The 71,565-nt window shown below is 46.3% G+C and overlaps 3 protein-coding genes across 6 annotated transcripts; 1 reads left to right on the top strand and 2 right to left on the bottom strand.

The window, feature by feature from the left end:
* Positions 1–23,827: 23,827 nt before the first annotated feature.
* copz2 (COPI coat complex subunit zeta 2) lies at positions 23,828–33,164 on the bottom strand. 2 transcript variants are annotated; one of them, XM_068749513.1, is made up of 10 exons: positions 33,108–33,164; positions 30,910–30,978; positions 30,013–30,097; positions 29,206–29,297; positions 28,748–28,803; positions 28,061–28,138; positions 27,809–27,860; positions 27,072–27,110; positions 25,978–26,010; positions 23,828–25,279 (listed from the first exon to the last, which is right to left on the bottom strand). In XM_068749513.1, the coding sequence occupies exons 1-10, from the start codon at positions 33,123–33,125 to the stop codon at positions 25,232–25,234; spliced, it is 570 nt and encodes a 189-aa protein (XP_068605614.1). In that variant the 5' UTR covers positions 33,126–33,164; the 3' UTR covers positions 23,828–25,231. The 2 variants fall into 2 exon arrangements, with proteins under 2 accessions (XP_068605614.1, XP_068605613.1); XM_068749512.1 differs by lacking the exon at positions 25,978–26,010 and having other exon boundaries at positions 33,108–33,143.
* Positions 33,165–34,686: 1,522 nt separating this feature from the next.
* On the top strand, positions 34,687–44,410 carry nfe2l1a (nfe2 like bZIP transcription factor 1a). 3 transcript variants are annotated; one of them, XM_068749368.1, is made up of 9 exons: positions 34,687–34,746; positions 36,480–36,870; positions 37,176–37,355; positions 39,864–39,926; positions 40,009–40,146; positions 40,237–40,405; positions 40,809–41,000; positions 41,157–41,483; positions 41,609–44,410. In XM_068749368.1, exons 2-9 carry the CDS (start codon positions 36,610–36,612, stop codon positions 42,580–42,582), a joined length of 2,304 nt encoding a protein of 767 aa, XP_068605469.1. In that variant the 5' UTR covers positions 34,687–34,746; positions 36,480–36,609; the 3' UTR covers positions 42,583–44,410. The 3 variants fall into 3 exon arrangements, with proteins under 3 accessions (XP_068605469.1, XP_068605467.1, XP_068605468.1); XM_068749366.1 differs by having other exon boundaries at positions 40,809–41,483; XM_068749367.1 differs by having other exon boundaries at positions 34,696–34,746; positions 36,502–36,870; positions 40,809–41,483.
* Positions 44,411–44,547: 137 nt separating this feature from the next.
* On the bottom strand, positions 44,548–49,284 carry cbx1a (chromobox homolog 1a (HP1 beta homolog Drosophila)). The gene is made up of 5 exons (XM_068749369.1): positions 49,199–49,284; positions 48,196–48,442; positions 47,877–48,048; positions 47,150–47,244; positions 44,548–47,017 (listed from the first exon to the last, which is right to left on the bottom strand). The coding sequence occupies exons 2-5, from the start codon at positions 48,240–48,242 to the stop codon at positions 46,867–46,869; spliced, it is 465 nt and encodes a 154-aa protein (XP_068605470.1). The 5' UTR covers positions 48,243–48,442; positions 49,199–49,284; the 3' UTR covers positions 44,548–46,866.
* Between the last annotated feature and the right edge of the window lie 22,281 nt (positions 49,285–71,565).

The raw sequence follows: 71,565 nt of genomic DNA on the forward strand, positions 1-71,565 counted from the left end.
TAATTAGAATGACACAAACAAGCAAACAGCTTGTTTTTCATGGTTCTTCCTCCAGCAGTGTGATGACAGTGTCCTCGTCTTCAGCCTTTTTTTATTCTTCCTTCCTACCTTCGTCATCATTTCTGCAGCAAAGCCGTCCACGGACACGTGAGACATGATGATGACATCATCATGCACCAGTCCTGGGACGACTGCCTACGACATCTCTGCTGCAGGACAGTACACAGGAGGACAGAGAGGAGGAGCCATGATCTTTAGACTTTGCCTGTTTAACTTCCAGCCTTCTTTTCTAAGGCACACTATTGGACTGCAGCTTAACATCTGGAATATAAAAGCTTTCAATATACATGACATGTTTTAGGGAGAATCATTCTGTGAATAATTTGACTTAAACATGATAAAACACATCATTCTCAGGAAAAAAGGAATCCCAGGGTATCGACTGCAGAAAAAAAATAAAACCTGTCCTTAAAAATGACGGACACGGCACCGGAGCAGCTAGTGTGTGTGTGTGTTTGTGTGTGTGTTTTAACATCTTATTTTTGACAGTTCACTTAGCTTACCGTCCACATCTCTCTCTCTCCTGTCTGTCCCTCTACTTCTTTCTATTGATTATTGATCCTCTCCTCTCAAGGTCTCTCTCCATCCTTTCACTGAACTAAAATTACTTCACAATCTACCTTAATTCTATTGATCACATATAGAATGAGGCATTCATTTTACTGTTAATCAATCAGAGGACATCGTTCTCTTTAGAAAATGGGCGAGTCACCAGTTCTCTCTTCTCGTTAGGTGATGGTAGCTTCGTAGCACTGTTGAATATGATTCCCATCAGATAGAGTTCCTGACATCGACAACAAGTGTTGGACCGGTCTTCTGTGCTTGCATCAGTGGAGGGTGTCCCTCTAGGTTCTGGTTCCATCAGAGTTTTGGAATGCTGATGGACCAGGAAGCAACTTTTCACTAGCGCTGTCCAGAAAAACTATCATTTTAAATGATTGAAACATCCTTATAAATCCACGAGCCAGGCTCTTTTAAACTTCTGAAGCTATTTTATCAAAGATGATTAAAGTCTGGGTTGACATATTGATCATTTCAAAAGGTGACACCCAACAAATATAGCTAGTTTTTCATCCCGCCTGCTCTCAAAGCCCTCCATGCTTTAACTTGACTTACCAATTTCAGCTAATTAATTTCTTTTTCTCAAGCTGCACACCTCAGTATATGTGTGAGGAACCAGCCCGCCCTGCTGTGTGTATGATTACCAATGAGAGGCAGCAGTGAGTGATCAGGCCACTGCTGGCTGCAGATAACACTCAGCTCATGCTTCTCCCTCCGCTACCATCAATATGACATTCTGATAATGACATTATATTGAAATTGTAGCTGCATTTGTAAAATCTCCTTGCTTTGTGGAGATGGACACGTGTGTGTGTGTGTGTGTGTGCTGGGTGGGGGTGGCTGCAACACGGCGAGCCACTGAATGAAACGGTGTGGGGAGTCGGTGAGAGCAGATAAAGGCCTGCTCATGTATCAGCCTGCTCACCTGTCTGCAGCCAGACTGCTGTAATGGATCGACACCAGCAGCACCATCACTCACACTCACACTGCTGCAGCAGCGCGTGTGTGTGTGTGTGTGTGTGTGTGTGTGTGTGTGTGCGTGTGTATTTATTTGTGTAATTCCAGTCTGACTTTATGTCAGTTTGATTGATACTTCTAACACTGACACCATTATACTAAAACAGTATCTCTCCCTCTCTCTCTGTGTGTGTGTGTGTGTGTGTGTGCGTAGGAGGACAGGGTTATGGGAAAGGGTCATTGGTGGGACAGATGTGATGGACAGCTGTGTAGGACACATAGATGCTGGAGGATTACGCAGGAAAGCGACGATGTTAATCCAAAAACAAAACCAGAACAAAATTAAAAAAGAGTTCAATGAAAACTAGAAAAGCGCTCAGAGAGCACAGACCTCCCCCAAGCAGCTCGTTCCCCTCCTAACTGGATCTACACCGTCCACATGGTGGATCATCATCAAAAGGTTCTAGATTGTTCTTGGTATCTTCATACACCAACCGTGACAATCCCAACATTCCCTGAAATTTTCATCTCGATCCATCCAGAATATTTTGAGTTATCTTGCTAACAGACAGACAGACAGACAGACAGCAATATTACTGCAGATACATTCACATGAAACAGGTCTTTAATGTTGCCTCGGACCACTGAAGGTTCAATTCAATTAACTTTTATTTCTGTAGTTCCAGATCTTAACAGAAAGTTATCTCAAGGTAAATGGTAAATGGACTGCACTTATAAAGCGCTTTTTCCGCCGCTTCACGGTGCTCAAAGCGCTTTACATTAGTCCGCATTCACCCATTCACACACACATTCACACTCCAGTGGGCGACTGCTGCCATGCAAGGTGCTGCCAGACCCACTGGGAGCAATCTGGGGTTCAGTGTCTTGCCCAAGGACACTTCGACATGCGGACAGTCAGAGCTGGGATTCGAACCACTAGCACGTTGGGAATGGGGATGAGATTGAACACAGGCCAGTGGTTGGAAACTTCGGTGTCACACGGTGCCAACAAAACCATCTGCAGCGTAATGTGACAAAAAACTAAAGAGCTGGTGGCGGACATGAGGAGGGGGAAGGTCCCCCTGGCTCCTGTGAACATCCTGGGGGTTGATGCTGAGGAGGTGGAGGACTGAAGGATGAAGGGGGGCTCTGGCCCTCCTGTATGCAGTCGCATGCTGGGGGAGCAGGTTGAAGGGGGCTGACCCTAACAGGCTCAACAAACTCATCCAAAAGGCCAGTGATGTAGTGGTGGGGGGGGGGGGGGGGGCTCTTTGTCTACTGTGATGGACAGGAGGATCTTGTTGAAGACCAGGTCCATCCTCGGGACCCCCTTTCAGCCTCTGCACCGCACTGTGGAGGGATTGAGCGTCAGCGTCATGTCTGCAGAGCTCTCTCAATTCCTCACGAGGAGACCTTGAGATCAGAAGAATATTTTTCCTGGTGGATTAATAAAGTTTTCTGATCTGATCTGATTCCTGAGGTTTCTTTGTTCTTTCCACCTTGCCTCTTGAGTTCTTCTGTGCACAGATTGTACTGCCCCCTGGTACAAAGCATGTGCGCCTGGATGACTCTGTGCACCTGCAACAGCAGGTGGCAGTAGTCAGCATTGAGAAGACCTGGGGTTCTGGGCATGAGAAGAGTGGACCAACGTCTCACCTCTATGTGAATACTCAGAGGGCTTAACCTGGTAATGCCTGATATAAGAGACAGTATGTACATGATGTCAGAGTAGGTGGAAGTCACTATGGTTACCATAGCAACCGCACTGTGAATAGAAAATACCTGTTGGGCATTTAACTGTAACTATAGTGTAACTACAACTTAAGGACATTGGTCTTCAGATGCAACTGATGACGTCACACAGGTTGTCTCTGCCTGTGCAGGGGATCTGGTGTGTGTGTATTAATGTGTGTATGTGTGTGTGTGTGTGTGTGTGTATTATACATATTATAAGCATGTAAACACAATGCAGACAGACCTTGCTTGTTTCGAGCCAGATGTCCACATGTCTTTCAAACAGCAGGGATTGACCCCTGGGACCTGACCCCACAAAGGTGAAAGGTCAGCCCAGCCTGCTGCTGTTGCCACAGTGATGAATGGCATCCTGAGTGTGTGTGTGTGTGTGTGTGTGTGTGTGTGTGTGTGTGTGAGACAGGGACTTTGTTGTCCATTAGTCTTAATCTGGCATAGAATTCTGATAATTACATTTGGTGTCTTAAAATCTAATAAGGGGACAGCCGCCGGTTCTGGGTGGAGACGGGCCAGACACTGGGCCACACACACACACCAACCAACAGAGACTTCCTGTATCCATTTCTCCAGGGGCTCAATTTGCCTCGGGGCAAAGGAATGACATCATAACGGGAAGTCAAAGGTCATGGCCCAGAGGGCAGAGAGAGCGGGACTGGAGAATGAATTAGACTTCATAGGACAGAAATCATGATGCAAACAACTCTTCTATAAAATAATACAGTTTTACAAACAGATAGGATCACATGAACATCCGTTTTTCTTTTGTGTGACTAAACAGCTGTGAGGGAAGCCAGTGATACAAAATCCGTATTGAACCTTGAAGAGGAGGAGGAGATGATCCGGTTCACATGCATCACATTTAGTTTCAGGCAGGGGTTCCAATCTGGCGGTGCTCACGCCTCGGGGGGTGAGGGATAACATGTTAGGGGGGGCGAGGCAAAGAAAAGGTTGGGACAAAAAAGAAAATACACAAGTCTGTGACGTTTGTTCCTAAATCTGCCTGACGACACCAAGGCAGTATCTGCGCCTCAAAATGCAGTCGCGAGACAAAGACTGTGTGTTGTCTAAGCAGCAAGTTACATTTGTATTAATATTTAACCAGCGTGATCTAAAAGAGGGAGCTGAATTATAGAATGGAATAGCACTTTATTGTTGTTACACAATGAAATTCTGCACAGTGCAAAAATCAAGTCAAGCAATGCAATAGACACAACCGATGAAAAAAACATGTACGAATAAAAAATACAGGTGAGGCAGAATCATAGTCGGGGAGGAAGAGGAGGACTATGAGAGCAGCATCCTCGGCCTCGCTTTCTGTCTGCTTTGTCTTATTGAAAGGTGATGTGATCGTTCAGCGAGGGGGTCCACCGGGAGGATGCGTCACCAGGGCTAGCAGAGCCAGGCACATGTTTCTGTCCAAGATAGAAAAGTAATTAACAGATGGAGGAATTGATGAAAGGAGAAAACACTTTTATGATAACTCCAGCATTGAAGGAACATTGCCGAACTTCGTCCCTCCTTGTCCCAGTCAGACGCTCAGAAGCAGAGACAGGCATTTGTCTCCTCCGGGCTGGACACGCCCTCCTCGTCGGGATCCCTGGAATGAGCCTGCAGAACCTTCAGCACATACAGAACTGTGCTGCCAGGATCCTGACGAGGAGGCGCAGATTTGACCACATTACCCCCGTCCTCCGGTCCCTTTATTGGCTGCCCACTCACTACCGAATCCATTACAAACTCCGCCTTCAGACATTCCAGTGCGTCCATGGCACAACCCCCGTCTACATCAGAGAGCCCCTCATCCCATCCACCACCTCCAGGGGCCTGCGGTCCACCTCCACAGCCCAGGACCAAGCTCTCCACAATGGGGGGCAGGGCCTTTCAGGCAGCTAAATTAATATATATGGGCAGCGCATTGGGTCGCCTCAGAGCAAGAAAGTTCCGGGTTTGATTCCATCCTGTGTGGAGTTTACATGTTCTCCCCGTGTTTGCGTGGGTTCTGTTGGGTTCTCTGGTTTCTTCCCACCTCCAAAAACATGCAGCCTTGGTGGATTGTCCACTGTAAATTGACTATGGTTGTTTGTCTCTCTATGTAACCCTTCGCTGAACTGGCGACTTGTCCAGGGTGTACCCAGCCTCTCGCCCAATGCCAGCTGGGATAGGCTCCAGCGTAAACCCGTGACCCAGAATGAAATAAGCTGCCGAAGATGAGACAATTACTGAATGTCTCGTCTTCGAAACAGTGTGTACGTACATTTGTTCTCGTGATGGATGTGTTAATTTGCACCTGGACAGGTGAGGGCTGATCACAGGTGGTCAGTAGGGATGAGTGTGCCAACTCATCACCATGACGATTGAAGCGGTACATGCAGGCCCCCATGATGGAAACTAAACAGCATTGTACCGTAGTTTATTCATCCACACCTCGAAAGACACGAAGAACAGAACAACCAATCATCACTTTCAAATACAAATCTAATCAATATTCTGCAGATAAATGATTCATTGGAGCTTAAATAATATTGACTTACATCCACCTTTGGAAGGCAGCAGGTACCCTAATGAATGTTTACATGTAAACAATACAACCCACCGGGATGGAGGGTCACTGTCTCACAAGCTGCTGCCCATTGGAGTGCTGAAGTTCGCCTTCAGGATCAGCACTGGACAGCTCCATATGTAGCTGACTGCCTATGGAGCTGTCCAGTGCTGATCCTGAGCTCCATATGTAGCCGACTACCTATGGAACTGCCCAGTGCTGAAGTTCACAGTCAGGATCAGCACTGGACAGCTACATATGTAGCCGACTACCTATGGAGCTGTTGCTGATTTGCACTATTGCTTGCTGATTCTCATTCTCTCTGTGTGTATATATCATTGATTTAAGAGAGATTTTGGTTTTTGTTTATGTTCCGATGAGTGCCTTTAGCCGTGGGCCTTCACACGATTTTATTATGTTCGCATAATGATAATAAAGTATCTTGAATCTTGAATCGGAAAGCGTTAGTGTCACATGTTGAACTCAGAGTCTCCGTCCTCACATCGCCAGGTCTATCGTGATAATGTTGTTGTCTTTGTACAAAATGTTGTTACAACAACTACACAAAAAACGTACATTCATTCTCCTCAGGACATTTATTCTGTCCATTCAGCAGGAGAGGAGAAAAAGAGCACTCCCCCTCTGCAGGGACACACACACAATAGGTATCATTAGCCAGCACACACACACACATACACCTACACACACAGAGACACACATTCAATAGGTATCATTAGCCAGCACACACACACACACACACAATAGGTATCATTAGCTGACTGTTTAGTATTCATATCCATTCATGCTACTTCTTCTGCACACAGGCAGAGGCAGAAATTAGCCGGCAGCACCTGACACTCCATCATGATGTCACAGCGGGATTTGGGGGTTTGCGTGTCCATCCGTGTGTGTGTGTGTGTGTGTGTAAGTGTGTGTGTAAGTGTGTGTGCCACATTAAAGGCTGGGAGGAATAAAAAGCCTTACACCATTAGCTACCTAACACACCCCCTGCATGGCGGAAGGAAAGACACAGAAAGACAGCGAGACAGAGAAAGACATTTGGACATTTGCAGAGAAGAGACGCTGGACAGGACGGACTGGAGCACAATCATGGATCGTTCAGTCCAGTGGCTCACAGGTCCTGAAACAGGTGGGCGGTCAGGCGGTGGACCATGTTGGGCCAGAACATGTGCTGTGTTCTGAAAGGGGCTCCAAGTACCTTGTCGACTGGGAGGGATACGGTCCTCAGGAGCGCTCGTGGGTCCCGGCGTGGGACCATTTTTAAAGACTCTACTATGTGACAATGAAAATGAAATAATCATCTTAACAGGCAGCCGGGTGTACTTATACTGCGCCCCCTCAAAGGTGAAAGCAAAATATTTCTGACCGTGCCATACTTGTGTTCCTAACAGTGGTTTGAAAGTGAACAGAATAAAGGCTGTTCAGGACATGTAGGACAGCAGTGAAGTGTGCAGTAGGAGTAACAGGGGAGTTTAGTGTAGAGGTGGGATGCACCAGGGATCAGCTCTGAGCCCCTTTTTGTTTGCCATGGTGATGGATAGACAGGAAGCTCCTTGGAAAATGGTGTTTGCAGATGACATTGTGATCTGCAGTGAGAGCAGGGAGCAGGTAGAGGAGAATCTAGAGAAGTGGAGGTCTGCTCTAGAAAAGAGAGGAATGGAGGAGAGCAGGAGTGAAACAGAGTACATGTGTGTAAATGAGAAGGTCCTAGGGGGGAACATTGATTTGCTGTGGCGACCCCTCAGGGCCGAAAGTACAGTAGTAGCAGTAGTCTGATGGTGTAAGAACCAGGGGGGGAGGAGGTGTTTAGGCTGGTGACAACAGATGCCTTTAATTCAAATAAACATAAAGCACATTGCACATAAGAAAGGTGCTGAGTAAAGAAGACAATCAAATTTCTTTTTTCCATCCCCCTCAGCATCCATTCGTTCATCTCTCTCTTCCCCTGTTTGCAGCTAAAGAAGATTAAACAGAGGTGGGAGGAAAGATGAACACATGATGGGAAATAAAGGAAGGGAGGAGATTGCGGCAGGGAGACATGAGGCTTCCTGTTTGTCCTGCCTCGTGGGCTTGTGACCATTCACACGCACACACACACACACTAATGCATTCGTACAAAGAGACACACACAGACTCAGCATGTCCACACAAGACCAGGGTGTGGGTGGACCTGGCACAGCTGCAGCTGTGGATGGGGGGTCCGACAGCTCAGGTTGAAGTGATGTCTCTCTCTGTGTGTGTGTGTGTGTAGGTGTAGGTGTGTGCACGTGTGTGTGCAAGCGTTTCTTGTACAATCATAATAACACACTGTGGGAGTGAGTACATTTATGTGTTTGTATGTGTGTAATGTGAGCGTGTGTCCATGGGGGTCCCAACCCCCATCAGTCTCACTCAGAACTCATTTAACAGTGCCAGGGGGGCCTTGAGGAACACAAGCTGCAGGGGTGTGGTGTGTGTGTAGGGGTGGGGGGCAGGCAGGAGCAGAACGAAACACGTCCGTCCTCGTCAAAGACCGGAAGAAGATTCCAGTTTGGCTATATACCGAGGAAGAGTACCACAGATGCAATGTTAGCGTTGAGGCTAGCAATGGAGAAGTACAGGGAAGGTCAGAAGGAGCTGCATTGTGTCCTTGTAGATCTAGAGAAAGCCTATAACAGGGCGCCCAGAGAGGAACTGCAAAGTTACAAGGAATAGACGTAAAGAAGGTAGAGGACTTCAGGTACCTCGGGTCAACAGAGCAGAGTGATGGAGAGAATGTGGAAAGGAGGTGAAGAATCATGTGCAGACAGGCTGGAACGGGGGGAGGAAAGTATCAGGTGTGCTCTGTGATAGGAGAACCATGCTAAACCATGCTAAACCATGCTACACCATGCTAGACCATGCTAGACCATGTTAAACCATGCTAGACCATGCTAAACCATGCTACACCATGCTACACCATGCTAGACCATGCTAGACCATGTTAAACCATGTTAAACCATGCTAAACCATGCTACACCATGCTACACCATGCTAGACCATGCTAGACCATGTTAAACCATGTTAAACCATGCTAGACCATGCTAAACCATGCTACACCATGCTACACCATGCTACACCATGCTAGACCATGTTAAACCATGTTAAACCATGCTAGACCATGCTAAACCATGCTACACCATGCTACACCATGCTAGACCATGCTAGACCATGTTAGACCATGCTAAACCATGCTACACCATGCTACACCATGCTAGACCATGCTAGACCATGTTAGACCATGCTAAACCATGCTACACCATGCTACACCATGCTACACCATGCTACACCATGTTAGACCATGCTAGACCATGTTAGACCATGCTAGACCATGCTAGACCATGTTAGACCATGCTAGACCATGCTAGACCATGTTAGACCATGTTAGACCATGCTAAACCATGCTACACCATGCTACACCATGTTAGACCATGCTAGACCATGTTAGACCATGCTAGACCATGCTAGACCATGTTAGACCATGCTAGACCATGCTAGACCATGTTAGACCATGTTAGACCATGCTAGACCATGTTAGACCATGCTGCTCCTCTGCACCTTCAACTGGTGCTGCTCCAGTTACAACAGAACCGCACCACCGGGGAAACGCGACTGCAGAGCGTTCACTTCCTCCGCCTGGATTCCATCCAGCGAACACTGCTTACAGTGTGTGTGTGTGTGCACGTGTCTCACAGTTCAGTGGCCTCTGACCTCCTGCGGTTGCTTTCTTGTGATACTGGTGATTGGCCCAGTTCACACTACCTGAGCGGTACTTTCTGTCACTGACTGAGTAATTACGACACTATAAAGTGTGTAATTCCACCCGGAGGCCCTGCAGCGTCTGAAGGAAAGGAAAACACTGCACCGCAATAAGGAACGATCCGGCGCTCAGTCGGACGCCACCAAGGCGTGAAGAGACAGCGCTTGAACAATATTTTCCCGGCTTCAGAGAGAGCATGGAAACGGCTTCACCTTTAAACTGTGTCACATGTTTAAGACTCTCAGCATGGCGAGGCCCCGCCACACACACACACACCTGGTCCCTCTGCGGGGATCCTAGCGCCACACACAAACTGGTGTCCAGCGTCACACCTGGACTTGTGTCCAGCGTCACACCTGGACTGGTGTCCCGCGTCTCACCTGGACTGGTGTCCAGCGTCTTGCAATAACTCCAGTTGGTGCACTTTAGTGAGGTCACAGCTTGGACTGCAGCACGAACTCTGCTTCCGGTGCATGTTCGACTGTGTTCAGAGGAATAGCAGCGATGGACGATCTGCCTCTTCTGGATGCTTTTGGTGACTGCAGCTTCATCTCTGGCGTCCACGCGGGCCCGGCACCGCTAATTAGATTCAGCACATCTAATGAAAGCTCGGCTTGAGATCTGTGTTTAAGCTGAACGTGCACAGCACAGAGAGAGAGAGTGTGTGTGTGTGTGTGTGTGTGTGAGAGACATGGAGCTGGGTTAGGGTTGGGGAGACAGGCTGCTCGGCGCCACCCCCGTAACGTCCCCCTGATCAGCGAGGCCCCTTCACATGTGTTCCCGCTCTCTAACTCAATAAGGACAGCATATGGGGGTGGGGTGTGTGTGTGTGTGTGTGTGTGCGTGCGCGTGTCTGTGCTCGTCCGATATGGGGGGCACAGAGGAAATGAATTTGTTTCAAAGCAAGTCAAGTGGAAAACAAAAAGTTAAAATAGAATGATGTGTGTGTGTGAGAGAGAGAGAGCGAGAGAGAGAGAGAGAGAGAGAGAGAGACCCTATGTTCTCACACGGACATAAACTCTGTCACATGTATGTAAAAAATGACTTTCTATTTGTAATCTTGAATTTGATATTTTTTTAGCGGCTTGATTGATTGATTTTAGGAAGAATCATCATCATCATCATCATCATCATCAGCCTCTATTTTACTGACTCCTTAGATTTTATTCAATATAAGAAACAAAACATGTAGTAAATATCATGACACTTATGCTGTTGCTAATGTTCTTTCTTTGTTTTTTTTAATGGCTCTATGATTTTGGCCGTTGTGCTGCCTCTCGTGTTCTTCTGGTTAAAGGTTAAACTTCTTAAACCTTAACGTCACATAAAAAACACATCATCAGCCTGAGGCCACTTTATTCTAGTGACAATGAGTTTTCGACATATTACGAATTTTTTGTGACGTTATTAAAATAATAATTATGTTAAAATTCAAAAATGTATTCTACGTTATCATCTATTTTCTCTAATTAATGAACTGTTGCCGTTTTGGAAAATGTTTTTTCTCTACATAAAATTACTGTTTATTCTCCAATAACAGAAATGTATTCTCTGTTGTTATTTACAATGTAAATATCACTGTTACTGTCTAAATATTGGAGTTTTACTATGTATTACTATAAAAAATACAAATCCCCATATTAACTTACCTGTGAAAATAATGTTTTGTTTTTTACACAATTAACGCATTTTTATTATTATGCCAATTAATTGCGTGCAGGTTCGCTGTGGTGGAAATCAAACCTGTTTCAGAGCAGCTGGGTCACCAGCTGTGTGTTTACTTAGTGTGTGTGTGTGTGTCACACAATCAAAAGTAGACAGAGATATGATGCTGGGTTGACAAATAAGACAAAAAATGACAAGCTCAATAACAAAAGACCCCCCCCCCCCCTCTCTCTCTCTCTCTCTCTCTCTCTCTTCCCTCCCTCTCGCCTCTCCCTCTCTCCAACCCCTCTCCCTCTCTCTCTCGCTTCCCGGGGAAAGCAAACTCCGCCTTCCCTCTTGATCGACCATTAGCTCTTTCCCAATTGGTTAATTGACCCCTTTTCGGCATTGTGATTGGTTAACTCCTGTCTCTCTCTCTCTCTCTCTCTGTCTCCACCCCCTGCTCTCTCTCTGTCCACCCCTTTCCCCCTCTCCCTGGTCCCTCTCTTTATTTTTGTCCAATCATTGTCTTGGCTATCAATCAGCTCTGACAGACTGTGGGGCCCATATGAAAAGAAGAGAGAGAGATCATCAGCAGCTGTTAACCTCTCTCTCGCTCTGTCTCTCTCTCTCTCTCTCTCTCTTTGTGTTTTGTATTTTTCTGGGGAAGGTGGAGTGATGGTGGTTTGGGCATTAATCAAACAACCCCCTGGAACGGCAAACACACACGAAACTACTAGCGCACACCCCTCTCTCTCTCTCTCTGTCTGTCTGTCTCTCTCTCTGTCTCTCTCTCTCTCTCTCTGAGCTCAGCTGGTGGTAGAAGTGTATTCAATTCCCTGTAGAAGAAGAGGACATCTGGCAGAGCTAGTTGTGTGTCGGTGTTTGAATGTGTCAAAGGACATGGGCCCGTTGGGTGTGATCGGGCTAGGTACCACCTGACACACACTTACACGCACACACACACACACACACACACACACACACACAGATAGATAAATGTGACACTTAAATGGCGCGGGGAGCCGTGGAAGTGATGCACCATGGGTGCTGTGCTTCCCTGCTACGCCCGGCATTGTGGGATGTTGGAAATGTGAGGGGAGAAAAATAAGAGCAGAAAAGAGACAGAGAAAAGAGAAGAATGACAGAAAATGAAGAGAAGAGAAATAAAACAAACAGATTGAAAGGAAGCCGTGAAGGACGCAGTGGGTCGGGTCGACCGCATCTGAGAGACAATGCCTGCAAGCAGTTGAGAGTTGGCTTCAAATGGATCTCATTTGCATATGTTTTCATATGCAAATCTGAGTATGTAAATGTTGAAATGAAGAGAAGCCTGAATGCAGTGACAGTAAAAACTGTCTCTCATGTGGAGTTCAGGCTCAGTGCGAAGCGAATGTTCACCTTGATTTGACCACTGGACCATCTCTTGGAGTAAAGGAACTGTTAGCATCTGTTAGCAGCTAGGCAGGAACCAACAGCCACTGGTATAGGATGTCCCGATCCAATCACAAGCTCGCAGTCTCGATCAGAATCGGGCATTAGCTCCCGATCAGGACTCGGATAAATATGGATCGTTATTGTCATTACTTACGATCAGTGATTTTGGGTACTGTGGACTGTGACAGATACTGATCCCTTTCCACTTGGTTGTTATTTATGACGGAAAAAAAAAACCTTTCCAACCAAAGCTAGTTCCCAAAACTGTTAAATTAATTGGTTTGTGTATCATTTTTGTTTGTTTACACGGAATTAAACGGGTGTAAATCCTCCCCTGCCCAGGGTGTGATTTTAAGTTTTCATTCCACACCTCACACTATTTCCTCAATTAATTAATTTTTTTTTAAAGTTAGTTGCTAACTGCTATGAGTAGCTACGTTAATCTGCCACTTATGGATTGCACATGTCCTGTTCTGCTACCTTTGTGCACTATGCATTTACACAAACAATGGCTTGGTGCTATTAGCCCCTCTGCTAGCAGCCCAGAGGAACACCAATCACCTTTGTAACATTCCTACAGAGCAGTAAATGTTCCTACAGAGGAGGAAACATTCCTACAGAGCAGTCATCCATCAGGCCGGACGTTTTCTCAGGTCCACCGTCTGCCTACTGCAAGAAGATTGTTAGAAACTGCAGTTAGTGGGTTTTTGTCATAGTATTCTGCACAACCTGGCAGTCTACCCTGACTAAACGATGTTGAGATGGACAGGACTAGCAGGAGACGTCAATGGTCTGCACAGCACGGCCCGGCTGCAGGGAGCTGCTTCCTTTGTTACGTCCAAACATCAGTCCAGACTGGCACAGATGACCGAGACCAATTCTCTGTCAACCAAGCTATACCGGCCCACTGATTAAAAATAGATCTTAACAACATCCAAATGTCTCCTTCAGCAGGACAGTTCCACAAGTCTGCTTTCTACTGTGTTAGATTGTATTCAAACACATCTGGAATTTATTTATGGCCTCCACAGATTTCAAGCAAATTCGTTTTCATCAAATTATGAAATGGTGACAAAACGCTGAGCTACAGTATGTAGAGCTAGTTTAGTAGACAAGAGTGGGAAGTTCTACAGCCAGAACCCTGGCTTTGGGTTCTACAGCCGGTCCTGGTGCACAGGCCTAAGCGGCACCCAGGTATTTGTTGGTCAGATACACCTGGCCTCACCTCGCTTACAGACGAAACCCCCCACGACGCGCTGATGAACTCCATCAACACGACGAAAGTGATGTCATCTTCACTCCAGTTAGACGATTCTATCAGGAAGTGTGTATCTGAAACACACACACACACACACACAGCCATTACTTTTAAAAACACTGTTAACAATAGCTGTGCTGACAGTGATTGATGGGGGTGGGACCCACAGAGGCCAATGGAATGACCTCTCGACCAATGGAAAGCCAGCCATGTGACCTTTGGATCAATCACACCACTTCCAGGTCAAACGTGACCGCAGGGCGGGGCCCACAGCAGCCATCTGAGAATGGAGGAGAGAAAGGAGCGTTAGAACGAGGGACAGACGTTAATGTGACTGTCCGCTGGATGTGTAAATAAACACGCTTTTACTGGAAAGCTGTTGATGTGAATTATATACGAGTGTAGCTAGGAGTCCAGCTAGTTCTGATGTGAACTCTATACGAGTCCAGCTAGTTCTGATGTGAACTCTATACGAGTCCAGCTAGTTCTGATGTGAACTCTATACGAGTGTAGCTAGGAGTCCAGCTAGTTCTGATGTGAACTCTGTACGAGTGTAGCTAGGAGTCCAGCTAGTTCTGATGTGAACTCTATACGAGTGTAGCTAGGAGTCCAGCTAGTTCTGATGTGAACTCTGTACGAGTGTAGCTAGGAGTCCAGCTAGTTCTGATGTGAACTCTATACGAGTGTAGCTAGGAGTCCAGCTAGTTCTGATGTGAACTCTGTACGAGTCCAGCTAGTTCTGATGTGAACTCTATACGAGTGCAGCTAGGAGTCCAGCTAGGGTGACCAGATCATCACTAAACAAATGTGGGACAGCAGACTGTATAAGTGGGACAACAACTTCGCAGATGCCAAACAATTATTAATATTTCCAGACATATGATATATTTTGTGTAATTAAGTGTCCCTCAGTATAAATTAAGTTGTGCATTTAAAGAACTGCGTATTTGACTTGTTCCGAAGGCTTTTATTTTATACAACCTCTTGAAAAATGTAAATAAATAATGTAAATAAACATTCTACAAAGAATGGGGCTATCAATTGTTATTATTTTTTGTAATCTTGTGTTTTAACCGGTAAAAATATACATAAAAACACATTTAAACAGTAGGTCTCCCATCCCCAGTCAGAACTGCTGCTGCAGGATGATTCCAGAAACTTCCTGGACAGAAAGAAGAACGGACTGAGAATCCCCTTGAGCTGCTTCTACCAGGAATAAACTTGTTCCCGGTCACGGGTTTAGGAGCAGCTGCGTTCTTTAGCGGATTGTTCCATGTTTTTCTCTGATAAACGATCATTTTCCTGCGGCATTAGCGGCTTTGTTTGGAGGCGGGGCCAGTGTTGTGGGAAAGTAGAACCGCATGCAGTGAACGATGACAGGCAGCTGTCAATCATACCGGAAGGACAGAGTATCCAATCAGAAACGACATTGCCAGTTTGTCTTGCTTGGGTGAAGGAGAGAAAAGAGAGGAGCAGCGAATCCCACGCTGGTGTCGCTATGATATTAAGTATATAAAATATGTGGCGGTAACATTAAAATGCAGGACACAGCCTCAATTTGCGTGATGCCAGATTTGAGATAAAAATGTGGTGAAATCCTGCACAATGCGGGACGGGTGGTCACCCTAAGTCCAACTAGTTCTGATGTGAACTCTATATGAGTGCAGCTAGTTCTGATGTGAACTCTATACGAGTGTAGCTAGTTCTGATGTGAACTCTATACGAGTGTAGCTAGGAGTCCAACTAGTTCTGATGTGAACTCTATACGAGTGTAGCTAGGAGTCCAGCTAGTTCTGATGTGAACTCTATACGAGTGTAGCTAGGAGTCCAGCTAGTTCTGATGTGAACTCTATACGAGTGTAGCTAGGAGTCCAGCTAGTTCTGATGCGAACTCTATACGAGTGTAGCTAGGAGTCCAGCACAGAACGTACAAGCTATAGATTTGTGTCCAACCCGCTGGAGGATGTGAAACATGCCTGGTACTGTTAGTCCTGGTGCTGCTGGTCCTGGTAGAGTTGGTCCTGGTACAGTTGGTCTTGGTACTGTTGGTACTGGTACTTATACTATTGGTTTTGGTACTGTTGGTTCTGATACTGTTGGTCCTGTTGATGTGATGAAGAAGACATTCCAACCAGCCTGGCACATTCCAACCAGCATGGCACGCTCTTTAACACAGGTAAGTTAGAATGTCAAGCCACACCCACAAAAGTGTGTGTCTGGTGGTTGGAAAGTGAGCCTCAGCACACAGACATGTGTTAAAGATTACAGCCAATCAGAGGTGGTTATAGACACACACACACACACACACACACACACACACAGGTTTGTTTATTTACGGTCAGTGTCAAGTGTCTGAGATTGATTATAAATGAACACTGGCTCATGATTAGCTTGAACATGATGGTCTGTGTGTGTGTGTGTGTGTGTGTGTGTGTGCCTGGTGTTGAATTGGAAGCAGGAAAGTAGTCCTGGTATCGATCCATCACTTTGACCGTGCTGAAATCCAAGTGCTGTGATTTGTGTACTCAATCTGTGAGTGTGTGTGTGGGTGCGTGCGCTTGCAATTAGCTTTATTTTGCCCATAAATTAAACATGCACAACTGCACACTTGGCAGAAATCAATCAGGTTGTCCCAAACACATGCACCAATTTATCAATTATGCTGTCAGTAGCCATCATCATCATCATCATCATCATCATCATCATCATCGTGGTGACTTAGACCTGCTCAGTTTACTGTTTGTGTTTCTATGGTTATCAGTTTAGAACATACTCAATGGGCGAGGCGGGGTACACCCTGGACAAGCCGCCAGTTTATCGCAGGGCAACACAGAGACAGGCAATCAGCCACACACACACTCACACCTACGGGCAATTTAGCGTCACCAATCTGCCTAATATGCACGTTTTTGGTGGTGGGAGGAAGCAGGAGAACCCGGAGAGAACCCACGCAGACACGGGGAGAACATGCAAACTCCTCACAGAAAGACCACAAGTCGGATTCAAACCCGCGACCTCCTTGCTGTGAGGCAACAGCGCTTACCACTGCGCCACCGGGCTGCCTTTGGAAAGTTAACATGCTTATATTAATGCTGTGGTTTCAGGGTTGCATGTTGCTGCTACACATGAAGAAGGACAGCAATAATCTATCCATATATTTTTACAACTATACAATTGAATATGCAATGTTTGTAACTTAAGTAGTGAACTGATCAAACGGAATAATTCAGCAACATGGCAATAACAATAGCAACACGCTGCAGTCAGGAAATCAATAATCTGCTGGAGGTGACTATTGAAAGTTATTTGAACTTTTTTTTTCCAGCATGTGCTGAAATGTTGATCCCGGCTACATATGGAGCTCAGGATCAGCACTGGACAGCTCCAAAGGTAGTCGGCTACATATGGAGCTGTCCAGTGCTGATCCTGAAAGTTACATCTTTTCCGCGGCATTGACTCGGGGAATGTTCTTTATCTTGCCCACTTCGGTTGTTTTTTTTTGGTTTCTGCATGTCCATGACAAGACAAGGTGGTGGCTTTTTGGTTTTGCTTTGATTTTGTATCGATTATCTTTGTTCCTGCGTGATGATTGCATTTGAATGGAACTTTTCCACAATATTAGATGTGTTAATTTATTCCCATCACTAACTTTGGTTCATACTTGTGATTTTTCTAATTTACAGTCTGGCTTTATCTCTAACAATTTTTAAGTTACAACCTTTTAAAAAAGTGATATCAAAACTGAATATTTTATTGTAATTACTGTGGCAGCTAAAGAGTTAAATAAAATAATAAATAGTTATTTAACAGCATGTTAAGGAGTAGTTACATTTATTTTACATTAAATGACATTACATTTAGATACATTTTTTACAGTGTTACGGTTTACATTTGGCCTTTGGAGGGCAAACATAATGCTAACGTGGCCCTTGGAGAACATGAGTTTGACACCCCTGATCTAGAATCCTCCTTTGCTGCGCAGCAGCACCAACGCTACACACACACACACACACACACACACACACACACACGCACACTCCACTGGGAGGCGTTGTTGCTCCCACACCCAGCTGCCATCACCTGTCAGTCAACGCCTGCCATGACCAATCAGAGGCCTGTCTCTCCTCCTTTGTCCCGGACATCCTTTGGTCATTTTGGACAAACAGAACCGACAGCCATTCAGGCCAGTGTGTGTGTGTTAGTGAGTGGCAGATATTGTCACCATTTGATCAAAGCCGACCAAGGCATAGCAACATCATAGTAACAACATCGCAATGATGAATTGAATTCTACCAGCATTTCATAGACACACATTCTCTCTCTCTCTCTCTTTCTCTCTCTCTCTCTCACACACACACACGCACACATTATACGACATATTACACAACTGTACAAGGAAGGAATCCCTACAAAGAACTGACCTTATTAAATATTCCTCGCCACATAATGCCATAGTAACAGCAAGAACATGATGATGTCACTTTAGTCACTATATGCCTCATCTAAATTCAGGAACCTGATCTGGAGCCTCATCCATGGAAACGCACTCCTAGCAAGTAGAATCCTGTTTACAGCAAAGCTGATTCTTTATGTTGATGCAAGGTTGAAATGAAGGTCACTGAATCTGCACGGTCTGAGCCTCGTATCGGTGTCGCCGCCATGTCTCTGTTCCTGAACGTCACGAGGCATTCATGCCTTCATACCGTAAGTTTGGTTGCTCTACTTTATTTTCAACACAGAATGAAGATCAACGCTCGTACTGTGTCCTGAACAATAATGTGTGTTGGCCCTCAACATGTTCCTACACAAGCCGGAACTTTCCTAGAGAGTCATCAGACGTAAACTGGCGTTTCGCGCCATCTAGTGGCGGGGGAAATGATGTGCAGTGGTCACACATTTACGCTTGATTTGAGTCCAGGGTTTACCACATGATTGTCTTCCTGAGCTCTTCACAGCGCCGGCACTTCCTCTCCTTCTTCTTCCTCTCCTTCTTCTTCCTCTCCATCATCCTGTCTTCTCTGATCCACGTTTAATGAAATCATTTGGAAGCCGTCTCCTCTTATCGGCTTGGTGTTGTAGAAACCAGAAACAGTCCCCGTGCCGAACTGCAATCAGCTGCTTGAATGATGATTGTTCCATTTCATGGTCGATATATCGCTCTTATTTTCTATAGATCTCAATGCTTCTGCAGCAGAAATGAACTTTTTGCGTGTTTGAACAGTTGTGAGCGTTTAGAACGTGCTGCATCACCAGCAGGTGACGTTTCTGGCTGAGGTTTAGGGTTAGACGTTTTTACATTACCTTTCGAGTGGACGCACCTAAAGGTGACTCCCAGTTGGTTCCACATATACGTCTTAATGCTACTTCAGTTTTTGCCACTGACTGATCTGAGTATTGACTACAGACAGGGGTAGTTTTACTATTTATTGGACTATAAGGCATAAATTGTAAAACTGGTGACACTTTATGTTACATGAACTGTCCTGACCTACAAACCCCCTTTCTGTACTCAACATTACATTACCATCAAGAGGACTGGAATGGCTTCCCTGCAGGAAACGGCCTGCTGCTTCTGCACGGAGCCAGCGTCTGGATTCTCGTGATGCATGTACAGCCGTGGAGCATCATGCGCTGTCAGGCAGGAAGTGATGATGATTCATGTTCCCTGACCCTGAAGCTGTAAATGACTTTCATTTGCACTCATACAATGACATGGGCTTGGATTGGGTTTATTTCTGTAGAACCTCTGTAGATCAGAAATGTAAACTCGCTGAATAGCGTCTCTGAATGTATATCATCGATACAGACAGGAGTTGAGGTTATTGAAGGACAACTACAGTAATACTAATCCAAACCACTGGCCTGATTTGTGGGCTGGTAGCCCCAACCTCGTCTCCTGTGTCCTTTATTTTCCCTGGCTTGTCTCTACGTGTTTATCTTCACACTGGGATTAATGGTTTTCCGTTGCTAATTGCGGCGGTGTGTGTTTTCTGTTGGCTGGTTTACTGTTTCTCCAATCAGAGCTCTGAGATCCTGCATGGAGCCCGGTTGTTTTTTCAAGCATAGGGCACCATTTATATCTGTGTGTGTGAGTGTGTGTGTGTGCGTGTGAATGTGTGTGTGCATGTGTGTGTGTGTGTGTGTGTGTGTGTGTGTGTGTGTGTCTTCCACCGTGCAGAGCTCTTCTCAAATAATTTTCCGTTCATTAGACTGGGTTCATACTTTTAAACAGAAAGCAGATAATTGTGATCATGACCCTCTCATCAGAACTATTCTAGTCTCTAGGGTTCAGAGGTTTATCGAGGGGAGAAAAATAAATTTAGAAAATAAACATAACTGTTTTTTGAGAGTAAGATTGATTGATACCAGCCTGCCTGCCTGTCCGTCTCCCTCCCTCAACTGTCTAGTCCTCATGCTAAGCTTTATTTAGCGTAAAGGCTTGGGCGGGGTACGATCTGCTCATTTAACGATTAGTTAAATAGCAAACTCAACTTTTCCCCATGCCCTTCCTTTGTGGCTGCAGTCTTGGGTTTCTTTGGTGTCTGGGGGGGGGGGTCTTCTGGGCCCTCCTCTCGAGACCTCTCCCTGGAGGCTGCGGCGGCCCTGACTCTCTTCTGATGGTGGTGGTAGCCTGACATCTTGAAGGTGCTAATGAGTTCTCTGCAGAAAAACAACAGCATCACATTAAAGGAGAGGCTGCGAGGACACCAGCCTCCATGTGGATGCTGCTTTAGGAGGGCTTGGGTTGTTATAGCAACCCAGACAGATCAGCCAATCAGACGAGCTCTAAAAACAAATACCCTGCATGCTAATGCTTCCCCGACTTGTCGCACCTTTAGCCAGAGCATTGAGACTGACACAGAGGACAAATGGATGCTGAGCTTTCTACTCCCGTTAAATATGAATATCTCAGAAGGCACTGGCGGTTCTGACCCGACGGACCAAACAGAACACGCCCCCGCCCAGGTTGTTCGGGCCTTGTTCCGGAGCCCCCGGTAGGTGAAAATGTTTTATTGCACAAAGACAAACATCATTACGTCTCATAGAAACTGGATTGCAGTTCAAATCAGTGCTTCTCTCATATCACATAACAATGTGCACCCTTCCTCAGAACCAGAACCAGAACCAGAACCAGAACCAGCACACTTTATTAATAACCTTTAATAAATGCTGTTTATATGAGACGTATATTTACGACGTGTCATCCTCCATACATCTACTTCATTTCTGTCTGTAATCTGGTGAACCAGTCCTCTTATTCCTACTAGCAGGTTAGTCTGGATTAAACACACACACACACACACACACACACACACACACACGCACACAAAGTGAGTCTTTTACCTTCTTTTTAGCCCCCTCCCTCCTGTTATTACTTACATCCCACCCACTTCTCTCTCTCTCTCTCTCTCTCTCTCTCTCTCTCTCTCTCTCTCTCTCACACACACACACACACACAGACTCATTGTCTATGTCTCTTATTCAAGCCCCCCCCCCCCCCCCCCCCTCTCTCTCACTCTCTCTCTTTCCCAGCCCACATTTAGTGACGTCACAAAATAATTAGCCAATCACCCATAGGCCACTCTGTCACTGTCAGAAGCCTGACCAATCGACTGCTAGACGATGGTGCTCCCCAGCCAATGGGAGTGAGTGTTGTTCTCCAGTGCACTCCATGCACAACGCGAGCAGCTGGAGTCACAGACGCATCCGGATCAGGAATGAGGACGGACACCGTCTGAGGGAAGACGTCGTCCCCGGGAAAGTAAAGGATGCTCTTATCAAATCATGGCCCCTCTGCTGTTGTCATGACAACGCAATGAGAGAAGCTGACCATATGACCCTGACCAACTCACACTCCTCAGACCTAAACTCCAAATCAAACAGGGGGTCATTTAAATGGGATGCAGCAGAGTTCTGTCTGTGTGCTCTGATGAAAAGCCGAGCTATGGCAGAGATGAGGAGCGATTCTTCCTCACGAGTCCGACTCTTGAGCGACGACACTGCCTGTTCTCATTTTACACTTCACTGGCTGCTGCAGCAGGACTGATGAGCTCCAGCTGAGAGAAACACCCGGAGGGAAACACATTTAAACTAACATTATGTAGCAGTTTAACCTAAAAGAAATAACAAGGGCGAAGGAAACAGCCCATAATGAGTTAATAGGTGGTCATTACTGCTGTTATCCACCAGAGGGAGACATTATCTGTCCATCTATCTGTCGAAACCGCTCTCTTCTTTCAATTTCGAATGCAATATATTCAGAATATATTTATTTATTTATTTATTTATTAATTAATTTTATTTATATAAAATAGTTTATATAACAAAATGTACATAATTGTATATTTTACAATAAAGTTCACTTTGCATCTACAAAACAAGAACTCAGGCTGCTCTATGAACAAATCCAGCCCATTAATAAACAAAATGAGATGCAAACAGAAAGCACTTAACACAACCTTTGTGACCTTCATCCATGTCAAGGTCACATTACCACATTCAAAAAAGCGATATCCTTCTGTTATGATGAGATGAAGCAAACAGTTTCACAAATTCCTCCAAATGTAGAGCACCTGCCATTCTGGACTCTAACCGGAGTATTCCTAGGTGGCCAAACCGGCCATCAGCCATGGTCGTTCTCCGGTGAGTTTTTATTCACTTAAGGGCAGAAAAACTTATTTCACAAGATGCTAACTGGAATTATAATGTAAATTTTACCCAGTATAAAGAGTTCATTAAAAACCTCTTTATACGGTTCCAAAAACACAACAAAATCCAGCAGCGTTGCTGGTTTATTTCCATTGTGTTGCTTTCTTTGCAGAAGTCCTTTTGTTTGATGAAGCTCATGCTTCAGGTCTTCTAAATCTTTTTCCTAAAGCAAGCAGCGGTTCTTCTTTCAAGAATGTTGGGCTTTTGGGATCAACCTGCACTCCTGCCATTATCTCACTATTGTTTTGTGAATCTCTTCTGCAGTGAGACAGTAAGTACTTGATAAAATATACTTCTTTTGAACTCTTCATTATTTTCTAACTCATAGTGCCTTTGTCCAACAGTGCTCATAACTCGCTAGTCAGTCCAGAAATGTAGAATTGGCATTCGGTCGTCTCTTGTTTTGTGGTTCTGTGCTCGTCTTGCATTGCTCTACAAGCTCTTCTTTACTCAAGGGCCACATTAGCATTATGTTTGCCCTCCAAAGGCCAAATGTAAACCGTAAAAACACAGTAAAAAATGTAACTAAATGTAATGTAATCTAATGTAAAATAAATGTAACTACTCCTTAACATGCTGTTAAATAACTATTTATTTTTTATTGAACTCTTTAGCTGCCACAGTAATTACAATAAAATATTCCGTTTTGATATCACTTCTTTAAAAGGTTGTAACTTAATAATTGTTATAGATAAAGCCATACTGTAAATGATAAAAATCACAAGTATGAACCAAAGTTTGTGATGGGAATAAATTAACACATCTAATAATGTGGAAAAGTTCCATTCAAATGCAATCATCACGCAGGAACAAAGATAATCGATACAAAATCAAAGCAAAACCAAAAAGCCACCACCTTGTCTTGTCATGGACATGCAGAAACCAAAAAACCAACCGAAGTGGGAAAGATAAAGAACATTCCCCGAGTCAATGCCGCGGAAAAGACGTCACTTTCAGGATCAGCACTGGAGTCGTGATTGGATGTCAGATGGCCAGACGGCAATTAATCTTTTGACATTTGACGACTAAGTAGAAAATGTAACACATATATAACAGCGACAATAATAATAATAATATTATTATTATTATTCAGAAATAAGAGCACGTAGAATCCAGGATAATTATTCAGCTTTTATTTTTGGTCTCATAAGTGGACATAGAAATTTCCCTCTCTCAGATAAAAGGCAGTTTCAGCAACATCCAAATGTAAATAAAATAAAACATTAGTTGGCGTTTTTCAACCATGAAAATATTTATTAACACATTTAACTCTCAGAAAATAGGCATTACTCCACAACTTCTTCATGATTCTGAACACCAAATGTTGACGGTGCAGATCTGTTACCTCCAGGTTTGCATTGTGAAGGCGACCTCCAGAATACAGCGCTAACTATGATGTCACAAACACTTTTGCATCTGCTGCGGTCCAGATTTAACACACAGCCTCGCCCCCCCACACACACGAACGGCTTCCAAACTGGGGGCCACTCCGCGCACTAACGAGGCCAGAACGTGCAAGTCTGACTCTTCAATGAAAGAGATCCAAGGATAAAAACATTTTGACGTTGGGTGGGGCTCAGCTTTTTCTCTCTTTCTTTCTTTAATATTCAGATTATTTTACTGTTTCCCAAAGTTCTGAGTGCTGGATGAGAAATATTAACGCTCTCACCACCCTAAACAGAAATAAAGATGCAAAGTGGCACAATTTTAATTCACAATAATGTAGTTTGCAAATATCCTAATGCATATTCTGCCTTAACAGGGAACATGTCCAATGTGTCAAAAAGACGTCAGTAACGTTGTCATTTGTGCAAAGTTAGATGTGTTTCAATGTCTTTATTCTAGTAAGCATTAAGTATTGCGTTCCGTATACGGCTAAAGCAGTCTGGGATTTCCTACTATTAATATTAATCCGTCCTTGTATGTGCGTTTGTACGTTCTGATAAAGGTTTGTATTCAATCTTTAGGTGTTTAGAAGTTGTTATGCCGACCCACAGAAAATTAAGCAAACATTCCCATTCCCACACCCAACACATTTACCCCCCCCCCCCGAATCAGCAATGTTAAGGCGGTGCCTGTTATTAATATGGAAAACATCCAATAGTCATATTTATCTTTGAGTGATTGAGAACGGAAGATCCTGCTCCCCCACAGATTGATAATCTGACTGGAATGGGACGTGACTGGAGAGGACATGACGGGACGGGACAGGACGGGAGAGGAGAGGACGACGGGACAGACGGGGCAACTCTCAGACTGAAGCACAACCAGACTTCAGGCCTCCAGCTGAGCCTTTTGTGATCTCATTCAGTCTGTTTAACGAGATCTCTGCATGTGAACCATCTTCAATAAATTAAGTCATAAACATTGTAAAATCACACAGAAGCCAGAATGACTGGCGGGCTGACTCCAGGAAGCAGCCTACTGGCCGACAGGCTTCCACACGTTCCCTTTAACATGTTATTATAAAAAAAATATCTTTGGGACTACAAATGATGTCTTCAGATTGTCCAGCTCATTTCAGTATGGACCATTTGATCTGCTCCTTGGCCGACTGCAGAACCTGCACAAAACAAGAGTCAACAAAACGATACTTGTAAAAAACAAAACAAATAATGCAATAAAATATTTTAAAAAAAATCACATATGTTAAGAAAATGTGTGACTGCGGTTGATCCGACGAAGCATTTTAAATATAAAGTGTGATTGTTGTTATTCATAAAAGCTCATGAAGTGTACTTTCTGTCATAATAGCAGAAAAATGTATTTACAGTCAACCACTAACCCTAATGCATTTAAAGCATTAAACATGCATGCCATACTATCAATAATTCAATAAAAGGATCTTATTTTTAATGAAAAGCACTCAGAGAATGCAAACCTCTGCCGAGCAGCTCATTACATTTCAGATTTTTTTCCTGACCTCACATTTTAAGTAAATGGGAAATAAAATATTTTATATTTTGTATCTGGATTGCTCTCAAACTTTAATGGCATCTAAGTTAGACCAAGACCCATCTTCAGATTTTTATTTATCAAGATCCATCCAGCAGTTTTTCCTGTAATCCTTCTAACTAACAAACAAACAAACAAACGCTGTCAAAACGTTCTTTACATTTAGGTTGAAGCACCAATGTTCAGCCACTAGAGGGCAACAGAACTGTTTGTTTGCGAGACACAAAACAAAACACACTAGTTTGTTAAAGTTGCAAAGTTGTAAGACTAGAGAGGTGAGGCTGTTGAGACGACAGTAAGACTTACGTTAGTGGTGAGAGCCAGTTTCTCTGTTATGTGCTGTCAGGGGTGAGATCAAGACAAGCTTAGAGCATTAGTGCACGCACACACACACACACACACACACACACACACACACACATGCACTCCCTCTTTTACAAGTCAACATGTCCATGCACATGTGAATTCCTACAGGCCAGACGGCACCGCAGCAGCAACACAAAAAGGAAAGCATGGTGGAACACAGAGCTAAGGGAACGTTGGCATGCACAGATGGAGGGGCTTCCTGGGGGGGTCGTGTTGCTGCAGCTGTGGTACACAGACCAACAACCGACCACTGGGCCTCCCTGGTGGGTGGGTTCTCTCCGGGTTCTCCGGCTTCACCAAGAACAGGCAACACAGGTGAACTGGAGGTTCTAAATTGTCCGTAGATCAGGGACTCCAGGTGGAGAATACTTCCCCACTATGACCTGGTGCGGCGCAGTGGTTAGTTAGTTATACTCTGGTGTGGCGCAGTGCTTAGTGTTAGTCATACTCTGGTGCGGCGCAGTGGTTAGTGTTAGTCATACTCTGGTGCGGCGCAGTGGTTAGTGTTAGTTATACTCTGGTGCGGCGCAGTGGTTAGTGTTAGTTATACTCTGGTACGGCGCAGTGGTTAGTGTTAGTTATACTCTGGTGTGGCGCAGTGCTTAGTGTTAGTTATACTCTGGTGTGGCGCAGTGCTTAGTGTTAGTCATACTCTGGTGCGGCGCAGTGGTTAGTGTTAGTCATACTCTGGTGCGGCGCAGTGGTTAGTGTTAGTTATACTCTGGTGCGGCGCAGTGGTTAGTGTTAGTTATACTCTGGTACGGCGCAGTGGTTAGTGTTAGTTATACTCTGGTGCGGCGCAGTGGTTAGTGTTAGTTATACTCTGGTGCGGCGCAGTGGTTAGTGTTAGTTATACTCTGGTGCGGCGCAGTGGCTAGTGTTAGTTATACTCCGTCCTTGTACTAAAAACAAAGACATAAAACACTGCAGAAAAAAAATCATGAATTGTCACAGAAGATGTTGCTGCTGTGTGTGTGTGTGCGTGTGTGTGTGTGTGTGTGTGTGTGTGGGGGGGGGGGGGGGGGGGGGGTTACCTGGGCCACACTTTGTTCAGATAGTGGGTTTTCATCCGCCTGGAACACAAACAGAAAGAGTGTGAACATGAACACACACCGTTAGTCAGCATGCTGTCTGCTTGTCTCACCTGTCCCTCCCCCTCACACATACATGCCCCCCCCCCCTCCACACTCTGCCTGTCTACAGCACATGTGTGTCAAATGTGGCCCTCTAAGTCATTTTTTGTGGCCCCTGTGTGCAGACATTTGTTTTTGTAAAATGCGGCATCTGTCACACACGTTCTTAAATAAAAAAATTAATAGTTATTTAACAGCATGTTAAGGAGTAGTTACATTTATTTTACATTAGATTACATTACATTTAGTTACATTTTTTACAGTGTTACGGTTTACATTTGGCCTTTGGAGGGCAAACATAATGCTAATGTGGCCCTCGGAGAAAATGAGTTTGACACCCCTGATCTAGAGCAGCTGGCTCTTGTCTGCCTGTCTGTCTGCCTGTCTGTCTGTCTGTCTACAGCAGCTGGCTCTGGTCTGCTTGCCCCTCGAGGTTACTGGTGATGTAATCAAACAGGACGATGCTATAGGCTGGCTCTGACTTTAACTGACGCCCATCGAACAGGGAGACAGGTGAGACAGGGCGACCTGCCGCCTTCCCGAGCCCAGCTGATCTGATGCTTTTCACTAACACACTATCTGAATCAATCAATCGATGGGCGTGGCTGGTCGTTGGAATCAACTGACGGTGATCTCACCCTGTAGTTGACCTTCTGCAGGACCTGCTGGGGGTCACTCTCCAGAATCACCCTGGCAACAGGAGAAAGCAGCCAATCAGGACCGGGATTATTACTTCCACCAGGCCAACGCTAAAAGCTGCTCACACTTCTAGAATCATCATCTGCATGTATATCTGAGTACTCCTTCTACTTATACACAGTACAAATATTTCCAATCTGAATCTAGATTCATGGTGAAATGGGCGACATAAAAATGTCCTCTTCTCTTACCCCCCATCAATAATTTCATCCACCACTAGGAAGACGCCCTCCATGTTGTCCAGTAAACAGCGGCGCTCCACGTTTTTCCTGCAGGTGACAGAGCAGCAACACGCCATTAAATCCACACACGCCCCAAACCCGAGTGGAACCTCAGCGAACAATGACTTGAGAGGATTGATGCTCGCCGTGTCTCTGTCCCTCACACTGCTGCGCTGGTCGCTATAACAACCACATCAGCTGCTGTTTGGCTCATAATGTTGCGGTCAACAGTGAGGAATCCTGGTGCGAAGCACATGATTGTGCAGGAAACCGGAGAACCGGGAGAAAACCCCGAACTTTCGCGCTGTGAGGCGGCGGCGCTACCCACTACGCCACCTCTCTGCTAACTAATCCTAATGAAATGCTAAATAAGGACGCGGTGTCGTGTTTGTCCAACGTTTAAGAAGAGCAGAAACGAAGAATCGACTGGGCTCGTTTCAGTTCGGCTGAAGACGGTTCACCTTCATCCAGGAGTCTTCTTCAGTTCACTTAGAACTGAAGGAGGAGCGTCTTCAACCAAACTGAGACGAGTCCCGTTGATTCTTCGTTTGGGCTCTCCTTGGTTTGCCTCGCCCTCTGGTGGAGGGACGGCAGATTAGGACTGATGCCTGTGGAACATTTCAGCGGGACCGAAGCTGCAGGCAGACGACAACGTACCTGAGGATCTGACTGAGGGACTCAAACAGGCAGTTCAGTACCGACATCAGCATCAGCTGCAGAGAGAGAAGAGACACGCGGTGATTTCACACACGCAGCATCGCTAGCACGGCTAGCACGGCGGCATCCAGAACGCACACAGCGACATCTTTCTGGAGTCCAGCTGCAACTCTAGATCAATGTTGAGCTCCGACCGGCTCACAGCTACAGGCTGGAGCACGTTCACCTGCTCGGTGCTGCCGCCCGCCTCTCTGTCTCCAGCAGGTGTCGCCGTAGCAGCAGCGTGGACACATGTTTAGCCTCTTGGACAGATATCTGGGACAAAGCCGTGAAGGCGCTTCACCGAGCGGATGACGACGACGTTCTGCGAGCCGTCCGTCAGCCGTCCCCCCCTCCCCCCCCCAACCTTTAAGCTCTAATAGCCTGCTGTTATTGGTTTGGACTGAACCGAAGCGTACCTCATTCTCCTGAGTGCTTCCCACCACATAGAAGAAGAGATCCACGCTGCTCTTATACACGATGGTCATCCCCTCCAGGAAGGCGATCTCATCTGCAGGAGGAGGCGAGGAGAAAGGAGCGTGTTAGCAACCACGCTACTATTCTGCTAGCACGCCGGCTTTAATTCATCCCACTTTTTAAGTTAGTCGAAATGAGATCCAAGGGAACAGAATTATAGGAGAAGAAACAATGATGGGGACTGAAATAAACTGAAAGGAGATCATCCAACAGACGAGTGTGGAAAGAGCGATGTTCAGAAAAGAGAAGAAATAAAAAGGCAGAAAGCTGCACAACAGGAGCGGAGAGAAAGAGGGAACGTTTACAGAGGAGGGAGGAGCATCTGATAAAAGAACGGCAGTAAAGAGGAAAGGAAATAAAGGGTCAGAGAGAGAGAGAGAGAGGAGGAGGAAAGGAAGAGAAGAGCAGAACAAAGGGATGAATGACAGGAGAGGGAAAGAGTGAAGGCACCATAATATGGGAGGAGGAAGAGAAGGAGGAAGGGTCAGGGGTCCGTCGTGTGAGATTATTCTACAGAGAGCAGCCAAACGACCAGCCGGCTCCTCTGATTGGTCGATTAAAAGCAGCAAAGTTCAAAGGCCAGCAGGAAACGCCAAGTGTCCCCTCCAGGTGTCGCACAGCTGACACTGGAGATGTGTGTGGGAGGCGGGCACGGCAACACACACACACACACGCACACACACACACACACACACACACACACACACACACACACACACACACACACACACACACACACAGGTACTCACTGTCGGCTTTGTGCGTCTTATTGAAGACGTTCCTTTCAAAGTTCTTCTTGTCTTTCATGGTGGAGTAAAGCTCGGGGTCGTAGTACTGAAACACACGAGCACAGGGAAGGAAGACGCGTCATCGTCTGAGGGGTTCTCCTGCAGAACACAAGGTACCGTAGGAACCTGGGAACGCCTCTGGTAGACATCACAGACCCCTGATTGGTCAGCATCATCTCTGTCATCAGCGCCCGGCACGCCTGACCTGGCAGGGCCTCCACGCCATCCCTGCATCCGGGATCCCACCAGAGACACCAGGGACACCAGGGACACCAGAGACACCGTCCACAGTCTCTCGGGTCCCCTCAGACTGTCTCTTCCAGCTGGATTAAGGGAAACGCCCTCTATTGTCCACACACGAGTCCCCTTACAGGTGCAGGTGGGACAAAGGCCGTCTGCGGCCTCAGGCAGAGAGGTGTCCATGCTCACAAAGCCTCAAGCGACGCCACCTCTGCCAGCCAAGTTGCATTGTGGGTGCAGCTGGAGTTCAGGATGCTCCTGGTGGTCCTGGAGGTGGGAGTGGGCGCCCTTCAGCCTGCAGCTGAGGGGGGGGGGGGAGGCAACATCCTCGGCCAGTTGAACGCCAAGGAGGGGGCGTCCGCTCCAACGGCCGATCAGGAAGCATCTATTGATTTGTTCGGGCGGTTCCTGCTTCGTCAATGCGTCACCTTTCAGACGTGTCCACGGTCAGAGACGACCCAGCCACGGTCGAGGGTTCTTCTCGTGGAACCGCGTTCCATTGCGTTACGCGGCTTCTGGTGAACACTATAGCGTCTGGCTGTGGGACGCCGCATCCATTGGGTTCGGTCGACCGATGACAAACAACTAAATAAAAAGGGCGTGGCTCGCCAAGCTTACCTTGGACAGGAGTCTGTTGCCGTCATTGTCAAGTATGAAAACAGCCTTCACCGTGTAGAGGGACGGGTCCTGCAAGACACAGAGTCCTTCAGCGTCTTAGTGAGAGCCTCCACGTGTTTCCTCCACGAAGTCAGATCCACGCTGAGCCCGACCCCCCCTGGACCCCCCCCCGGGCTGCATTCACACTTTGCTTTCGTGCTCGTTTCCACCGATGGAAGACATCGTTCATCTCTCCTGTGAAGTCCTCAGACCCGGGACAAAGTTCTGTTATGCACTGACTAGCATAGATCCACAGTCAGAGTGTATCACAGAACTTAGACCAGGATCTAGAAGTGGGCCCGGGTCTGGGACCGCGAGCCCTGCTGAACGGAGTCCGGTGCACAAACCGATTTAAACCGGCACCTGAACGCACCATCGTCGTTGACATTGAAAACAGAACCGACCGATCTGGCTCGGAACACAGTCTGACCCGAAAGACTGTTCAATAAAGGCGATTTATTAACGTCAGACTGAATTGCAGCAGATCAGACCGTTAGCGATGGGCGGATCAATCGATTGGACGACTTTAACTTCAGACCTGCAGCGGCGGCGGCTCGAAGCGAGCGGTCGCTCCGGCACCGCGATCAACTGAACACTGATCTATTGTTTTTAGTTTAAAGTGGGACCGCATGTCCCACGAGACATGTTGACATGACAACCATTCGGTGGTGACTGGAGAAGGTCCGCTGGCTGCTGATAGGAACATAGAGAAGAGTTGAAAGTCACGCGAGCCGTAATGGTCGTAAATACGACTACTGGACTTTCTCCTTGTCCCCTGAGGGGTCTCCACAGCAACCCAACCGTCTCCACTTCACCCTGTCCTTTGCATCGTCCTCCCCAACACCAGCCACTCTCATGTCCTCCCTCACTACGTCCATGTATCTTCTCCTGGGTCGTCCTCTAGTCCTGTTCCCTGGCAGTTCCATCCTCAGCATCCTTCTACCGATATAGTCCCCGTCTCTCCTCTGGACATGTCCAAACCATCAAAGTCTGGTCTCTCTGACCGTGTCTCCAAAACGTCTAGCCTTCTCTGTCCCTCTTATTGTCTCATTTCTAATCCTGTCCAACCTGGTCACTCCCAAGGAGAACCTCAGCATCTTCATCTCCTCCACTTCTAGCTCCGCCCCCTGTCTTCTCCTCAGAGACACTGTCTCTAAGCTGTCCATCATGGCTGTCCTCACCACTGTCTCTGAGCCGTCCATCAAGGCTGTCCTCACCACTGTCTCTAAGCCGTCCATCATGGCTGTCCTCACCACTGTTTTGTAGACCTTTGTAGTACTAAAATACCAAATTGATTAATTGTAGTGTCAAAAAACTCAGTCCGTGCGAAACAGTCGAGTAAAAGTACGCATTCGTGTAACTTTCCACTGCTGATTTAATTATTATATTAACGAAGCAACACGAGTTACAGGTTGGACGTGTCTTCTGCGTGGACCGTGTCGCCACGCATTGTGCTATACAGAGTAAACACATGGAGTTAAGTACAGCTGGTGTCAACAGGGAGAGAGAGACGGAGAGAGAGAGAGAGAGACACAGAGAGAGAGAGAGCGAGACACACACAGAGAGCGAGGGAGAGAGAGAGATCGGTGGACGTGGCACCTCCTCCGCTCCACACGTCAACCGATCCGCGCACATATGTTCAACACAAGCAGATTTAAAAGGCCGTTTGTCTCCACACACACACACAAACACTCGCACACACGCACACGCGCACACACACAGTGCGTGACGTGACCAGGGTTCGTGCCGGATCCCCGCAGACACTGAAGCCGAGGCTCGTTGCGCTCTGCACCGGATCCGGTAACAGCTGTGGCCCGACCGGCCTGTTGTGATGGAGTTAACTTAACACGCTGATAAGTTGCGTGACTGAAACCCGCACCGGCCCGCGCGTCCTCAGAGCAGGCCTGCGCGTCCGCGGCCACTCCGGTGGCGCTCCCGTTACCGGATTCATGGAGAACACGAGCCGGGACGAGCGAACGATCCGCGTCGAGCCCGCTCCTCGCCCTCCGCGCGTCCCTTCACTCCGGTGCCGCTCACCACCGAAACTGCCCGAACGCCAACGGAACGGTGGAAACGCGCGTCATAAACTATTACGCACGGAGCAGCCGTCCGTCCGTGCGTCCGTGGAGAACGCGCCGTGCGCCGGCGGAGACACTCACCGGGGACGCGGAGTCCATCGCTGCTCGCTCGGTGTGTTGACGTGGACAGCTCGACGCTGTCACACCGACTGCTCGGGAGCGCGCCCGCCCCCGCAGCAGCCAGTCAGGCTGATGGAGAGCGTCACGGGAGCGCGTTCCCGACGGTTGCTCCGCCCCCAACTATCCGCCCTTTCACAGTAAAAGTCGCCTCAGAGAGCAGTTCCTGTTGTCCTGTCCTCCAAAGGATCAGGACGGTCCTCTCATCAGGACGGTCCTCTCAGCAGGACGGCGTCCGGAGACTTCGGTCCAGATAAGGTGTCTCAGAACACAACGAGGAACCTTCTTCTTTTTCATTTGTCTTGTCCCTTAAGAGTCTCCACAGCAACCCAACGTCCTCCACTTCACCCTGTCCTTTGCATCGTCCTCCCCAACACCAGCCACTCTCATGTCCTCCCTCACTACGTCCATGTCTCTTCTCCTGGGTCGTCCTCTAGTCCTGTTCCCTGGCAGCTCCATCCTCAGCATCCTTCTACCGATATAGTCCCTGTCTCTCCTCTGGACATGTCCAGATGCTGCAGGACAGCGTCCCTCTTGTCTGTCTCAAACAGCTCTGTTAGAAAAGCCTCTGAAAACGTACACACGCAGCTGTGTGCACGCAATGAATGTGCATGCACATCTTGTGCACGTTCGCCCACTGTGACATCACAGGGGGAGAGATTTCTGCCAGTATTTCAGTAGGTGATTACTGAACTACGCAAACTATGCAGGATTCACTTGATGCTTTATTTCGCTGTTTTTGGGTCGATAATGACCCAAAACTTCCATAATAGTCTAGAAACATGGGAAAAGTGAGTTTTTAATAATATGTCTCTTTTAAAGAAGGCAGCTTTCATTTTGTGAAAGCTGCTGCAATGCCTTGTCCCATCCCATCCCATCCTCCGCTAGTGTCCTTCATGAAAATCCAACACTACATTTATGGTTTTATTTTTCCATAACTCTTTTAATTGTTAATGATTATTCAACGAATACAAATATTGAACAGCACCTTGTCCTCCAAATAAATCAGGCTGAAAACCAGCCAGCAACAAACAAGGAACCAGGATGGGGGAGGGAATAATAAAACACGCAGGGTTTAATCATCATCATCATCATCATCATCATCATCTGTGGCTTAAATATCGTTTTAATACATGAACTCATCCGGTTCTTACAGCGTCTCGTCCCGACTCTAACACCGGGACAGAGTCCCAGATCAGGGTTCAGGACCGGACGGGTAAATACACAAGGACATTAACCTGGGAATGTCCCCCTGCCACGGGTTGGACGACTGGAGACACTGTCCACTGAGGAGGACATCATCCCACCGTGTCCCTGAAACACAAACCGGACCTGATGTCCCGGCTCCGCTCAGGACGGACACGTGGTTCTGTTGTCCGGTGCTTCTGGATTGATGTCTGGGACACACCCTCAGATGCCTCTCGTGTTTCCTCCAACGCGTCCGTGTCCACGCGTCAGTGGGGGTTCCTGTGGGAGGAGCCAGTGACGTCACCGCTGAGCGTGGTTTAATAAAGCGCGTCCGCCCCAGCTGTCCGGCAGCAGACACCGAAACCGGGAGACACCGTGATCACCGGAGACGACGGAGACGAGTGGCGCGCCGCCGGTAAGACCGCCGTGGAGCGCGTTCGCGCCGCGTGGATCACGCCGCGGTGTTGTGTGTTGAACGAGTCCAGCCTAACTTTACCTCCAACAAATACACAAAGAATACTGCTAAAAAGTACTTTTACTTTGTTACAGTCGGCCATGAACACTTGAGTACTTGGAGCAATAAAATACCAGCAGTACACGCCTTCACCGTTTGAGCCAGTATCCTGCTAGTATTTGCCATCAGTAACACTGACAGGCACAAAGCAGGTCCAGATTGGACGGCGGGACATTATGGGATGTGTTTTCAGCTCCGGCTCAATCAGCTGTTCCAGTGCGGTTTCTGTAAACAGGTTGCCACAGAATGAAAGCTGAGCCCAGCGTCCCAGGAGAAGGGGGGGGGGGGCAGTCGGGTGGTTGCCCCACAGCGTGCCTAGAAGTAGGTCTAGCTGGCTCTGTCCCCTCCCAGACAGAGTCCCACGTCTCCGGACTGCACCGACACAAGATCAGTGTGGACCAGTACCAGAAACATTATTGTGGCACATGTATATGGATATCAGTAATAGTACTAGTAGAAGTAGTAGTGATATTAATACTGTTGCTTGTTAGTGATTGTGGTACAGGAACTAAATATTTAGGAGCGCTTGCTTTCCTCTAACCTCGTGCTCATGGTGGGAAGCTGTCTGTGTTCCCGGCTGCACGTAGGATAAATCTATGGATTTATGTTCCATGCTTCTGTACTGATCAGCTTAATTGATACAGTTTAAAAGATCTGCAGCGAGAGCAGGGAGCAGGTAGAGGAGAATCTAGAGAAGTGGAGGTCTGCTCTAGAAAAGAGAGGAATGAAGGTGAGCAGGAGTGAAACAGAGTACAGGTGTGTAAATGAGAAGGTCCCAGGGGGGACAGTGAAGTTACAAGGAATAGACGTAAAGAAGGTAGAGGACTTCAGGTACCTCGGGTCAACAGAGCAGAGTGATGGAGAGAATGTGGAAAGGAGGTGAAGAATCGTGTGCAGGCAGGCTGGAACGGGGGGAGGAAAGTATCAGGTGTGCTCTGTGATAGGACGAAGGGACAGGTCTACAAGACAGTGGTGAGGACAGCCATGATGGACGGCTTAGAGACAGTGTCTCTGAGGAAAAGACAGGAGGCGGAGCTAGAAGTGGAGGAGATGAAGATGCTGAGGTTCTCCTTGGGAGTGACCAGGTTGGACAGGATTAGAAATGAGACAATAAGAGGGACAGTGAAGGTTAGACGTTTTGGAGACAAGGTCAGAGAGACCAGACTTTGATGGTTTGGACACGTCCAGAGGAGAGACAGGGACGTAGTGAGGGAGGACATGAGAGTGGCTGGTGTTGGGGAGGACGATGCAAAGGACAGGGTGAAGTGGAGAAGGCTGGCTTGCTGTGGCGACCCCTCAAGGGACAAGACAAAAGTACAGTAGTAGTAGTACTCGTAGTAGCATATATAATAACCCATTAGTCACAGTTAGAACAGCGTTCAGCGCTTTGCAGTTCATACCAGCGTTTGGTAGTTTTGTGATATTACAGGACAGACACACATTTATTATGAAATAGCAACACATCCAATTCATCCTTTCAGGTTATTTATTATGTCAGCAAGTTAAACTCTTAAACATCACACATGACAAGATCGTTAATATTTGATTGATCAGTGTCATCTGATCTGATCTGGTCTGATCTGGTTTGCTGAATTTGTGAAAGTGTTTTTTATTTTACTGTTTTTAAATCACAGTTGATCTTAAACCTTCCATCAGTGGGCAGCTCTAACAGAGGACACCTGTGTAGCTCTAAAGGCTGAACCCACTACGACAGGACAGACCCGGGGACCGGGCCGAGTGGCGGACCCCAGGCACGTCTGACACATGCAGTACCTAAAGAAATGCTTCATGGAGGGCCTCATCCAGATGGCCATCCTACTCAGCCTGTGTGGACTGAGGCTTGATGTGGGACTGCCCCCCTCCTGGCCTGAGATGATCCTGGGTTCAACCTCAGCGCTGACCCAAGCCCCGTTCCACAACCACCTAGAAGACGGCCACAGCCTGCACCCTAAGAACGTGGACCTGGAGGGGTTCTTCACTGCACGAAGGCTGCTGGGCTGGGTCCACTCCCTGGACAGACTCCAGGTAGGACAACCTGTCCGTCCACATCCATCTGTACTGGTGGAGGTATTATTCTGTGGTCATGGTAACAACTTGAGCAGATGTGATCACACATTTGCCAATACTAGTGCAGACAAAGCCTCCTAAGACAGAACAAACTGCTCCTCTGACCTACATGAGGAGTCCATTCTGGTGCACGGATCTGTTGGACATCGAAATCTGATCCATGTTTACGTTATATAACCTGGATGTGGACAACCTAGACTGGGATCAAAGGTTTGGCTGCCTTTCACAGGAAAACAGGGTTTGTTCCATACCCGTCTCCTCAGGTTCCTCATGCTGAGCTGGAGACGTGGTTGGTCCAGCTGGACCCGGATCCCGTCCCATCGGGGCTTCCAGACCAGACTCTGCCAGTGTGGAGGGGACCTGCTGGGGAGGAGAGAGACCAGACTGTGGAGTCCAGATCAGCACCCGGGACTCTGCAGGAAGAAGACGATGAGACAGGAGAGGCAAGTCCGATGAACTCGCACTGTTGAAAATCATTTAGGGGGTGTGTTTTAGTTTTAGTCCAGAAGCATCAGAACCAGGGCCTGTTCAAGGATCCCCACCATTCAGTCAAGGTCGAGGCCATCCAGACTGGAGCCAGAACCCTCCCCGTTGTGTCCGGCCCCTCTGAGTCGTTTGACTTTACATGAATGATGTTACTGAGGCAGAGATTTTGAGCGAAAGGTCAAGAGCTGACATTTAGCTCCAACTGTAGACCTCTGTCATTGGACCGTGAGACGCAGAGCAAAGGTTCTGGTTCAAGTTCAGTCTGCTGCAAGGCTTTCAGAGACCCCCCCCCCAATCAGTACAAGTCCTGCAAACTAGTAATGTTGGTGCTTTTTGACCTTCACTAAAATTGAGTATCTTGTGAGACGATGAGTCAGAGATGACTCAGTTTACCTCGCCCGACGTGACGGGACCAGGGAACAAAATGAGGCAACACAGTCAGCGCAGTTGAAATCCAGTAAACACGCCCTGCTGGAGAGGACCCACCTAAACACACATACACCGTAGTCCAGGGGTCTCCGCCCTCGTCTTTGTCCTGTGCTTCCACCTTGGTGACGTGTGCCGGGAGGCAGCAATAGATGCGCGCTGTCTCACTGCAGCAGAAGACCATCGCAGACCTTCCAAACAGTTCCATCCAGGACCCTTCAAGTGGACAACTGTGTCCTCCTGTCATTTAGCCATTTGGAAATGTCTCTATTTCCACTTATTGTTCTCTTAATCTTTCAGGTGACTTATATGGAGTAACGCTAAATCACTTTTTTTAGGATTTTAACTCTTTACAGGCCGTTTTGAACATATCTGAGTTCTGAAGGGATTACAGGGTCAAATTATGGATTCTCACATTTAAATCAAAATTAGCCCCCCTTGTAAAGAAAATCACCCCGTGACCTTTTGTTGGACACTTTCTAGAAAAATTGACATTTTATTCTGAAGGGTCGTGGACAGGTTTAACATGGATTACATGTCAAATTATGGGTTTCAGTGCTGAAAATTGAGATTTTGAAATTTCAGCCACACAAAGAAACAACCCTGTGACGAGGGTGGTTGTGTGGGAGGGAAATGGACAACGTCCAGGGTAACGCAAGGGTTAATTTGGGATGAAATGACTTTTCCTTTGGGTGTGCCAGAACCTCAACAGGTGGAGCGTGTCCTAACTGTACAAAGGGCGGAGCCTTGGCAGGGGCCCGGTTTGATGTCTGGTTTGTTGTAAGGGCAGCGAGCAGATCTCTGCTGGGACGACAGGACGAATGCGCCGCGGTGAATCTGTGGACAAACAGTCCATTGTCCAACGGAGGCTTTGGTTGGAAGAGAGGACGACTGACATCAGTGACTTCAGCTCATGAAACAGAGGAAGTCAAGTCACATGAAAGAGAGATCGAATCAGGGCTCACCTCATCCGTATTCATGGTAGAGATTCAATGTGGTCAAACCACACACAGCAGAACCACACAGCAGAACCACAGACAAGCACAACAGAACCACAGACAAGCGCAACAGAACCACACCAGCAGAACCACAGACAAGCACAGGGTGGAGCATGCAAGCAGACTGTACTATGTATAAATAGCACAAAAACTGGTCTGCATGACCTGTCTAGGCGCACACGTGCACACACACACACACACACACACACACACACACACACACACACACAAATGGCTTCCTCCTGCTCCTGTGACTGACTGTTTTGAAACCCAATCTCTTGGTCATCGTGTTCTGACACCGTAATGATCCTCAGTTTTGCAATAAGTCTTGTTTACTTCATCATCATCACACACACACACACACACACACACACACACACACATACCGTATATATAAACAAATACATAAACACACACACACACACAGAAACTTGGGCTCCTCTTTTCAGCAGTGACGTGTTTTTTACTGTGTACATATACTTATGTCATTAAAGTCATTTCATTGAAACTAGTTTAACTCGTAACAACTAGGTTTGGAATTGGGTTCTAGTCTAAACTGAATCAGGATCAGAATTGGAATCCAACACTTCAGGACAGATTTCTATGAATTTGGATAAAGTGACAATTCCAGGGTGGATTTTCGATTCTTTGGGAACCTGTTCAAGTCCCAGCCCAGACGAAATGGGGAGTGTGAGCTGGAGGCTGGAGGGGGGGCAGGTATACCCCCAGAGTGGGTAATACCCCGCCATGACAGCTTTCAGTGCTATTATGTAACATGACCATATTCTTGTGTCTGCTGAGATCCCTAGTTGGTCACAAAGGGACTGATTTACTGTATAATCGTATACTTGAGCTCACGACGTAGAAGTCAGGGACACATGTAGGACATCATCTGGGAATCATCATGGAAATCTCAACTGTCTAAGGAAGTAATGTTTTGTCATGTGCAGGAACAAAGTAAAACCCGCGCATGGACACTGCTATCGTATTATGGCTAACCTCTCACTCATAGGTCTCTTCGTCCCATTTTTGTATTTTCAGAACTCCTTCTCGCTCCACGAGTGTCTGAGGCTGCTGGAGGAAACCGCTCCCAGCAGAGAACTGGTACGCTCCTCTTCACTTCCAAGGATCCCGCCTGTGTCCGTCTTCGTGTCCATCAGTAATGCAAGTTCTCTCTGTCCCTCAGTTACAACATGTTGGAGACGCCGGGAGAGTCATGGAATGTCAATCCACAGACAGTGACGGAATGCTGCCCCCAGTCACCACCACTGGGAACCCTTCCCTGGACCTGGAGCTCAAGTGGCAAGACCTTATGGCTGTCATGGTGACAGAGAGAGCATCACTCAACAAAGTCACCGGAGAAGTCGACGAAGATAGAATAAACTGATACCAGCTTTTTCATCCTTCCTCTCAGGACATGGATGTTGACATGTCTTCATTTGATCGCATGCAAAGCTCCGCACCAAACGAGACCTTCGGGAGTGTCGGGCCTGAAACTTCACAGCAAAGCTGCAGCAACATTGACGACGAGTCAAAGGAGGCGGAGCCAGACGTTGCTCTAATGGAGCATTTACCAGAGTGCGGTAATTCAATTCCGAAATTACATTTTAGTAAGATTTTATCACGATTTCCATTCCCTCCGCTTTAACAAGCTGAAGGTCGGGCCGTGTCCTTGGATGCAGCAGCTGGAGCTTACAAAGACACTCTGTTGGGTTCATCAGCTTCACATTTGAAGCCGAAAGCCGTTGAAAGCTTTGGGAAGCAGTGAAGACGTGTGTTTCTGAATCTCAACGATTTTCTGGAATGTCCGTAATTCCACGTCTTCGGTTAAGAAATGTTCATTTGAGGATTTGAATAAACTGTTCTAACGTAGGAGTCAAAAACTCTCGACTTCCAAAGATAAAATAATTACCAGAATTTTCTATGAGAGATTGTCATATCCCACGGTTCTTCTCATTTGTAACAATGCACCGTCTTTGCCCCCAGGGTTTCTGGGGCCTTTCAGCCAGCCAGAGGCCGAGCCACATCTGTTCGCACTTACCCCCAGTGCAGAATTGGACGACCACAGTTCAGCCTGCAACACGATGGACATTGTGATAAACTCTGATAGAAATCCTTCCTACAGTCCTCGAGATCACACAGAACTTCCAGGAGACTTCTTGAGACCAGATGCAGAAGGTAACTCCAGTACCTTTACCATGAATCTGCCAACACAAGAACTCGTGGACAGCATGGAAGACGTTCCACGTTTCCAACATCCGGAAGACGCTCTGAGTTTTGGTGGAAACTATCAAACACGAGATTTAACACCTTCTGGTTTCACCCCATCTCCAGTGGGGAATTGGATGACTCGAGATCTTCCAACGACTCCCCCCTCCAGCGTCTTTCTTTTCGATGAGCAGGATGCGGCTGAGGATGAAGACCGTCTACCGAGCCCACTTGACGACCTCTTCGATGATGCCAGCATCTTGGATGAGATTAGATTGTTGGACTTGGCTCTGGAGGAAGGGTTCAGTCCTGAGATGGAAGCCCGTCTGGACGAGGAAGACTATCTTTACCATGGAAGAGACCAACAGGAAACGGGGAACGCTGATGATGATCTCTCAGGCTCCATCATGGCAACCATGGAAGATCAGGCTCAACCAAGGCAACGCAACACAAGTAATTTTCTAGTTACAATTTTTCCAACGTTATGGTAAACTATGCAGGTTTTAACTACACTAAATCCAATTACGCTACTTCCTGTCCAACTTGAGAACTTACCCTGACCTCTCCTTGTTTTCCAGCTGGGGAGAATGAGGCAGACTCAGACTCGGGTCTCTCTCTGGACTTCAGCAACAGCCATGCTTCTCCATGTGCTTCTGAGGCATCCTTCTATTCCTCGTCTCCATCTTGCATTTCAACCGAGGAGAGCACCTTCTCGGAAGACGACGATGACGATGCTGAGGAAGGTTTAGTTACTTCAGATATAGAAGCGGCGGCGACCATTAAGCAGGAGCAGCTGGACGAAGAGGAGCTGGGCGCAGTCGGAGGAGGATACACCGAGTTGAAGAAGTTGCTCCCTTCCTGTTACAAGGATGAGAAGCTACTTAATGGCTTTCCTTGCCTGGAGCATGTCAGCCACGATCACTCGTACAACCAGCCCCGGGAAACCTCGTCCTCATCAGCCCTGGGTAAAATGTCCTCAAAGCCAACCAAATCGTCTTTGAGACACATCAACGCCAAACCTTACCACCCCTCTTCTTCAAGACGCATCTCAGACACCAAACTGTGGAGCCGAGATCAACGGCGTGCACGAGCCCTGCAGGTTCCATTCTCCAATGAGAGGATTGTTAATCTGCCAATGGAAGAGTTTAACGACCTGCTCGCTAGTTCCCAACTCAGCGAGGAGCAGCTCACCCTCGTTAGGGACATACGACGCCGCGGTAAGAACAAGATTGCTGCCCAGAATTGCAGGATGAAGAAAATGGAGGTGTTGGTCATTCTAAACAATGATGTGTCACGTTTGATGCGCTACCGTTCAAGGTTGCTGCGGAAGAAACAGGAAGCCATGAGGCATCTCCAGGAAATGAAGCAAAAGCTGGGCGTAATGTACCAGGAAGTCTTTTCCAGGCTGAGGGATGAGGAGGGAAGGCCGCTGGATGCAATGGACTACCTGCTTCATTTTGAACCCAGTGGCAGTGTCATGGTGGCTCCACGGCAACAGGGACCAGCGCTACCACTGGCAAAACCCAGCAAGAAACAGAGAAACAGGAAGTGAACCATGAGAAAATATCGTGCGAGTGAAAGGATTCCTTAAAATGACTGTGTTCATAATCACACAAAAAGGGAGGTGGAATCCTTTATCTGGTGCCAGGTCAGGCATTCATTGTCTCCCCTTTTTCCTCTCTGCGGGTCACGGGAGTTGCTGTAGTCTATCCCAGCTTGCTATGGGCAGAGGCGGGGTACACCCCGAATGCATCGCCAGCGCATCGCGGGGTCACACGGACAGACACACGCACGCACTACGGACAATTTGGGGTAACCAATTCACCTACGTGGCATGTTTCTGGAGGAATCTGGAGAAAGCCCATGTGGACACGGGGGAGAACACACGAACTCCACACAGATGGGATTCGAACCCGGTACGTTCTCGCCGTGAGGCGACAGCGCTAACCACTCTGACTCGGATGACCCGAGAGGTGGCGACCATCAGGCCTACACCGCTGATGAGAACAGTCCGTTCTCTGTAGAACAGGTTGACGGCAGGCTGGAACCTGCCCGTCGGTAACACAGCCAAGCTTTTAAAGAGCCGACAGGGACTTTCAGCCCAAGCAGGATTCTTGGTACGCGACAGAAAGTCACTCTGTTCTCTCCAGCTTACAATGAGTGGGCTGCACTCGCTCACCAAGGGACACTTCAAGTGTCTGAAGACTTCGGGTTACAGGGATAAAACACAGGGCAAGCATTTCCCCAACAGAACCACGATGTTCCCCAGAACTCAAAGCTGCTGGTTACTTTGGTGCAAAACGGCGTGTTGTGGTAAATAAGATGTGCTTGAACGTCTTTGAAACGGAATTAAAGATCCTAAAATATACTGATTAAATTCATGCAACATCCAAAAGAGAACCAGAAATGTAGGGACCAGATACACCTGGTTTGCTTTTAGGGCATTAATATGCCCCTTAATGTGTTCCTGATGCCCTAAACACAACCATGTATTTTAAATAGCTCTTGTAAGCCGTGCCCGATAGTTCCACTGTTTTTGGCGTCAGAGATTTTGCGTGGTGAATTTACTGGTAAGGTCTTTTAGAGTATTATGGGATGTTGGATAGATTAAACATTTATTTTTTAGACCGGTTGTTTGGCGCTCTACAAACATCCCCTCCTCACAGTCTTGGTGACGGGAACAGGAGAAACGTAGAAATGGAACGATTTTGGACTTCATGAGCAACGGACTGAACGTTCTCCTAAACGGAAAGCAGTTTTTGTGACTGCAGTGTCTTTGACCTGTGCCTTAAACAGACATCTTTGTTTTGACCTCAGTTGTGTCTGAAGCATGGAAATGTTTTTGTAGATTTCACACACAATGTAGGGATTCATTATTCCACACACGAATGCTTCAAATAAGTATTGGAACCCGTTATCTTGCAAATGTTTTAAGAGGAGAGTTTAGTGAAGGGTAGCTTTGATTTATGGATCGTGGATTCCAACACTTGGTGACTGGTTGGAAGTTCACGCCAGCTTTTGCTTCAGCTTTCTGGGATCTGTCGGGAGCTTGAACTTGCTACAGCAGGAGTAGCAAGAGTGTAGAGAGCTGTGGCAATTAACTAGTAATAAATGTTTTATTACTGGCAAAATCACTCAGGAATGAGCAACCAGAACGATCTAGCGCCTTACTTTGTTGGGATAGACTTTTGTAATAATGAAATAGTCATCAACCTTTTCTACTTCAGATTCATGAAGACGATCTGAAGTCTTCACTACTTGATGACCTGCATACCGAACACTGGTGGAACATGATCAGTGTATTTATGAATACCCAATGTGCTTGCTGGCTTTCAAGGACTTGGAATCATTTGTAATGATAAATAAAAAATACACATTTACATACTTGGGGTTGTTGTTGCCGTCTCCACAGCCAGAAGAGGGACGAAGCCTGGGCAGCGTGGAGGGAAGGACCAGCTGGGTGGGCTGACCCACCAGGACTCGTGCCTCAGCTCAGCGGTGACGTCATCACTGCGGTGGACTTGGTGTCCGATATGAAACACGCTGCTGCGTTCATTTTAAGAGTTGTTTTACTAGTCGGCTAGTTCCTAATGCTACGAGAATAAATGAGAAACAGCCGGTGGCCGCTAGAAACGCTGGCGAGAGATCGACTGGGATTCATTTCACTGCTATACAGAAGCCTTGTCCTGGAATAGTTATGGTGACTGCTGGCACTGACAAGTTATAGTACATAGTAGCCGTATATCATGTATTGCATAAGAGCACAACAAGACCAACGCTGGTGTTAGAGTTGCTGTCATGATTGGTCAGATGATTTATTCTGCATAAAAAAGAAGACTCCAAAGAACAGAGTTATGAAAACAAAGTCTTTACTGTCCAAAACCAAACATTAAAATTCTGATAAGTCATAACAGTGACACCGCAAGAAAAATCAATGAACATGCGACAGGCCGACAGCTAATACTCTAAATACAGAGAAAGGTTTAAAGATGAGACCGAGAAGCTAACAAGCAGACCCCAGCACAGCTAATTCCTTCTCTCCCCGTCACCATGCAGACGTTTAACTGATGGGACGTGAGCAACAACGCGCCCACGGACAAATACTCAGAAAAATACTGGTTCAGGAAAATACAGATGAATAAAAACAAGCAGGAAGGGTGAGATTCGGCCTCAAAGATGGACAGGAACACACAGCATTTACAGAATCACTGCAATTATTGTCGAGTAAAACTATATACAGCCGAGCAGACTTTGAGGAATATAATTAGACATTTGCTGGATTGGGCTTTAATGTGCTGCAATAAAGACGCACCAAAAGGTAGGCCCAACAGAAAGGACGGGAGAATTTAAATGACTTGTGACACGAGGAGGCAGTGGCAGCAGGAAATAACCGGCGCTGCATCACCGAGAGGAAGAGTCCGATGTACTCCTCGGTATCAACCCATGACGAAGGAGCAGCAACGAAAAGGCGAGGCGAACTAGCTGAGCTCGGTCTGCTAACAGGGGAAACTACTACGCTAGCTCTAGTACAGGATACGTAGAAATGAACACAGCCAAATCATGAGGCAGAGGAGACATCCGAGGAAGGCCGGCCGCGTCCACCCTGTTCCGCACACTTCTACTACAGAAAGAGATCCCTGTGGCGCGCTGCCCCGGGTTTAGAGCGCTGCCCGGCCAGCCCCCCCACAGAGTAATAAAAGCTAGAAAACACACTGGGGACGAAACAAACCTTCAACCGTTTCATCCAACAGTTAAACCTAATGGAGTACGTAAAAGGCGAGGGTCTGCTGAGCGACGGCGCTGCAGGGAATCTCCACCCACCAGCCAAAACGGAACAGCGATCAACCAAACCAGCCGCTCCTGGGCCAGCGCACACGAACGCACAGAAGCTCCTGGCCAGTTCTCACACCAGTCGGGAGGTCAATGCCACGGAAACATCATTTAAAACTAATCAAACACAGAATCTGCAAAATTTACGTCAAACTTCTGGTTTGGTTCGCCTTATCGTGAAGAGAGTCCTTGATTAGAGGGGAAGTTTTAGTCTACCGAGTCCAAAATGATCACAGACTCAAACGTTTGAGGAGAGTGTGACCTCCTCAAACACACCTTTGAGCGACAGGAAATACAGTCACCTCTGAACCTCCGCAACAGGAGCACAAAACCAGGACTCCCAGCTCCAGGAAACAATCCGCGTCGCTCCTAAAGAGCATCACTTCGTATAAAAGAGCAGGGCAGGTCGGCAGCAGCTGGTTGGCTGCCGCGTCGGCCGGTCTCACATGGAAAGCAACGCCGACCCGCTCGCGTCAAAAGTAAAAATGTTAGCATTGTCTGTTGGCAACTGGAGGATCGCAGGTGAACCGCAGTAATTACAACCCAGGGGGCACAAAGAGAACGAACACACAGAGACATTTGTTCATAATACCTGGTCTTCCAAAAGAAGCTCCCTCCGGTGTATCTCAACGAAGCAGCATGCGAGGCGTGTTTGAAGCAGGTCTCCCAAGCAGAGACGGGCCGTGGAACGGATCCCACCAGAGGCAGCTCGACACCAGACGCATCGCGTCAACATACCCCTTTGCCTTTTTCAGTCAAGTTACAGGCGGGAGAATCTTTTGAAGAAAGAATAGCCATCTCCTCCAAGGACAGGAAAGCAAGCGTCCTCTCCTCCGTCAGCTACGTTGGCAGTTTAGCCCCAATAATCTGGGAGCCCCCCCCCCCCCCCCCCAGGCTGCCAAAGTAGCTGCCAGAAGTAAAGACTTGAACAGATGACCGGCACAGAGTTCATTTCCTGCCTTGCGCTTCCAAACTTGAATCCTTCGCCTCCTTGCATTCTGCTAGCCTAGTCTTTTTTCTCCTCCTCTTTCTTCTCCTCCTCCTCCGTGGGGTAAGAGTGCCAGGTGAGGCGCTCCTCGTAGAAGGAGATGACCGCCTGCGGACATTTGACGTTGGCTTCTTTGGCGGGCACGAGGTCAGCTTCGTCAGAGTTCTTCCTGACCGTTTGAAGTCGAAAGGAGACAGCACATGAAAAAGAGCCCGTTAGCGTTTTGGCGATCGCGTGACCCGCCCATAACGAGTTGTGGGTTAGAGCGGCGCGGAGAAGCTTTGTGACCCGACAGACTCACCACTTCATGAGGAACATGAGCTCTCCGCTGGAGTCCGTCGCTCCGATGATCCTCTCCGGCTGCAGCCCTCTGCCGAAGCCTCGCGCCTTCTCGCCCTGGGGACGAAACGTTAGCTCGTCTGGTGGACCCGCTGCACTCAGGCGTCTTCACGCAACACAATTTTATATTAAAACACTGTGTGTGTCGGTGCATGTGTGTGTGCGTAAGTGTGTCTTGGGATCGGCAAAAAGACACCATGGCAAAGTAATCACTGTCCTCTCGGTTCTCGGTTGCAGCTGAGGGGGACAAGAAAGAGTCCGAGGCTGTCGGGACACACACGCGTGTGCCGACATGCCACTCGTGTGTTGTGTAGATCTACAGACACACACAGTTCATATTGTGATTGCTTGTTATTTTGTGGTTCACAAACAGCGCATGCATGTAAAACGGTTTCGTTTTATATGTTGGTCTTTCAAAAGTAATAAAGTGGCGAAACACGACGGGCACCTTTCTCCTGAGAAACGAGTGGATGATCCCGATCAGCCGTTAGAGGGAAGGAACGCCGCTCCACTGATTATTGATCGGATAGTAATGAAATATGAACAATGCTTGCTGGGATTTATTGCGATAATTAAACATGATCAACCCGGGAACATTGAACATAGCAGGAGGGTTAGCAGCACAATGCAGGACATTTTTGGGCTACATCTGCATTCGGAGGTGACCCCCCCCCCCCCCCTCATCTCACCTCTTCTTTCTTTCTCTTGCTCCCCCGTTCTTCAGAGTCTCCCGAGGCGTCTGTGGTGACTTTCCTCTTCCCCTCCTTCTTTTTCTCCTCCTTCTCTTTGTGTTTCTGCATGTACTCAGCGATGAGATCCGGGCAGTCGAGGTTGTCCTGTGGCTCCCATGTGTTGTCCTCACTGAAAGGCGGGTACAGATGAAGCCATTTTGCAGGGGTTCCTTACAGTCAAAGCTTTCATTCCGGGACGTTCACACCATTCACAAAAACCACTGAAACGCAAATCAAAGAATCACGAAACAAAGAAAACGTGCCCAAACCCACTCACTCAGAGAAACCCTTCCATTTGAGCAGGAACTCCACTTTCCCCTTCATCACTCGTCGGTCCAAAACCTTCTCCACAACATACTCCTCCTCCTCCTCCTCCTCTTCTTCCGTTGCTGCTGCCGCCGCCGGTGCCGCCGCTGGTTCCGGTTCCGCTACAGCTTCTGCAGGCTGCTGCTCCTCCTCCTCCTCAGCCTTCTTGCCCTTCTTGCCTGCAACGGTAGCCAGCTTGCCGACTGACGAGTTTAACTCTAGCACAAGAAACACACGGAGATAATGTCAGGCGATATAATAACCGTTATGGGTAAATTAAACAAACTAAACCGTTTCACATCCTTCGAATTCTGAGATACTGAATTTTGGGATTGCATGAGCTTTACATCCCAATTAATAAAAAATTAAAATGGTGCTGATCCATTTATTGCCATCTACTAATTTGATTTAAGTCTTTTTTAATCACATAGTGTGGCTCAATTAGTAGGTTGGGAAATGTTTATAGTTTTTATGTTCTGGATCCGACTAAAAAACAAGGTTAAAAGAAATTCTAATAAAGAATAGAATCCTCTGTTGTAAGTGGATCACTCTTTTTCCTTCATGTTAATAAGTATCCCCTGGTATGCAGACGTGTACTTAGGGCTTAACCTTAACGGAACCCAACCGAGTAGCGCTGCGTTCCGCGGACTGCCCCGCACCGAACCCGCACCGGACACGCCTCGCTGTGCGGCCACTAACGCCGCTATATCAGACACGCGCATCAGCAGGAAAACGGGTCCGCGCACCGCGTCGTTTCACCGGAGCACCTTAAAAACACATCAAATGTGTGAATCACAGCGTCAGAAGAAAACATGGCGGGCGCGTTAGCTCAGGCTAGCTAGCTAGCACCACGTTCAGCGCCGCGGCGAACGCGTCGAGGCGCTTTATTGGCTTCTTCACGACGAAACGAATCGATAAACGAGCCGAACACGAGACGAGCACGCGCGAGTCGGAACAAGGGAGATCGATGTTACCTCAACGTGCGTTTCTGCCGAACAGCGAAGGCCACCGCGTCGCTAACAACGAGCACCGATCCAGTTCTGCCCGCCAACAGCACCGCCGGACGTTACGTCATTGAACGAGCAAGGCATCCGGTGACGAACACGCGCGCGCGCGACAGCCTTTGTTTACTTTTTGCGCGCTAACTCCTACAATGAAGTACTGTACTACAATTAAGTACTACAATGAAGTACTACTTCAGTAACTATGTGTAAAACCAAGTTCTGAGAATTATGACATTGAATCGTGAGAAACAAAGGATTCAGCAGTTTACTGATGGACGTGAAGACTTTCATTTTATTTTATCATGAGCTAGTAATGATTCTCCATATTATAGGTCGATCTGGTTACGAGGGTCCAAGCAGTAACAGCGGAACCGGGAACCGGGACCCGCCTGTACTGTATTCGACACCGGACACCGTGTTTAGCAGGCAGCCATCTTGATTTATTCTGCTCTACGGCAACTCCACAGGGCCAAACAACATCAGCGCGAAAGGCGAAGCACTCACTCAACTAGCGCGTCTTAACACAATACGTTACACCGCCAGCGGAACCGGGACCCGCCGGCGGAAGCTTACCTTCAGAGAAAGCTGCGGCGAACGGAGGAACCGCGAGGAGCGACTTCACCTCACCGCGCTCTGACACTGATTAACAATGGCTGCCACGGCGTCGCTAACAACGACCGCAGATGCCGCTTCACCCGCCAACAGCACCACCGGATATTACGTCAGTGGAAAAAGCCACCTGAATTCTGCGTTTCCTTCCTTTTGAACATATTGGTGATTACTCACTGTTAGATTTCTTTCTATGTTGACCTCGGAAAATGCGAACGTTTTGTATAAGATCTTTTCAGTGAATTTGTACTGGTGAGTTTTGTTAATAAAGTAAAAAATTAAAAATTAAAACTGAATTCTGCTTTGAACTGTGAACTCATCGGATTCAGACTGTAAACATTTTTTTATTTGCGATTTTACAGCGCAGTGGTATTATGGATCAAACGAAGCAAAATAAGGAGCCTAGGATCAAAAGAAAAAGCAGCGTAAAGTGCCTTGAGATGACTTTCTGTTGTGATCTGGCGCTATATCAATAAAACTGAATTGAAATTGAATTGAATAATGGAAACACACCACGGAGACGTGCAGGAGACGAGGACGGAAGGTGGAGAACACCTGGACTGGACCAGTGAAGCGCTCGCAGCCCTCAGATATCTAGCGCCACCATCTGGAAGCTACTTGTGTCTCAAAGTAACATTTTGTTCGCAGGCAGGATCGTGTCTCGGAACACTCGTATATCGAGGTGTACTGGATTAGCGGATGATGATGATGAATATATTTATTAGATAGAATGTTAGAGTACAAATGATGTAGAATTACCAGACAAAGCAACAGTGCAAATCCCAAATTACTCGGGATCCTGTAATTGTGGTTGAATAAAAGCAGCAAATCATTGAAGAGCTACATAGGTTGGTCTCTAAATTAAAGGGATCTCAATATCAGTATCTCAATATAATGATATATAGTAGTTCAAAGTAATGAAAATAAGCACTAATTCAATAACTGCCTAGTACAGAAAGGAAATTAGAAGTGTGAAAATATTGAATTCTAATTTCAAGTTATTGACATGTCTTCAAAATAATGAGTCAGCATCTCGGTCAGGATTTACCGTCCCAGAATTGTGACGTATCGTCTAAATAAGTATACTATTTAAAATCAGTTATTATGAGTTAGTTACTGTTCTGTCAGAAATAAGGTATCTAATTCTAAGTACTGACAGGACTGACGTCATACGTCAAAATACATCATTCAACAAGTCCGTTTGTCAGTTTTGTACTGCATTTTACTACGCATGATATTGATTGTAAATCCCACACAGCGAGGACGAAGCTGGCGGCTTGAGCTGGGTTAGCTCTATGCGAGCCTGCCATCTAGAGGACAAACACAAGCGGTGCAACAAAAGCGTTGAAATATGGAAGACATTAATTAATATGGACATAAAGGTTTTAGCTAGAACTTCATTTCATATTATTCATGGGAATTACACAACCTGGAGGTTAGGGTCAACCAATTACTCTAATTACATTTTTTAAACAAACTACTGAAATTATAGTAATAACATAATGACATTTTAAAATTATCACTGTTGTTTTATGTCAGGGATGTCAAACTCATTTTCTCCAAGGGCGACATTAGCATTATGTTTGCCCTCCAAAGGCTAAATGTAATGTAATTTAATGTAAAATAAATGTAACTACTCCTTAACATGCTGTTAAATAACCATTTATTTTTTTAATTTAAATATTAAATAAAGAAAAATATCATCCAACACAAGTTATGGCATTAACTTTGTTCAAAACTCTTTTATCAGTTGAGAGGGGCAGAACTGCAGAACAACCAACAAATGTGGGCTGTTAAGAACATGTGACAGATGCAGCATTTTACAAAAACAAATGTCTGCACACAGCTCTCGGGGGCCAAATGTGGCCTTGAGTTCGACACGTGTTTTATGTGATCCTAAGTATAAAATATGATTTACTTGTAATCCACCATTAGTATGAATTAGGAAAACCTTGGTCCTGAATCCAGATCCAGAGTTTTTTTCAAGATGCAACAAACCTGTTTGTCCACTACTGATTCCACAGCGTCCTGGTGAAGACAGCAGAATCAGAACCTCCTTTGTGGAGGGAATCAGAGAGACGTTATTGAAAGGGTCCAAAAAGTAAATTGTTTTGTTGTGAAAATTTACCCCGATTTCAACTGGATCTGTTTCCTCAGGTACTAAAGATAGAATAGGGAACACGGGACGACACATAGAACGGGAGAACCTGAGAGTACTGAGGAACCAGAGACGATATAACGGAGAGGCAGGTCCAGAGAGGCAGCAGCTGATCAGGTGAGACGTGTAACAGGTGCGTCTCCTTCAGTTCAGCAATACCTCCGCAGCTGTGCAGGGCAGAAACCAACCTGCAGCAACAGTCACCATAGCAACCAGCACAAATGGGGTTTATGTTAAAATATAAGATGCTTTTCTGACCTCATTCTGGATCAGATCTAGAAGACATTTTTCACGATATTTTATATATCGGATCCCTTTATGGCTGGGATTCTTAGTGACTGAATAGAATGCAGATTTTACAAGATTGGCTAAAAAAAACAGCCTCCATTATAAGTAAATGGGAAAATCCAGATTTTCTTTTTGTATCCAGACGGGTATCTGGATAGTTCTCAACTCTTAAGATTTTTTTCATCAAGATCCATTGATCAGTTTTTCCGTAATCCTGCCAAGAGACAAACAAACGCTGTTAAAAGCAGATCCTCCTCGGTGGAGGTGGATATCTGTTCGGTCTCAGGCTTTATAAACACGGAACAGACGCAGGATGTGAATCTGTAAAGTTCAGCACTATCACCTCAGTGTGGAGTCGGTATCATGGTCAGGAGGACAAACTGCTGAAACCCCATCAGTGATGCGCCCGGTGTTAACTACCCTGCAAAGAACAAGCCCAACAGCAGCAAAGAACAAACATGGAAAAAGGCAGATAGGATGGTGAGTAAATATCACGAACTTGGTCACAGCTGATTTCGTTTGTTCTTTATTCAGGCTACCGAGCTGGTGATCCCGAGTCCTGCCAGGTAACGTAGCTGCAGTGCTGCTAGCGGCCGCCAGATGGCGCGCAGGAGCCAGCTTGAATCACATGTAAATGAATACCTGTTCAATATCTCAGCTGTTTTCTTAATGTGGGGATAACGTCACCACGGCTGCTGCTGTTAATGTAGTGTAGTAAATTCATTGCATTGCATTTAAAGCATATTTATTCCATTCCATTGTAAGTAATTAAATTGATGACGTAGGTTTCAGTTAGATTTGCTTTGATTTGTTACATTTTTGACTTTCATATTTACTTTACAAAATAAAAGTAATCAAAATAACAAAATACAATTATTATATAATAATATTTATTGTATAAAATACATGTGTTTATAATACACAGTTGTTCATATGTATGTATAAAAGTATGGATGAGTGTGTGTGTCAAAGAATCTAACAAATTTATAGAACAATATTTTTTATGTTCCAGAATGTAATTTTGTATATTCTCATGAGAATTATTGCAAAATGTTGGAGTTAAAATTAATTAGAATATATACCATCTGTAATTCAAAAATGTATCACATAAATAATACAATATTTTTGTTTTACGTGAGAAAATAACATTACACCGGGTACACACACACAGACACATGCAGCCACATATATATATTCATGTGTATATTCATGTGTATATATAATATGTGTATATATATAAAAAAATAGATACATCATTAGGTCTGAAAAATATTAAACTGGATCATCTGAGGTCAATTCATATAAATTGATGACATTACTTTTCCTTGTAGATTCGGGATTACCAGTCGAGGGGCCACTCGATGAATCGCTGAAGGTTCCTGATGCAACAGCAGGGGGCGCAGTGGTGCAGCGCTCGAGCCTGTTCTCTGTTTTGTTTTCTGAGCATTAAAAGTCATTCAAAAATAAGTTTATAAGAGAACAGATGTTGAAATGATGCTGAACAATTTTCCCTTCATAAGGTAAGTGGTAAGCGCTGTTGCCTCACAGCAAGAAGGTCACAGGTTTGGATCCGACATGGGGCCTTTCATTTAAGTTAGACTACAGAGCCCAATATTTGTGTTGGGGTGACTCATGTGCGATGTGTGTTGTTGGGGTGACTCATGTATGATGTGTGTTGTTGAAAATCTTTAAAATAAAATAAAACAAAACGTTTGCTAATTTTCAAATTATATTGGTCATCATCCACAACAAAATATTAAATAAATATATACATTTGAAGCACTTTTTGAGATGCAGTGGAATAATGTGAAGCGATGGGGGAGAACAGATGAGAGCAGGGAGGAGAGGAGAGACTTGGGAGATGAGAACAGAGTGATGGAGGGAAGAGAGAGAGATTTTAATCAGAGTCATCCTCCCAGCCTCACAACTACGTGACCGTGAAGATGGAGAGAAAGAAAGAGGAGGAGCAGATGATAGACGGGTAAAACGAGGCAGAGAAGAGAGAGAGAGAGATCAATAATGAATGCACAGATACAGTTCATGTTGTTTCTGCCAAACATACAACCTAACAAAGATTCCCATTGGTTGGGGGTTGCTCACATGTAACCATGACAACATGCTATTATGTGTTTGCAGTCGGGGAGACGCTAAGTTATGAAATATAAAAGACGGCAATAAATACTACTACCACTACTGCTACAAATAATACTAAATATAATACCACTACTACTACTATTTATACTACTACTATAATAATACCTCAGAACGCCTGCATCTTGTTCTGTGTCTCTCTGCTATGATGTATTAAAACCTTCCTACTCAGCTTTCACCTTTTTATCTAGTTTGCAGCCCTCCCTCTGTGGGGGAGGCGCGCGCACACACACGCACACACACACACGTGTGTGTGCGTGTGTGTGCGTGTGATGGAGAACAGGGCGAGGGTCGTTGCCCTGCTGCTGAACCTCTTTCATCTCTCTCTCATGCTTCTCACTGATCTCAGCCCTGAAAGCCTTTTTGCACACTTTCATTTTCTACATTTGCGAATAAACCCGAGGAACTGATGCAAAGCTCAGCCCGGCGGCTGCTTCCTCTCCGCCGACCCATCGCCGTGGTGACAGTCATGAAACACAAACCAGAGCGTGCACCTGCTGGAGCTTCTCTTCGTAGCGGATAGACGTCACCTTGTCGAGCAGCAATGGCGCCGGTTCAAGCAGCGGCTGGTTTATCTTCACCAGCCGGTCCCCGCGGCGTCGTGTCCGCTCCACCTGCCAGCCAGCAGTGGAGGCAGTAACCGTTCAGTCACATCCGTGTGGACAAAGGCGTGATTTAAAATGCAGCCAGTGGCGGTTAGCAGGAAGTGTCCTTCACACATTCAGCCAACCAGGATCGCACGCGCGATAGCGACCCAAAGCTAGCATGAACAAGAGACAATCAGAGATTGCAGACCCTCGCCTCCAAAAGACGATTCGATCTTGTGAGACAGTAAACAGGGCTTCTGGATCAGAGGGGCCAAACCTGCTCTAGCTTGCTGCTCCGGAACGGGACAAGATACAACTACAACTGTAACATATATGAAACTAGAATGAACTATGAGTGTTCACACCAAATTTGAAGTCTCTAGCTCCAACATTGAGGTCAGGATGGACTTAGCTCTCAGATCCGGATTGTGATCCGGATCCGGCCGAAATTAGTCATGGTCATAGACCTTTAAGGAGTACTTGTGTGTGATTTTTTTCAGATCCATACCGCCATGCGTTTTGAAGAAATTAAGAAAAATTTCAAAAGGTGCCCTATCTCACAATGTTAAAGAATCCTTTAAAAAATTCTAGAATCTGGATCCAGATCCGGATCAACGCCATTCTCGGGGAGGACCGAGCCACGGACAGAACCTTGCTTGTGTAAAGTCGATTGGGTTACTAGTTTTTGAGTTATGCGCGTGGACAGACAGACAGACAGACAGACAAACAGACCCAATTGCAATACCCTCGCCTCCCCTTCGGCGAGCGTAACAACGGGCCGCATCGATGACGTCTGCAGGAGGCTCATCTGAATGTTTGATGACGACGGCTGAAGTGATGAAAGCCCGCCCCCCTGTGTTATAACTAGCCTGCTCATCTGTAGATCCCATCCTGGGAGAAACGTCATCAGTCAGAGGTTTGAAGACGTGTCAAAGCGATTCTCCTCGAGTTGTGTTTGTGCTGCCGATTCACACAATCTTGAACTTTAGCGCTCTGACCTGGATTTGAACCCAGGATGAACCTTTGCTGACCCTCCAGGACTCAACGGAAGTCAGTCCACGGATGGTTGAGGAAGCAAAAACCTGCTCCACTAACGCAGGTTACAAGTGTTGTTGTTTTTATTTTATGTGTAAAGAATATAAGAGGAGAGTCAATGCGATTCATTTCCTTAAACAGGCGTCATGTGACCGTTAGCAAACAATGAGCATCACTGAACATAAAAGAGCGTTTAATCAGCTCTGTACAATAGAAGGCAAGGCGACCTCTGACCCCGAGCTGCAGCGACCTGCATTCGACCCCAGACTGACCCTGCAGTGACCCAGCAGGGCAGGAAGCGCTGATGCTGTTTGATTAGGCGGAGACGGAGGACGCGTCCCCTGTCGTCACGGCGCTCGCCCGTCAAAGATGGCTGCCGCGGCGACGGCGTCTGTGATGCTTCGTGGTATCAGTGACACGCGTCTGGTGGGTATTGTGCCAAAACATAAACGTGCGACCGACCTCAGGCTGAACCCGGCTGGGGTCAAAGGTCAGGGTTGAAGGCCGGGCCACTGTGCCGTGTCAGAGCGCCATTTCCTCCAGGTCGAGCCGCTGCCGCTCTGTTCTTTAAATTATTTTGATTAATTTAAGTAAGGCCCCACTAAAATAAAATATAATGCTGGTTACTTAGGGCGTCGTCTGGCGTTAGCGCCCTCTCTAGGAAATAATGCAGCGAGAACAGAGTAATGGAGTTTGTCACCATGACGATCAGAGAGAAAAAATACCTTCACAAATCTATTTCTGTAGAATATAATTATAGTGAGAGTTTAGTCTCTGTTTTTAGTTTTATTATGGAATTTATGGATTATTATGGAATTTGTACACACACACGCACACACACACCTACACGCACACACACACACACACACACACACACGCACACACACACACACACACACACACACAGTGGATTTGCTCCTCAGGCCTGTGTGTATTTGTGCTCATATAAATATTGACAACAGAAAGGTGTGTGACTGGAATGTTATGTGTGTTAGTGTGTGTGAGGACAGTCCATGTGACCGTCCACTGACCCAAGCTGAGGTTTGACCACCAAGTGACTCTTGTTTCTGTTGCCAAGGCAACACAGTAACCCCAGACTGACCCTTGTATCGTCGTCGTGGCCACCAGCTTACTAATTAATATACTAATATTAGGAGGATATAATCACCGCTACTTTAGGTTCTTTTGGGGAGTGGGAAGAATATGATTATTTATCGCACGCTCAGAAACAAATATGCTTATTATTTTGAACTGTTCCTTTAAGAAGATGAATATAATAATTATCCATGTAAATAAAAGATGGGGCAGAAAACAACAAGGAAGAAAGAAAGAAGTGTCAAGAGTAAAAGAGAGGCGAGAGTGAGACAGAGAAAGTGAGACAAACGAGGAGTCAGCAGGTCAGAGGTCACAGAAGAGCCTCTGTGTGTGTGTGCCTCAGGGAGCGCTGTGCTCTGTGACCTCTGGCCTTTGGACTTCCCTCCCAAAGGAAGGGAGTGACTGAAGACATGAGGACAATATGGACTCAGTGACGCGCTCTGGACAGAGCGTGTTTTATACTTCCTTCTCAGTGTCAAACACACACTGAAACACTCTGGACCAAACAAAGCAGGCTTCAGCGCTTTGCTGCCACAAAGGTCAAAGGTCAAACATGACCATGCTGCGGCTGCTGATGAAGGACGGTTCTTCTGCCACCAGATGGCATCAGGGCAGAGCGCGGCTGTTTCATCGTGCTGCAGTGTGTCTGAAGGAGGAGAAGTCTTCAGCTGTGAGTCGAGAGACGTCTCCGTCCTCACATCAATACAGGAAACAGAAGCGCTCTCTTCTTCTACAGCCGGTCAACGGCAAAACGTCCCCCCCCTCTGGAAAATTCACTTCACGTTAGAGGCTGGAAACGTGCACGTTTAAGAGACCAAAAACACAACAACAAAAGACAATGAATCAATGACAGGTTGGTTTTTAGGACATAAAAGATGGAGGTGATTCACGTAAATGGTGAAGAGAAGAGAATTGTAAAACAAGATAGAGTATGTTGGTAGTTTTATGGCAATTAAAAGAAGAAATCAAATAAAAACTGTATTGAAGGAATAAAACAAGCGGCTGAAATGAGCTTCCTCCGTGGGGGGGGGGGGCTCTCGCTTAGAGATCGGGTGAGAAGCTCCGTCATCTGGGAGGAGCTTGGATGGGAGCCGCTGCTCCTCCACGTTATAGGAGGAGCAGGTGAGGTGGCTCAGGCATCTATTTAGGATGCCTCCCCGGGGGGGGGGGGGGGGTGTTCAGGACACGTCCCACCGGGAGGAGACCACGGGGAAGACCCAGGACAGGGGAGTATAAGTATCTAAACTCTCTACCAGTCATTTAGAACTGAAGAAGACCATTGAATGAGAGGAGAAACGTCTTCGACCAACCTTTAGCAAGTTCAGTTAATTATTTTTTAGGTTTTAGTGCATTCTTTTCTTTTCTTTTACATTCGTCATATGATAAAGTTTGTTAAAACCAAAATGTTATTTACTTTAAATTTATGTGGAGGAGGGAAAGCCGGATAAAAGTGGCAAACAAGAAGGAGGGAGAGGAACCCATAAGGAGGGGCGGGTAGGAAAGGTGATGAAAAAAGGGAAGAGATGGGGGGAGGGAGGGGGGGGGGGGGGTAAGGAAAGCAGATGGATGATGCTGGTGGACAGTATTTCATGTCTGACTGTGCCGCCTGCCACTGGGCACACAGCAGGGTGTGTGTGTGTGTGTGAGTCCTTATTCATATAGTCTTCATGTTTAGAACGGCAAATGTGTGTGTGTGTGTGTGTGTGTGTATGCCGACTGTGAGATTAATTCAGCCCAATTAATTAGGTTGAGATTGAAAATGAGCGGAGGACACAGCTGAGCTCATCCCCGGCTTGAAATGACTCCATCCCTGCCTCCTTGTCCTCTTCCTCTTCATTTGAATCTCTTCTGGATACATATATTTACTACAACAGACACATCTGGTGCTGCATCACACACACACATATACGCACCCGCACACACACACACACACACACACACACACTGAAGTTGTAAGTGTTTCGTAAAGAAAGGAGGAGAAACATCAGGCAGAGAAATATGAAGGACAGAAAATTACAACAGACGTGTGTATGTGTTGAAGCCCGAGAAACAGATGAGGTGTTTACCAGTGACCTTTTACTTATTAAAGAGGTGGACCAGTTTAACCCTGTTGTATCTATTGAATGTGTGTGTGTGTGCGTGTGTCTCCCTCACTGCCAGATTCCACAAAGGGAGCTGATTGGCCCTCGGTCTGGTGAGCAACTCAATTATTCCTGTTAATACCAGTAACACCATGATACCTCAGCCTATTAACACACACACACACCTACACACACACACACACACACACACACACACACACATGCACCCACACAGTTTAAAAGGTTAATTAAGTATAGTCACATCTACATATCACACATACATCCGCCCAAGATATTTGCACATTTATCTGAATATACGTCAAAATGTAATCCGATCTCTTATGAACATTTTGAGATACTCTGGTGACAGCAAAGCAAACAAACATATTAGAAAGGTTTGTGTTCTGTATTTCTGCCAAGGCCAAATATGTCACAGACCAAGGCAGGCGAGAACCCAAACGTTAAAACCAACACGACAGGAGAAGGCAAATCCAGAAGCTGAGCTTTATTAGTCGGTACCAGGGAGTCAGTCCAAACCAGCAGACAAATCCAGAATAGGTGCTGGCAATGAGGCGGAATCCAGGAATCAGGCAAGGTCCAAACACGGGAGATCAATTTGGAACGCTGGAAGGTAGGAATCACCACTAACAAGCTGGCATTGAGGTGTGGCACGAACAGAGACTGGAGTACGGGCTGATGGGAGGAGAGTTGAAGGGGATGACGGGAATGAGAGGACAGGATGGAAAAATACAGGCCCGCCTCAAGCTGTGACAAAACAACCCTACTCGCATCTGATTGGCTTGTCTGATTTCCACAGCGTTTTATGCAAATGCATTCAGTATGTCCTGTCAACATGCAATGACAGCATGAAACAGATTGTGGACCCGCCTCCTTATCTGAATGGGTTCTTTCTGAAACGATGGCTTTGCATTATTAGGGAAAATGTTGGATTTTGGAATTTTAAATCAAATTCTTTATATTTGAAATTCACTCGCTCTCATCTGGATTTCCTGCCTGACGAAGTGGAAATCTTTTGTGTGATCCTCTTTTCACTTGCCGCTTCTTCATTTTTAGTTCTATTAAATTTTACTCATGACTTTTAGATCAAAGTGATAGAAAGATAATGAAACCCCTCACGGTCCCCGTCATCGCTCAGGGCAGCAGATGGACATGAAACCAGGCGCTGTGGCTCAGTCCAGGGCTGAGCTTAAGCTGAATCAAGCAAATATGATTGTTGCTTCTGCTGCATGAAAGTTTGTCTGTTTGGGTGAGGTCACGGGGTCACACGGAGGGAAAGGGAGGATGACGAGGGGCGGAGGTGGAGGCATCCCTGTGGAGGAGGACAGGATGGATGGATGCCTGCATCTCACGCCACAGAGAGGATGGAGGAAGGGAGGAGAAAAGAATGCAAGGAATGAATCAGAGGCAGCGTGGCTGTGTGTGAAAGCACGCACACACACACACGCACACACACACACACACACACACACACACACACACTGCTCAATTTATAATCCAGCAAAATGAGAGGAATTCCCAGAATCATTAAAATAGTGAAAACGCCCCAAAAAGCAAGCGGCTAGTAACCATTGCATGACCCCCCCACCCCCCGCCCCCGATTGTTGGCTTCTACATTAACCTTCAGAGTCATCATCACTGCAGTGTCCTGAGCTGCACGGCGCCTTTCAGCTTCCTTCATTTCGCCTTTCACACAAAGCACCGCTGCATCCTCCTCATCCTGCTTCAATCAGCTCATTTCCACGGCAACCGTTAAGCGTAAAACTCCGGGAGAAAAATGGCTGCTGGAGTAAACAAAGCAGGACAACACAACGTTTCTGGGGTGTTAGTAATTCATTGGTTGATTCATATATTCAACATTTCTTTTTGTGCATCCATTCGCGAACGGGGTAAATGAAGTTTTATTCACGTGTGTCATCCTCGGGCACAAACCCTTAAACCAGAAGGACGCCGCAGCTCCACAACCAATCAGCATCCATGCGGAGTGGCTGACCTCAGAGCAGTTTCAGTGTGTTCTGACTCCCCGTGTAGAGACAATAGAGCGTCAGGTTTTAGATGCAGGACAGAGATGAGGCAGAGCAGCAAAATAGCCTCCATAAAGCTCAGTGAGGAAGACTGTCTCTCTGACTGCCTCTTCATCACAATCACTTTCCTGCTGTTCCAGGCTTAAATAGCTTCTGCTCCTCTCATCCAATCACAACCCGTCTCGTCCTCCCGGTAGCCAGCCCATTGCGATCTGTCAGACTGTAAACTTGCTCTCTCTCTCTCTGCTGTCATTTCAACACAGCAAGGCGGCACGGTGGCGCAGTGGTTAGCGCTGTCGCCTCAGAGAGTCAAGGTACCGGGTTTGAATCCTGTCTGTGCGGCGTTTTGTATGCCCCCCCCCCCCCCCCCCCCCGTGTCGCGGTGGGGTTTCTCCGGGTTCTCTTCATCTGGCTCACGGTTGTCATGGCTACATGTCACATACCAAACGCAAAGTAATTTCAAAGCTTATGACACAAATATCACTTTTAAATTTGAGTGAGCCGGTGAACAATTATGAGACAGGAGACAGAGAGTGTGGGGAAGTCGGGGGGGGGGGGGCGTCACCACCCCCGGACCGGGCTGAACACGCCCCGTCCCTCTGAGGTTAGTTCATTGTCAGGAAACAGCTTCAGTGTAGTAAAGGGCCTGCAGCCCAGCTCACAGCTTAGCCCCCCCCCCCCCCCCCCACACACACACATGATCCACATTGTTGTTGTTGACTGGGCTGATCGCTGGTTTGGGTTTAGAAGCTCACAGAGTTCCAGCTGGCTTTAGTTTAGAACATTTCAGTCCCGTCGGAGGGGTGTTGGATTGTTATCTCAGCGAGCGCATTAGCACGAGCCCTTTAGCGGCTATGCTGCTTACAGACACACAAACCTCCAAAATGGCCGCCCGAGGGGGCGCGATGTCCCTGACAGACGATGTCTGCGCTCAAAGCTGCACGTTTGGAGCCGTAAGAGCTGCACCAGGAGTTTGACTAACATCAGAATGGTAATAGGACACTTTAATGGCACCCACAGCTGAACCCGTCCTCGCTCCTGTAAAAGAGGGAATAATCTCCAGAGAAGAAGAAGGAGAAGCTGGAGGGCAGGTCAACGAGAGGCAGACAGATGTGCACGCTCTCTCGCCCCCCCGTGCTGCGCCGAGGCACCAGTGTGTGTTTGGACGAGTCTCACAGAGTCTGAGCAGGAGAATTATCATCACGGAAACGACCTTCCTGAGAAGTCAACCCTGACCTCCGACGTGACCCCGGGAGGAGCGGGGGGCGGGGCTCCTGAGGATTCGCCTGCTTCCAGAGGGGCAGTTACACCACAGCAGGAGCTAAGAAGCTACACGCTCACACCCACAGCCCCGCTGAGGTGTTCCTGCAGATTATTTTATTAGGGGGGGGGGGTTCATTCATTTGTTTTGACAAATACTGTCGAAGTGAAATGTATTCTCGTTATTTTTATGTCTTGCGTTTGTTTTCACGAGCAGCTCTCCTCTTCAGGATCCAGCTCAGGTTGAATTTGAGCCCTGACTGAATCAGCAGGGTTCCAGCTTCCTGGCTGGTGTTGGGAGCTCAGAAAGATTACTTGTTATCTCATCTTCTGAATGACCACACCTAGAATGTGATGTGTGCAGAACTCGTCTCTGCACACATCACTGGCTGACACCAGTCGTTAAAAGAACAAACCCAAAGCGCCAAAGCTAAAACGTGCTAGCAGCACAGGAAGCTGCTCGGGCCGGTTTCTGCAGCTTTGCGTGCTACCTTTATCCGTGGGTAGCGTATCCGTGGCTAGCTGTAGAGAAGCACTTAAGTTAGCATGTAGCGCTGGGGGTGAAGCTCCGAGTCTTATTGCATCTGTTGGGAAAAGGAAGAAGGAAAAGCTGATGTCAGGAACGAGGAGGAGGAAGTGAGGAGAGGGAGGAGAGGAGAACAGACGGTTAGAAAGAAACAATTTGATTCAATTTTCCACTCAATAAAATACAACGATCAGCTCTGTGTGCGCTCTCTCTCTCTCTCTCTCTCTCTCTCTCTCTTTCACACACACAGTGTCTCCAGAGTGGTGTTTTAATTGAAGCAGGTTACAGCCGTGTCTCGATGAAATTGGAAAAATTAATCAGCTGGAAAACGGTGTGTTTTTCCCCTGCAGCTCTCTCTCTCTCTCTCTCTCTCTCTCTGAGGGTCGGTAAATTCATTTGTGGGAGCCAACTTTATCTGTATGATGTTTGTTTGGATTAAGCACATCTAAATATATATGTTCATTTTTCTTTGTTTAAATAAGAGTGTGTGTGTGTGTATGTGTGTGTGTGTGCATGCGTGTGTGTGTGCCGTATGTAGCCTCTCACTGTGTTGACGTCGATACGTGACGTCTTTATCATAATGATGTCTGACAAGTTCGTTAATGAACTAAGGAGACCAATGGTAAATGGTAAAGTCGAGCGGAGTGATGCAAGGTGAGCATTGTTTCCTTCGTTCCTACAGTGAGAACATATAGTCACCATGAGGTCACAAGTTCAAGTCGGCCTTGGATGTCGTGGCTTACAGGCCGAGCTGGTGTTTCAAATACTCAGCGGGGCCTCACATGCTCCAGGAGTCCATCCTGATGGAGAAGCAGCTGTAAAACATCAAGTGACTGATGGAGCTGCTGCCATGGCTGCTTTGCAGTAAGCAGGACGTACGTGGCTGAGAAGACACGGTCAACACAGGTTGTTGGTTCTCTGATGAGAACTGGAGGTGAGATGTCGATAGCTAATGTTGTACAGAAGCGGTAGACTGTTTACCAGCAGCTCAGCAGCGTGATCTGGATCACCTGTGCTGCTCGTCTCCTCATCAGCCCCAATGCATTTATAGTCTGCTCAGTCCTCTGCCAGATTGTCAGTGACTTGTTCCTACTCTCCAGGACTCTAATCCTAATCCTAATCCTGGTTTACGTGTGCCTGCCCTGCTTGTTTTTTGTCTTTTAATCTGTTTGCCTGCTTCTCTGGATTGTTCTGCCTGATTTTTCTGCTTTGTGAACTCTACCTGTGTCTTGGAACTCTTCTACTGCCTGCCCAATTCTGGGCCATCCGGACCAGAACCTCATAAACATTTTACCACCCGTAACTTGAACTGTTCTGTTTGCACTGTGTGATTATACCAGTTTTACTGCTGCTAATACACATCTGTGTATCCACTCCTGATGCTGCTGTTTTTGTGAAATGTTCTTGTATGTTTTTTGTAACTTAGTCTATTCAAGGGCATACACTACAGCATAGCGCTGTGGCTAGCATCTATTATTGTTATTTTGTTACATGTTGCATGACTTCACCAAGAAAAATTCCTCATCTGTGAACCCTCATTGACAATAAACTGATTCTGATATATTTTTATTAAATCTGTTGAAGTCTGTGCTTTTTAATAGACAGCCTTTTGTTGGTTTTACCCAACTTTTCTTTTGTGATTGTAAAAAAAAAAAAGGCCTTGTAACTATCTGTGGCCCATGCTGTGGTGCCAAGCTGCTTCAAGTCCACCTCCATCGTGTCTCAATGACTACCACCCATTAGCACTCACCCCCATCATCACAAAGTGCTTGGAACAGATGGTCCTGGCACATCTCAAAGCCAGTCTTCCCCTCCACCTTGGAGCCCCACCAATTTGCCTACTGCAAGAACAGGAGTACAGAGGATGCAGTCTCCATTGCGCTGCACTGTGTCCTCGCACACCTGGACAATGATGACACATACACCAGAATGTTGTTCATCGACTTTAGGTCAGCATTTAATACTGCCACCCCCTCTAAATTAATCATACAGCTCACAGACTTGGGCATCAATTCTTCCATCTGCAACTGGTTACTGGACTTTCTGATCAAGCGGCCGCAACATGTTCCGTTAGACCAGGGGTGTCAAAGTCATTTTCTCCAAGGGCCACATTAGCATCATGTTCGCCCTCCAAAGGCCAAATGTAAACCGTAACACAGTAAAAAATGTAACGAAATGTAATGTAATCTAATGTAAAATAAATGTAACTACTCCTTAACATGCTGTTAAATAACTATTTATTTTTTATTTAACTCTTTAGCTGCCACAGTAATTACAATAAAATATTCAGTTTAGATATCACTTTGTTAAAAGGTTGTAACTTAAAAATTGTTAGAGATAAAGCCAAACTGTAAATGAGAAAAATCATAAGTATGAACCAAAGTTTGTGATGGGAATAAATTAACACATCTAATAATGTGGAAAAGTTCCATTCAAATGCAATCATCACGCAGGGACAAAGATAATCGATACAAAATCAAAGCAAAACCAAAAAGCCACCACCTTGTCTTGTTATGGACATGCAGAAACCAAAAAAACAACCGAAGTGGGCAAGATAAAGAACATTCCCCGAGTCAATGGCGCGGAAAAGACGTCACTTTCAGGATCAGCACTGGACAGCTCCATATGTAGCCGACTACCTATGGAGCTGTCCAGTGCTGATCCTGAGCTCCATATGTATCAACATATCAGCACATGCTGGAAAAAACATAACTTTCAATAGTCACCTCCAGCAGATTATTGATTTCCTGACTGCAGCGTGTTGCTATTGTTATTGCCATGTTGCTGAATTTTTCCGTTTGATCAGTTCACTACTTAAGTTAAGTTAATTGTATAGTTGTAAAATATATGGATAGATTATTGATGTTATTATAACATAAATCCTTTCAATTGATCAGGTTAAGAAAACCACACTACTCCATCGATCAATAATCATGTGCGTTAGACAATCACCGCTCCTCCACTCTCACCCTAAACACTGGAGTACCACAAGGCATGCACTCTCTCTGCATGCACTGTTTATCACTTTAAATTTGTGTCGTTTTAGTCTTCTATTACTTGAATTTTCTGTTGTTACTAAACACCAGACGTAGCAGCGCTCCTAATCTCATTGTGTAGCCACTATGCAAGGTCAATAAAGGCTTTCTATTCTATTCTATTCTATTCTATTCTATTCTATTCTATCTATTCTAGGCTGTGTTGAGTCCATTCCTCCTTCTGGAATGGACTCAACAGTCTGCAGTCACCCGTGACTGCAGACTTACACATGGTTCTAACAACATTGTTAAGTTTGCAGATGACACCACGGTGATCAGCCTCATCAAAAATAACGATGAGTCTGCTTAGAGGGAGGAGACGAGTTGATGTTGAACTATGTTCCGCTGTGTGTAGATTTCGTTGACTAAATATGCGCTATAATACTTTTGTTCAGAATCACTTACTTGTCACAGGTATATATCTGGATCCTCCAACAGGAGTATAAGTATCTGGACCCCCCCAACAGGAGTATAAGTATCTGGACCCCCCCAACAGGAGTATAAGTATCTGGACCCTCCAACAGGAGTATAAGTATCTGGAAGACAAGAATGTATTTACATTTATGAAGCAGTACAGCGTTTGGAACCTCATCATCATCCGACTAGTTGCTGTTCCTTGATCTCTGTGTGAACAGATTGGCTCAATATGTCAGGCAGACTCACAGGATGTGATGTCATCTTGTGTCATATAATGTGAGGGGGAGACAGCCCTTCATCCTTGAGGCTGGAAGTGGATGACTGATTGTCCAATCACTGGAAGCAGTGCTGTAGATGCAACATTACTTCAGCCAATTGAACGTCACTTTGTATTAATATGGCTATCAGTCTGCCTGATAATAAATGATCCAGATACACAATGAGAGGAAGATGAGTGTGGTCCGACTACTACAAAGAAGTTCCCTACAAAGTACACAACAGCAACAGCAGTGACGTAAACATCGTAAAACTGTGAGATGAACTCATCAGACGCTCACTTGACTCGAAGATTTTCCCAAAATCCACACAGAAAAGTTTCAATCAAAAAGTAAAAATATCCAACAGTAACATGAAAGAGTTTGTTTTCATTGTATCATGAAGAGATAAGCAGATTGAAGTATGTGAAAGCTGTGTTTGGTGAGCGCTGCCTCCGTCCTGGGCTGCACTGACTGGCCAATGAGAGCAGCGATGCTAACGTTAGCATGGCCCGGGGTACGACTAAACAGTGACGGAGCCGACTTTCAGACTTGGTCAATTCTGAGTGTTTTACTTACTAAAACACTTTGTACTTCAAGACTGATGAAAATCCTGACAAGCCCGCTGGGATTAGGATAAAAATAAACAGCTCAGTCTATACAGCTTGTAAAATGATGATAGCTTTATGCGACTTGCACCGACACCCCCCCCCCCCCCCCCCCCCCCCCTCAATGATTAATCTGCTGTATCTGCTCTGCGGCTATAAATAATGTTTTATCCACAATTAAATGATATAGATCTGAAACAATGTGGGGGGCAGCCTGTGTGTGTGTGTGTGTGTGTGTGTGTGTGTGTGTGTGTGTGTGTGTGTGTGTTATCCCTAGGTTACTCATTAGTGTTGTAGTGCTAACGGGAAGGAGGAAGCTAGTAGATTGTGAATCACATTAACTCTGGAGCCACTGGAGCAAAAGAACACACACACACAGTACACACACACACACACACACACACACACACACACACACACACACACACACTATTTCCCTGGTTAGCCAATATCTATGTGGTGAAGAGGTACCTCAGGCAACAACACTTGCTGCAATGTTTTTACTGCTTTGGTGAATATTTTAACACACACACCTACACACACACACACACCTACACACACACACACCCACACACACTGACACATACACACACACACACACTGACACATACACCTACACACACAGACACACACACACACACACGGTTTTTCTGTGCACATGCATATTTATTGCATTCTTGGACAAACATTTATTCATGGTGTTGCTTACATACGGATATTTTGGAAAACAGAGCAAATACACACCCTCTGGTATACACACACACACACACATACACACCAGGCTTTGGACAGTCTAAGCTGGAATCAGTGGTGAGAAACCGAGTTTAAACCTCATTAACTAAGTGAAGCCCTAGAGAGAGAGGGAGAGAGGGAGAGAGAGTAATAATGAAGGTGAATGCACAGCTCAAGAAAAGATAAAAAGAAAGGAGTAAATAAAAAGAAAAGGGGCCCTTGAGAACAGAGTAGAATTTAATTGGCTCCATCTAAAGGCGCCGGTGCTTCTTTCAGTCTTCCTTGCTGGCTGGTAGCAGGACTCTTCAGTTTTTCAGCTACGCAGGGTTCCTTCATCCTCGCCTAACAGTGGAGAGCCGTGCTTTTCACACCTCGGCCTTCAGTGATGTCCTACTTAGTCCGACTTGCTAAATACCCCTCATACTACCATCATTTATGACACCACGGCTGGAGAAATAATATGCAGAAACACACTTACGCACTACTGGGTGTTGCATCACCTCAATCGTGTACAACACGGTCTATTTTTTCCGGAGCATTTAAAAATCAATAAACCTGCATCAGCAATTAAAACTTATCACTATATGTGGTACTATCAAACTTATTAATAAAAGGGAATTTCATATAATTTGTCCAAAAAGTTTTAATAAGTCCACCAAGAATAGGAAAGCTTTAACAAGATTGCGAAATGTCATTTTAATATGAGAAAGACAGCAACAAGACGGCCACATCTGTTCTTGAGAATGAAACAAGCCTCTTTGTGTACTTTCCACTACAATCACACACCTGCGCCACAATATTTACATAGAGGAGCACGAAAAAGTACTTTTTTATTTTTAGTATATTTGTCATTTTATTTCATTATCATTGATTTGATATGAATTAAATAAAATTACAAAAACCTGAAAAATTAAATAAATAATAGTGATCTGAATCTGATTGGCTTTCGCAACTATCTATCAACTATATGTACCCGTTCACTCAGTGCACAGACGTCAGCGTCGTTGATTCTGAAGGCCTCGGACAGATTTCATACAACCTGGCAACACAAGCCACAGGAATTCTGATTGGATAAAAAATCTAACCTGAAAATACAACACTGGGATAGAATATGACATGAATATGAATAATCGGTGCTTTTACAAATTCGTAGATCTCAATACAATAGCGAAACTAAATCTATAGATTCAGACGTTTACAAGTCCTTTTATTCACGCACACGCACACACATGCACACACACACACACACACACTTTAATATGTTTCCTGCTACATCATGTTCGGGTCGCGACATTCCTTATGCATGTGTGTGTGAAAAATAACAACACAAGGGTGGAGAGAAAAGCGAAGGATGGGGTGAGATGGAGAGGAAGACAAGAAGACAGACAGAGAGAAAATGTACCAGCAGAGGAGGAGGAGGGCTATCAGATAGAGTCTCTCTCTCTCGCTCTCTCTCTCATGTCGGCCATATTTCCCTCGTCACCATGCTCATGTGTTTACATGTGCTTCTTGTGTGTGTGTGTGAGACAAGCCTCAGGTCAACACCTGTTCTGTTGAGTTACCACCAATGGAGGTGTGTGTGTGTAGGTGTGTGTGTGTTAAGAGCTGTGTTAACAGAGGAATTACCTCTGTTGTGAGAAGTCAGGATAAGGCAGGGACAAGTACATCTGATGGTTGTGTGTGTGTGTGTGTGTGTGGGCAGGAAATGGCAGCGGCAGGGTCTTTGTTGGGGGACTATTCTTCTGCTGTTTGATTCTTCTTCTACTGACAGACAGATACAGTCTGGAGCGGTAAAGCGAGGATGACGAGCTGGACCAGAATACACACGATGATGAACACAGCGCTTGTCCACCGACTTACGGATATTGATTTAGGTTCATGGGATACGCTTCTGTTGTAAGGAAGGTCATTAACAGCTGAAAGCCAAGGTCAAAGGTCGTCCGTCGCGCTGAGGCTTAAGTTTAACAACGTGCTGTACCTGGGAGTCCCGTTAAGGGCCTGGCTGTTATGCCAATGCGCTGTCCATCCCATAGTAAAAACAACCGAGCAGACGAGAGAATGCGTCTTTGGGCGACTGATGTGAGGAAGCTTCCATGTGGAACCTTCTGTTGTCGTACAGAAACAGTTAGGGGCCAAGCCGCTGAATACTTTTCCAGCCATCTGAGCCTGTTTTGAAAGGATAAAGGAGATCAGAGAGGCCTGGCCTGTCTCTTTATGAGCATCGTGACAGCTTTATAGCGACAGGGTGTGGAAGTCAGACAGGAAGGAGGTACAGAAGACAGAACATAACCCAAAGAAAACACCGGAGAGAATAAAGGAGGACGGGGCCGCTCTGGTCGCAGCTTCAATAGAGATGCTATCTGTCCCAGACTCAGGGAAATGAGGAGGAAAGAAGGAAAGTGTTGTGTCTTTCACCTGTACGGATAGTAGGAATGATGAGGCGGGTACTGGAACAATCCTTTCTTTAATGAGGCGCAGCCGGTCACAGAACTACATGGTACACACAACAACTAACATGCCTACGTCATCACGTAACTACGGAGCCCAGGCACGGACCAAATACATTACATCTCCCTTCTTACATTAGATGTAGGACCAAGCAAAGGTACTCAATAAACATGTATCACTTGTTATTTCTACTTGATGGTATCCTAACAAATTCATCAATCTCTTAACTCACTTACAATTTTGCGGTTTGTGTTTATGAACTATTATAACTATGTAGAACACTGCTTATAACTATGTAGAACACTGCTTATAACTATGTAGAACACTGCTTATAACCATGTAGAACACTGCTTATAACTATGTAGAACACTGCTTATAACTATGTAGAACACTGCTTGTAAGCAAACACCTTTGTCTGAATCTGCTCTACAAATCCAGGCGTGTAGTTGGTCGTCTTTCACGAGTAGGGTAGCGACACAGATAGAGCAGCATGTTGGATGCTCCGTCTCTGAGACAGATAGAGCAGCCTGTTGGATGCTGTGTCTCTGAGACAGATAGAGCATCCTGTTGGATGCTCAGTCTCTCAGACAGATAGAGCAGCCTGTTGGATGCTCAGTCTCTGAGACAGATAGAGCATCCTGTTGGATGCTCAGTCTCTCAGACAGATAGAGCAGCATGTTGGATGCTCCGTCTCTCAGACAGATAGAGCAGCCTGTTGGATGCTCAGTCTCTGAGACAGATAGAGCATCCTGTTGGATGCTCAGTCTCTCAGACAGATAGAGTAGCCTGTTGGATGCTCAGTCTCTGAGACAGATAGAGCATCCTGTTGGATGCTCAGTCTTTCAGCCAGATAGAGCAGCCTGTTGGATGCTCAGTCTCTGAGACAGATAGAGCATCCTGTTGGATGCTCAGTCTCTGAGACAGATAGAGCATCCTGTTGGATGCTCAGTCTCTGAGACAGATAGAGCAGCCTGTTGGATGCTCAGTCTCTGAGACAGATAGAGCATCCTG

This window comes from Brachionichthys hirsutus, chromosome 16, assembly GCF_040956055.1.
Source record: "Brachionichthys hirsutus isolate HB-005 chromosome 16, CSIRO-AGI_Bhir_v1, whole genome shotgun sequence".
Classification (NCBI taxonomy): Eukaryota; Metazoa; Chordata; class Actinopteri; order Lophiiformes; family Brachionichthyidae; genus Brachionichthys; species Brachionichthys hirsutus.

What these genes read in the sequence shown, in the direction of transcription:
- cbx1a (XM_068749369.1), bottom strand. Translation starts at nt 48,242, where the DNA reads ATGAAGGGGAAAGTGGAGTTCCTGCTCAAATGGAAGGGTTTCTCTGA. An exon ending in GCAAGAGAAAGAAAGAAGAG is followed by an intron (nt 47,245 to 47,876) that starts GTGAGATGAGGG and finishes TTTCGTCCCCAG; the next exon opens with GGCGAGAAGGCGCGAGGCTT. An exon ending in CTCATGTTCCTCATGAAGTG is followed by an intron (nt 47,018 to 47,149) that starts GTGAGTCTGTCG and finishes TCAAACGGTCAG; the next exon opens with GAAGAACTCTGACGAAGCTG.
- nfe2l1a (XM_068749366.1), top strand. Translation starts at nt 36,610, where the DNA reads ATGCAGTACCTAAAGAAATGCTTCATGGAGGGCCTCATCCAGATGGCC. An exon ending in CCGCTCCCAGCAGAGAACTG is followed by an intron (nt 39,927 to 40,008) that starts GTACGCTCCTCT and finishes TCTGTCCCTCAG; the next exon opens with TTACAACATGTTGGAGACGC. An exon ending in ACCAAGGCAACGCAACACAA is followed by an intron (nt 41,484 to 41,608) that starts GTAATTTTCTAG and finishes CTTGTTTTCCAG; the next exon opens with CTGGGGAGAATGAGGCAGAC.
- copz2 (XM_068749513.1), bottom strand. An exon ending in TCCCTCAGTCAGATCCTCAG is followed by an intron (nt 28,139 to 28,747) that starts GTACGTTGTCGT and finishes TGTCACCTGCAG; the next exon opens with GAAAAACGTGGAGCGCCGCT. An exon ending in GATGAAATTATTGATGGGGG is followed by an intron (nt 27,861 to 28,060) that starts GTAAGAGAAGAG and finishes TCCTGTTGCCAG; the next exon opens with GGTGATTCTGGAGAGTGACC.